The 71072-nt window shown below is 41.1% G+C and overlaps 5 protein-coding genes across 10 annotated transcripts in view; 2 read left to right on the top strand and 3 right to left on the bottom strand.

Annotated features, from left to right (window-relative positions):
- rad9a (RAD9 checkpoint clamp component A) overlaps positions 1-4011 on the bottom strand; it is a 5186-nt gene extending 1175 nt beyond the window's left edge. The window contains exons 1-10 of the mRNA XM_010753950.3: positions 3556-4011; positions 3381-3451; positions 3196-3269; positions 3040-3088; positions 2324-2438; positions 2071-2170; positions 1679-1782; positions 1057-1163; positions 864-928; positions 676-774 (exon numbers count right to left, since the gene is read on the bottom strand). Of these exons, the coding sequence (XP_010752252.2) occupies positions 676-774; positions 864-928; positions 1057-1163; positions 1679-1782; positions 2071-2170; positions 2324-2438; positions 3040-3088; positions 3196-3269; positions 3381-3451; positions 3556-3589 (818 nt within the window). The 5' untranslated portion in view covers positions 3590-4011. The remainder of the gene's footprint in view (positions 1-675; positions 775-863; positions 929-1056; positions 1164-1678; positions 1783-2070; positions 2171-2323; positions 2439-3039; positions 3089-3195; positions 3270-3380; positions 3452-3555) is intronic.
- zgc:113229 (uncharacterized) lies at positions 3303-12366 on the top strand. 2 transcript variants are annotated; one of them, XM_019274409.2, is made up of 8 exons: positions 3303-3458; positions 5348-6430; positions 6557-6835; positions 6926-7047; positions 8551-8986; positions 9112-9217; positions 9306-9502; positions 10253-12366. In XM_019274409.2, the coding sequence occupies exons 2-8, from the start codon at positions 5951-5953 to the stop codon at positions 10496-10498; spliced, it is 1866 nt and encodes a 621-aa protein (XP_019129954.2). In that variant the 5' UTR covers positions 3303-3458; positions 5348-5950; the 3' UTR covers positions 10499-12366. The 2 variants fall into 2 exon arrangements, with proteins under 2 accessions (XP_019129954.2, XP_019129951.2); XM_019274406.2 differs by having other exon boundaries at positions 5348-6835.
- p2rx3a (purinergic receptor P2X, ligand-gated ion channel, 3a) lies at positions 12086-19565 on the bottom strand. The gene is made up of 12 exons (XM_019274410.2): positions 19164-19565; positions 17675-17810; positions 17408-17479; positions 15941-16010; positions 14996-15092; positions 14821-14898; positions 14547-14688; positions 13743-13879; positions 13538-13631; positions 13051-13116; positions 12880-12957; positions 12086-12769 (listed from the first exon to the last, which is right to left on the bottom strand). Exons 1-12 carry the CDS (start codon positions 19295-19297, stop codon positions 12641-12643), a joined length of 1233 nt encoding a protein of 410 aa, XP_019129955.2. The 5' UTR covers positions 19298-19565; the 3' UTR covers positions 12086-12640.
- Positions 19566-26357: 6792 nt separating this feature from the next.
- Positions 26358-38651, bottom strand: ssrp1a (structure specific recognition protein 1a). 5 transcript variants are annotated; one of them, XM_019274422.2, is made up of 19 exons: positions 38545-38651; positions 37685-37764; positions 36262-36447; positions 33474-33579; positions 33130-33323; positions 32937-33037; positions 32627-32756; positions 32433-32536; positions 32032-32160; positions 31718-31939; positions 30409-30481; positions 30279-30284; positions 29204-29336; positions 29058-29103; positions 28393-28528; positions 28080-28247; positions 27602-27699; positions 27332-27509; positions 26358-26779 (listed from the first exon to the last, which is right to left on the bottom strand). In XM_019274422.2, exons 2-19 carry the CDS (start codon positions 37736-37738, stop codon positions 26717-26719), a joined length of 2127 nt encoding a protein of 708 aa, XP_019129967.1. In that variant the 5' UTR covers positions 37739-37764; positions 38545-38651; the 3' UTR covers positions 26358-26716. The 5 variants fall into 5 exon arrangements, with proteins under 5 accessions (XP_019129967.1, XP_019129965.1, XP_019129966.1 ...); XM_019274420.2 differs by having other exon boundaries at positions 26358-26782; XM_019274421.2 differs by lacking the exon at positions 38545-38651 and adding an exon at positions 38212-38330 and having other exon boundaries at positions 26358-26782.
- Positions 38652-40459: 1808 nt separating this feature from the next.
- clcf1 (cardiotrophin-like cytokine factor 1) lies at positions 40460-54148 on the top strand. Its single transcript, XM_010735557.3, has 3 exons — positions 40460-40842; positions 50052-50206; positions 50402-54148. The coding sequence occupies exons 1-3, from the start codon at positions 40824-40826 to the stop codon at positions 51710-51712; spliced, it is 1485 nt and encodes a 494-aa protein (XP_010733859.3). The 5' UTR covers positions 40460-40823; the 3' UTR covers positions 51713-54148.
- Positions 54149-71072: the final 16924 nt, after the last annotated feature.

The raw sequence follows: 71072 nt of genomic DNA on the forward strand, positions 1-71072 counted from the left end.
ATATCCACTAAACATTACTGTATTGGAGATATGAAGAGGCCTCGCTGCTCATCTGAATGGTTTCTTTATGAAATCTTCAGCATTTACTGTGTGAAGAAGTCGCACGGACTGATGCAAATACAGACAGAAATGATTCAGGATTATTATTACGAGTGATCAGAGATAGTGTAAGCAAACCAAGAAGACCAATCATCCCAGCCTGAGACTGGCAGGACATCACACTCAACTTCAGCCCATAGGAAGACACCCCTGCTCGTGTTTATTACCAAACCTGTGTTGCATTTATGACTGAGGGTGGAAGTGTTGTCCAATGTATTACACATGTTATTTATGACAACTGTACATTGTGAATTGTCATCTTATTATACATTTTCAAGGACTACATTTTGCTGTTTGTGTCAATTCGATGAGATTTAACTAAAACTATACACTGCCACAGTCAACTGACTGCAAAGATAAAGGGATCTTTTATACAGTTGTTCTATTCTTGTCAATCAGGTTAAATGCTGATGATTTCCTGCGTGTCATTAGAACTGAAGAAATCATTCAGATGAAAGTTTCATTTTCAATCAGTTCTGCCGGTGACCTTTTCTAAGACTGCCTGATGAGAATAATTCAATCCTGCAACAATGTTTCCGGATATCATTTATACATTCAGTTTTGTTTCACTGTTACCGTCTGCTGTTGTTTTTACGCTTGTTTGGGTCATCGGAAAGTGTGGCCAGCACAAAGTTCCCCTCCAGGACGCTGTCTGTTACTGAAAGAACTACAGGGCTAACACACACACACACACACAAGATAAATGTCAGTACATTGTGGTAAAACAGTTGATCAGCTACCCATCTGTTTGTGAGTATGCTTACCTGCCTGGCTCATCAAAGTACATAGAAATAGGGAGACCAGTAGACTCTGCAAATACTAACAAACCCTGAGAGATGACAAAAAACAGAATGAGTCAATCAATACAAGAAATCCTCCCCTTTCTGGTTAATCCCTCTTCCCTCTAATCCTTCTACTCTTTTGCTTAGTCATTTCTGTCTTTGTCCACAATCTCACCCGTAACTCCTTCAGACAAAAGGTGACACTGTTGTGAGTTTGGACAGCGAAATGATCAAACTCGTCTGAAGCCAGACACAGCTCCGTCAGCATGGCCTTGGACTGGTCTGAAAAACAGAGAGAAAAATGAGAGTGAATTGAGAGCAAAAGCAGAGACAAGTTTTATGTGATTAGAAACTTTATATTCTTATATTTTATTGCTGTTGCAGACTTATACCACTCAGTGTAGTTCTGCCTTTCTGCCACACAGGGGCACCGCTGGGTTCATATCTATCTTCTTTGCCTTTTTTGCATTATTATATTACCATTATATTATATTATTATTATACAACACAGTAACAACTTTTTGTTGAGGACTCACAAGGCTGTGATTAGTAAATATAAATAAATACACTTAAGATAAGCTTAATTTTCTACTTTGTTTTTTCTACTGTTGTGAAAAGTTACTGCTGTATTGACTAAATACATCATTGCAAGCTGTTGATCTTCTTGAAGTTACTCGAATGTTTAATGTGAGATCTGTGGATTTGAATAAACAGCGAGCTGTGACTTTTAAAAAAAGTTCACAAGTGCTGCTCATAAGAAAGTTTGTTGGGTGAAAAAAAAAAAATTATCGTGCCACCTTCTTCCTCCACATGGTTCCTGACCCACATCCGCTCATCACTCACTGACACTGTCACTTCTTCCAGAGAAGGAGGGAAGTGCACAACTGTGTCCACCAGTAGCCTGAGAGCAAAATGAAACAAAGAGTGAACTGTAAGTAAAAAAGAACAAAATGAAAACTTGCTGGGTTACGCCCATTCAACACTGCTAATGCGGTTGACAATGACCATGATGCAAATTCCTCTCTGACAACAGTGACATCATTTTGTTAGTTTATTCATTGCATTAACCAATTGTAGTCTAAATAATATAAGAAAACCAGATACAATCATAGAGATCCAATCCAATTCCAATAAGACTGAAACAGATCTCTATTATTTATCTCAGATAACGTATGAATCTTTTACAGACCTGGGATGGGATCTGAATACATTGGCATAGCTGTCTTTATCAAACACTGCCTGTAAACTTTCACTGTCCTGGAAAGACAAGTTATGTGTCTTCAAGAGGCCTGCAGAGAAAATACCAAACACACAGAGTACAATGCAATTATGCATGTGCTTCAGTGAATAAAAAAACATGTCAGCATAAATGAGATTCTTTTGAAATCATCTATGTGAATCATCGTGCTTCACTGAGAGGAAGGGAAATGATGCACTGATACCGTGTTTGCAGTGTAGTGTAAAAGTGAGGCGGTTCTTCTGCTCGTCCAGCTCAATGTGACACTTTTCCACCGTTTTCTCCAGAGACGCTAGAGACCTAAAAACAGCCTGCACGCTCTGACACACACACAGAGGAACATAAGAAGATTAAAAACCAGTTTTACACAAAGAGACAGTATCACAGCTATGTTAATATACTTGGATAATATTCTGTTAGACTAACACTCACTACTGAAGCTGTTATGAAAACATGTAATCACACTGTAGGACTTATTTTAGACACATAAAAACGCACACTATACAGGATTTCTGTCTGTGCGATGCTTAGCGACACAAGTGTCTGTTGAAAAAAGGAAGCCGTGGTTTTGAACGAAAAGATTAGTACAAAGATAACATCAAGGCGAGTCCAGCTGCCTCGCAAAGTTATACCGCAGTATCAGCGTTTAGGGTTGGGACTGTAAATAATATTATAAAGAGTGCGTCTAAACCTGCTCTCTGTGAAAAGTGTCCTGGGATAACTTGGCACTGTGTAAATGAAACTGAACATTAAAATGAAATGCTCAGGTTAATTCTTGAATTATGCACAGGAGGTGTTGATTGAGTATTTGAGCTGATCTGACAGGGCTTTGGAGATGTTTAGAAAACATATTTGATTACAGTCCATGTTAAAGGTGTAAATATAAGACATAAAGTCTATAAAACATCAGAAGAAGCACACCTTTATTGCCATCTTGCAGCGGAAGGTGTGTCCCCCGGGGACAGTGTACCTGCACATGAAATGGGAAGTTTGGATTAAAGCTCCTTGAAATGACACACACACAAACACCACAGTGTATTAGTTGGTTGGTTTTTAAAAAAAAACACCATGCAGCACCTGCTGAAGAAGAGTGGTGCGAACAGGAAACAAGCATATGCCGACCGAGAAGAGTTGACAGACCGCAGGGCCAGCTACAAGAGAGAGAGAGAGAGAAGAAATATATGAGAGTGTGCAGCAACCAACAGGAAGCAACAAAACTGCGTGCATGACAGGAGGAAGTGTTCAGCATCACAGCAGCTCACCCCATCGTCCTGAGGCTCCACATACAGCTCATCGCCGATCCTGGACAGAGAGTGGATGGCTTTGGCCAGCACTGGACGGTACACACACACACACACACACACATTATTAATAACAGCAGCTGTTTATTAGTTATTAGTTAGATACAGCGGTGAAGAGGCAGGAAGTGTCTGCTACCTTTGACGTTTCCTCCCGTCACCACGCAGTCCATCTCTGCAGACTGAAGTTAACTCAGCACGCTCGGCTAAAAGTTTATAACTAATTAACCCAGCGGGGTTTGTATGGTCTGCTCACCGGACACAAATCCTCTTAGTTACAGACGACAAACTCCGTTAACGCATAGGTGATTTTTTAACATTTATCCTCTGCAGTGACTCGACAAAGCTCCACAGCCCTGCACCGATGTTTGGCTTGTTTACGCCGCCATTACCCGCTTCCGCACTGTTGACCAATCAGAGGACCACGAAGTGAAAGGGTGCGTGGTCTAGGCTTAGCGCATGCGCAGTGGGTTTCTAAATTGACTTGTTTTTAAAGCTGCATGTTGGTCAAGAGGAGACATTTGTTTACAAAACAGACAGCAGGGATGTCCAATGTGCGGCCCGGGGGCCAATCATGGCCCGCGGACAGATTTTAAATTGATGAATTGAGCTTTAATTTGTCGTTGCAACAGTACTTGTACTGTTATATATCTGTAGATGTGACACAAAATATTATTTTCTGAATGATTTTGTTAAAGAGAAGAGTAAAAGACAGCTACAGGAGGTCTCTATCTATCTATCTATCTATCTATCTATCTATCTATCAACTTTGCATTACTCATAATTAGTCATGTTTAGAATGAACATGATCTTAAGATGTGTATCAACCTAGATGTTGTTCACGCCTGATTGTCTTAGATTTGGTGACACTGTCATTTTAAAAAAAAGAAAAAAAAGATAATTGTGACAATGAATTTTTCTGTTAGTATTGGCCCCTGGGCATCTTCACATTGTCAGATCTAGCCCTCTTTAAAAAAAAGTTTGGGCACTTACAACATACAAGAAGGTGTATAAATACATGAAACTTAATAGGTGGATGTTTTCAAGGATAAAGAAATTTATTTGTTTTTCATTAATTCATATTATATAGAGCCTAATTTATTTAATAATTCACTCCACCTTAACCAGCTACATTAATCAGCACATATCACTGGATGATAATAACTTAAAAAATAATAATAATAATAATAACTAATAAAAATAATAACATAAAAATGAATATAGGTAACTTCTTTCATGCACCAGAAAAAATACAAAATAATAAGGTCAAAACTCTTTATAAGGCTTTATTAAAAAAATCTTTCTCCTTTGTATGATAAACATTAAGTAAACATAAATATTCAGTCAAAAATGTAGTGGGAAATAAAAATGGTGGGTTGGCAATATAATATACAAAAATATTAATAAAAACATATGTTTCTACAATAATACTAATACAAAATACTCTCCAGTCTCTAGCATGGTGTCATGTTAGGGTACTCTACCAAAACTATCATGTTCTATTCCTACAACAACAGTAAAGACCTGGTAAATAGTAAAGACCTTTAATAATTCACTCCACCGTAACCAGCTTCGTTAATTAGACCTGTTTAAACATTTTTATTTCACAAAAATAAAATAAATAAAGACAAAAATAAAGTAAATAAAGACAATAGAGTTCACAGAGTTCCAAAGTCCAAAAGTCATTTCTGGCTTTTTCATATTTCTTTCATACTGAAGACATAAATAGCAGCTCTTCACTAAAAAAATAACCCTGTAATTACCACTCAAGGGTCATGGTGGGAAGATAGAGGGTGTGTGTGCACATGTGTGAGCGAGGAGAGAAATAGGAAGGAAGGGAGGGTAAAAAGAAAGATGCGTAGAGAGAGGGAGAGTCACTGTCAAAGAACAATTATCTCACCTCGCTGGTTTTTCTTGTTGGTCTGCTTCAGTGTGTAAGATTTGAGGAACGCTGCCATGCACAGTCTCGCCTCCCTTCACTGGTGATCTAAATGTTGCTGAAGAGGTGTGCCGAAAACAGCCTTCGTGTACTGAAACCAAGGACATTTGGTGAAAGAGAGAGACTTTGGAAAGACATGAAGAGACAAAAGTCAGACTGCTGCTGAGACCTTTGAGGATTATGGAGGCAGTATGACAGTGGAGCATCCATAAGAAGAACAAGACTACACAGAGAATTTTTTTTTCTATTGTCAGTTTCCAGCTGAGGAAGTTAAACTCAAAGATGGACATGTCTTGATACTGGTGAGCGGCTGTTCAGAGGATAATGGAAAAAGATTGGAAAATGAAAGAAGAGGGAAACAACCATCACAGATGTCTTAACAACAAAAGTTGGACAAAGGGGTGATTTCATTCATATACAGCTAATTTCTCCTGTCATGATCTCCAGTTTTTTTTTTTTTAAAGCAGCACATTATTTAAGTCTGTCTGGTTTCCAACCCTGTATAGTGGATTATATTATAGTGTTTACATGCTGTTGTTGTTGTTATGCTTTGCTGTTAATTTTTGGATTTGGTAGACAACAGATCGGTTTCTAGATGTCTCAGTCACGCAATCCAACAGACACTCAGGCCTTGCTGCAGTCCATGCTGCAGAAACTGAAACTCCAGTCGGGAAGAGAAGGCCACACATACCAGCACAGACCTGTACCCACCACAGCATCTTCCACATGGGGGCAAGATGGAAAGGGTGGAGGCTCAAACAGCAGTCCTACAAATGGCTTTAAGTTTCCTACTAATGGTATCCAATCAAAGAAGTTTGGGAGCTCTGCTGCAGAGAGTACTTTTGGCTTTGAAGGTGGGGAAATACAACAAGCAGGTCATGGCTCTGAAGTGGACAGAGGTCTCGTTTCCTTCCCCACCCAGAAAGACAACATTGGTGGTGACAAGGGTGAGAACAGGGTGTTGGGACAGGCCACACAGCTTGGGATCACCCCAAGTGGAACAGGGCAGCTGTTTCCTGCGAAACCACTTAAGGATGCTGTTATCACTTCCTCTGGGAGGACTGATGGGGAGAGGATGAGTTTTGGCAGGTCTGCAATGACAAATGATACTCAGAGTAATAAAGATGCTGTTACAAGCATGGGGCAGAATCAGGACCAGAAACAGGGTTTTACAACTAAAGTCTACATGTGGTCCCCAAAGTCTGCAGATTCAAATCCTGACAAAGGAGGTCATGTATTGCACATGGGAAACGGAGGATTTGGAGCTCTGGCACTAAATAAAGACATGCAGACTGTCACAGCTGACCAAAAAACATCAACCAGCAGCTTGAGAAGAAAACAGCAGCGACCATCTGAGAATAAAACCAGAAGATGGACGCAGAAACTCAAGGAGCGATGGAGGGACAGGCCGGGGAGCTTTGGCAAAAAAGGAAAAGAAGAAGATGGGAGAGAAGAGCAGAAGAGTGGACAAGCAACAGAAGTAAGCTGTATAACTTATTTATCTGTTTCTATTTTTTATTGTCAAAATGTGAACATTTCAAAGTGAAACTACAACTTGTTTACTTGACAGATTTCACCTCAAAACCAGCTTTTGACAGCAGCAAATAAGGAGGAAGAAACGACTCCTCTTTCACTAGACAGCAGCAATCCCAGTAAACCCCCTGAAGATGGCACTAATGGAGGAAATATGAGGTAATCAACCAACAAATTGTCTTGGAAAAGTTAACAAAAATAAATAAATACAGCAAAAACCAGTCCTGAAGTTAGCATGACATGACATGACAGTCAGGCTTTGTTGTCTCGTCACCAAAGCACAAAAGATATGTGAGGTATTTCTGAGATGTTTCCAACCACAGCTGTGATCCTATTCTGGCCTGATGTATTCCCTCTGATGTGTGTTTCGGGTCTGATGTGCCAAACACACCTCTTTAACTGACAGCGTCTGTCATCAACCATCTTCACTCCGACTTTAACATTGCGAAAGTCTTATGAGATTTTCAGGCAAAGTGTTTCAACTTAACTTCTTTCTCAAAGATTTGTTTATTGATTTTTCAGTGACACACCAGAATCAAAAGGTAATTTCTTGAGTGTCAATGCAGGGCCAGATATAACGAGTAATAAAAATAAAAAAAACCCAAACATCATATGCACAGTAAAGTTCGCTCAAACAGAGACAGATAAAAATATTGTCAGAAATTAACACAAAGAAGAACTTATGTAATGTAGTGGACAATCTGGGTGGCTACTCTGGAATAACCTCAAAAACACTCCCCAAGTTTTACTTTGCAAGTGAACTGTGTATCGTAACCTAACTTTCTCCAGCTTCACAAACTGAAGAACGTCCCTGATCCAAGAGGAGGGAGAGGGCAGCACAGGAGACTTCATATAGACAATTTCCAAACAGATAGTTTCATTTTTTAAAAGGCTTTGTAATTTCCTAAAAGTTAAATCGTCTCTGACAATTGTTATTTAGAGTAAGTGCATTTTTCAAAGCTATTTTCAGTAACACACTCGTGCTCTGGTGCAGTGAACCAACCAGGGGCACTTACACCCCGAGAGGAATTTCTGCAGTTTAAATTTTAAAGATTTTTGAGTCGCTGATTTTAAGAAATATAAATAATTATTGATTTGATTGAAAAGATAATTCCATATATTTGTGTTTAGAAAACAACAACAACATACAAATAGGATTACAAATTAGTGTGAGGCTGATTTCTAGGGTACTTACTGCCACAATAACCAATAAACTATCACCAACCGTCAACTGCCTGACTGCACGGCACACCAAACTGGGTCAGCTGTAACACCTGAACACCATAGGCTGTGACTGAGGGAGCATAAAGAGCAGACAGAGAGGTTGAAATAGCTAAAAGTAATTTTAGATAAATGGTTGAAAAGGGTGATATTGCAAATGCAAATACAAACTTGACCACAACAAATGTTGGACACTGCTGCTCTAGAGAGTATTTATGGCACCTGGATACTGTTTGTGGGATTGCAGAGAAATAAGCAAGCAAGGAATAAATCAGGTTTAGGCTACTCAGATAGTGCTTTTTTTCATATGATTTGTTTACAATAAGTAACATGTATCCTCATTTGAATCAAGGGTCAAAGCATGTAAGCTGTTGTATGCTGTACAAACATGTTGTAGGAACATGTACTGCCTTGAGTTTACAGTCTTTTCTCTTGTGGCAGGTCTGTTAGTGACTTCGAGTTTAGCCTGGGCTCGTTCAGTCTACTGGAGGAGATCACCACAGGTCAAAAGTGGGCCAATTTTTTAAACCCTAACCAATCAGCTGCCTCAGACAATCAGAGACCATCAGAACAACTCAAAATCTCACCAGATCTCCATGACAGCAGTCAGTCATCTGTGATTCTAAACCACCAAGGAGGTGTAAACAACCAGTGGAGATTCAGGAGCACCGAGGCATCACCTGTTTGGGATTACAGCATGGCACAAATATCGCCTGAGCATTTCCTACCTGCCAGCATGGACGTTTCAGAAGGAAAGCAGCAGCAGTATGTTCACAGAGAGGCTGACCAATCAGAACCAATGGAGCATGGACATACCCAGGTAGTGATGCAGTCTGGAGGCAGTGTACAGCGACGTAGACCTCCGTCCTTTGTACAGGTTAGACATCATTTATTATGCACACTTATTCACTGCTGTGTTTAAACAGAAGTAGAAAACCCAAAAGCACTTTCCCAAACTTTCCCTTGTGAGTTACTCACCATGTTATCTGTTCATAATTGCAGGCTGACGATAACACAGCACTGAAGAGCAGACTCCACCTCAACAGAAAGAGACAACATCAGTCAGTTGAGATGAGAGATGAGACTGATACAAAAGGGGCAGGCATAGGTCAGAACAACTTTATATTTTAGATGTTGTCGTCTGTAGGTGAAAAAATGTTCTTTAAAACTCAATTCTTTTATCTCTCATCTCACAGAGGGGTTCATATCTCCACTGAGCCTGAGCAGCAATGCGATGGAAGAGGCAGGGGAGTCACAACATGATGACAGCATCCTGAGGTCTCCCCCTCTATCTCCAGCTTCTTTGTCTCCTTCAGCTCGTGCACCAAAGGGCGTCCTCAAACACTCCATATCCCAGGATTCAGAGGCCTCAATGGAAGTAGTGACAAAAAGGGTAAGTTAACAAAAGCAATAGTGCATCACACTGCCACCCTGTGGTATATGATGTAAAAATGTCATACACAGCATGACTGTCTATCTCAAATCCAGAATACACACTGATTTAAAGCAGATTTGAGTATGTAGTGTAAATAAAGTTTACTTAAAAAAACCACAAAAACAACAACTTAGAAACCCCAATTTATTACTTTATTACTGCTGACACTATTGTCCTACAATGTAATGCACAATGGAGGAGTTGTTGTAATGAAAACACATTACGTTTTAGACTTTCTGATATTCAATATCTTTATCTGTACAATAACATGTATTAATCAAAAAATTTGTCTTTTTTAAAATATTGGCAACATTTTATTTTACAGTTTGGTAATTTCTGAATAATTTCAATGACTTTAGCTTTGGTACTAAGTAGGGTAATGAGGAGTGGCCTTGGAAAAAATCCCTAATTTAAATGTAAATAAATGATTTATTACTTTTTTCTCATATATGTTAAATTTACTCTTTGCCCGTAGTTTGACAGCTTTCTCGATTTCATATTCATACTCAAGGTCGTAATTGATTGATTAAAAATGTGCACAACTCTCAAATTTTCCCATAATTAGTACCAAATTACATTCTTATAGTTTCTTCAGTGAAACAAACTAACAGTAAATTGTTCACAAATAACAGAGAAGACAAAAAAGTGAATCGAATGTCATTTTACTAATTGATCTTTTTCTTTTTTTTTAATCTTTCTCTGCATCAGAGGCGAGTCGAGGAGAACCGACGGGTTCGTTTTTCAGAGGAGGTGTTGGCCATAGACCCTCCAGAGCTGGATCTGGATGCTACAGACTCAGAGAAGGACTCAGGATCAGAGGAGGACTCTGTGATAGAGCAGGAGTGTGAGGTGGAGCAGCCAGTGATAGAGGAGGTGTCACCTGCACGCCGGCCTGCTCTCCCTGCCTGGATACTGGCTTTGAAGAAGAGGAACACTGGGAAGAAGCACAGATAGTGGAACTGCAAAAAAAATGAGCATTTGGTCTCACAGACTTCTTAAAATGATGAAGTGGTTAGCGCTGTCTTCTCACAGCAAGAATGTTTCTGGCTGGATCTTTCTATGTGGAGTTTGAATGTTCTCTCCTACAGTCCAAAGACATGCCTGGAGACTTGTCCAGGATGTTGCCTGCCTCTCGTTGAAAATGGATGCATGAAAGGTGGTTTGAAGGAAGCCATGAAACATATTATTTGCATCATAACCTCACTTTTTATACCAATGAAGATATGATGACTGGTGGTTTGCTGACCGCCGTGTTGAGACTATGACGGTGTAACTGGCAACAAGTCTGACCTTCTTATCTCTGAAGTCTTGAGTATTTTTGTTCTATGTTCTATCCAGACTGGATTATGTAATACCAGCGTGCCATCAGCTGCCAGTATTTAGATGTTTTGGTTGCTGGAGTAAATATTTAACCAGCTTTTATGGACATTTTGTGTTGTCCTCCTCCTGCTCCACTCTCACACTGCACAACAGCTGATGACTCTCTGGTCTGCTGTCTGTCTCCTGGTAATGGCTCCCTGTCTGGCCTTTTCATCCTGGAAATAAACCCCCAGTGGAAGAAAGAGATATTAGAGCTGAAGCAGCGGTGGCTGCAATGGTTTCAGCTCTCTGTTAAACTTTTGAAATGTTGAAATGATATTTTGAAGACTGAGCACTGAGTTTTTCCTCTGAAAGTGTGAAATGATTGAGTTGGATGAGAAGATTGATACCACTGAATGCTATTTTTATATTTTAATTAAACAAATAAGACATAATATATTAATTAGATTCACTTTGATGTGTTGGTAGGTGAATTTTGTTACTTTAGGATAGAACCAGACTAGCCGCTCCTTGTGCTGAGCTAACCAGCTGCAGTAAGCACTGTAGATTCATATTTACAGCACAGATATTCTTTTTTATATTAAAGTTTTCATCTTGTTATCCCGGTTGAGAGTGCTGCAAAATGTGTTTGCTCTGTCCACAGACTGCAGAGTGACCAGAGGCCTCATTCAGATAGACAGAGTACTCTATGGCACTGTACATCATATTCTGTCATTTCCGTTTCCGTGCATTTTATTGATTTGTGTGATTGAATTAGTACATAAAACTTCGTGGATGACTGCTGTCAATTCCTCTGTGGCCTCCATTTACAGCTATCTCCTCTCATAAGTCACTGTCAGAGCCATTAAAAGGCTCTCTAGCTCATCTATTAGTGAAACAAGGGGCGAGACAGAGAAGAGGGGCCACTAAAATATACAGTATCAGTGTGACAGAGAAAGCAAGAATCACAGAGAATTACATAAATGTCTGAGATGAAAATGTGGAAGTGAAGCTGAGAAATAATCAGATCATTTTCTACAGTCCAGACGAAAAAGGGGGGACTTACATTAGTTTACACAGTAGCACTGTCTACTGTGCGTCGTCGTCCAGAAGTAGACTAATAATGGTCCATTTGTAAACCGCAAACCACACAAACATTAACCCCACTGCTGCCTTCCTCTCATAACACACAACACACACACACACACACATTTCATGAACCATGTCTTCACACCATTAGAGGATTCTTTAGTGCTTTTATTTATGCAGGCAGGGCGGAGAAGAAGGTCAGACAATAAAGTGAAATACTCCAAAATGTTACACAAATGCTTTTATTATCAGCATTGTATTTTTTTGTTTTGTTGTTTTTTTTAATTTTTGGTTTGTTTGAGCGAAGCTAACTGTAAAGCACAAGGGGCATTTATTTAGCTTTAATATTTTTTTTGGCTGACAAAGAGAAAGTTGCAGTTTATTGACACTGTAAAAAGTCTCGTACAATGATAAATAAAATAATGTTTTTACTACTCGATGTTTCCCTCTGAGTTTAATGGCTGTAGCTTTATTTAAATGGTGAAGAGTTGATCCTTATTTAGAGAAAATATTCCTAACAAGGAGGCTCTGGTTTGCTAGTTATTGTTATGACATATAAGGCCACAGTTCTTTTCCTCTGACTCACTTCTAGTTGTGAAATTGTGAAGATGGCTAATTACCAATCTAAAAAAAAACACCTAATGAATCTCTAGAGTGGCAATAAGAGAAAGAGGATTGTCCAGTTCTTCTGGTTGTTTTTGTCGTCAGTCACATTTGTTGGTCAGAGGTAGCGAGGGAAATGGCTCCAGAGTCGTACGAACTCTTGATACCTGGTTTGAGTGACAGCTGGCTGCCTGGGCTCTGAGCAAGCGATGCTTCTATCTGAGCCTCTGACACCTGGATGGACAAAACGATGAACATCTGTTACACAAAAGCTCATCTGGACTCTGCTGTCAGTAGATCTGTAAATGCATGCAACAATATTGTAAATAAATACACCTTCGTACCTCTTCAAACTTCTTGGCTTTGTACTGATCTGCCCCTTTCAAGAAGTTCAGTAGGATAACGTCACAGAGGACCGTGCCCTGCCAACACAGAGACAAAAGTGTATTGAAAGCTGACAGCAACAAGAAAAATCTATTTTTTTAATCAGCTTTAGCTGGATCACAAATTCCTACCAGTCCAACAGAGGTGAATGCAGCTACCAAGTTGATCAGTGTCGGGATTGTGTCAAACTTTCCTGCCTGAAAGAAACAGGCAGAGATTTAAGGAGTCCAAACATTTGGGTAATGTGAGTCAGATGATACCGCTCACACCTGTACAGTAAAAATGAAGCTACTGCCACCAACTTGTTAACTTAGCTTAGCCTGGAAACAATTGGAAACACAAAGGTAACAATCCACCCAGCTATATATGTTATATTTTATGTATTTAATCCAAACAAAACAAAACCCAAAGTCTAAAAATAAGTTTTACAGGGGGTTATATGTGGGATGGGCTAGCTTCTTTCAACCTGTTTGTGCTATGCAAAGCAAACCCTTACTGGCCCCAAGTGAGGCAAGTGACACTATATGTTGCTGTTTGAAGCAATATTTAGCATTATACGACTTTCAAAGACACATTTAACACAATCACACTGGAATTCGCCACACGATTTCAACTCACATTGCCAGTGACCATAACATCAAAGCGGATTGCAAATGCTTTGTGGAGGGTCCGAAACTCAGTCCCATTCTCTGTCTTGAAATATTTGGCAAATCTGCATTTAAAGAGACAAAAAAACAAAACAAGAAACAAACAGTGACCAAAGATGGAGAAGGAATTCCAAGACTGATTATGACACAGCGAGAGGAAAAATCAGCCTCACTACCTGAAGTTGTAGCCTTTGGAGACGGCATTCTTGGCAAACGGTGCATCAAGTCGCGTGAAAGAGTACTTGGGTACACATTTTTCAATGTTCAGGTCCAGGTTACAATTCCACCCGATGTTTATTCCTATTTCTCCACCCTGAAAGAGAAGGATGAGGATGGTCTCACCTTTAGGCTCTACACATGTAAGTCTGTGATAAATAAAAGTTTTGCCTCCTTTTTTCTTTTGTAATAATCCAGATTAGGCCAGATCAAAAACATTTTTGAGTCCAGAAGCTTGGTGATGTGGTGACTACTCACATGGCTAGTTGGTAAACTGTTTTATTTGGTGAGCTAGTCACGACAGCTCACTCCCCTCTGTTTTCTCTCGACTGTTCTGTTTACTCCTCTGGTCATTTTCTGCATCATTGTGCTCCGAGTTACTGAAAAGGGAAATAAAGCTCTCCAAGCTAACAAGCTTGCTATTGATCAGTGAAGCTCTTTGCTTAACAGGACGAGAGATTCACGCAGTTTAATTCTAGAAGAAATATGACTCATAACTGGGTGCGAACAATTCCTCTTTTGTGGAGCATTTTATACACTCAAAGGTCAGAACTGTCAAGACGATCCTTCTCTTCTCTCTCTCCTTGTCTATCTCTACAGCTTTATTTGGGTTCATCTTTCATGAACTATAATCCTCCTCCTGTTCTCATACATGACAACAAAACTCTGCCTTTATGTGTAGTTTCCTGTGTAGTTTGAACATTGTAGATGAAGAGTAAATGACATTTTTTAAGGAGGAAGAGGAGATAGAAAACAGATCAGACCTTGTCTGCCAGGCCAGCCACATTCTGCCCGGTGTAGCTCAGCACGTCCCCCACACGAAAGATGGGGCAGAAGGGGTTCTTCTTCGGATGGTAGGTACATCTCTTGATCTCTGAGGACGTCATTGTGGTGGGAAAGTTCCCTCTGAGAGAAGAATGATTTCATGTTTATGATTAGGACCAAAAAAAAAAAAAAATGTAGTTACTAAAGTTACTGTGACGTTTTTGCGGCTTAAATTTAAGAAAGTGTGTGTATGCATGCCTGTGTGTGACCTACCTGGTGACGTTGAAGAGTGGAAAACGAATACTGTTTTTGATGAAGATGGTGAAGTTGTCCACATCCAGCATCGGCTTTCTTGAGGATGTCAAAAGAGGAGGAGGGGTGAGGATGACAAATGTCATCTAGTGCACAAGCGTGTGTGTGTGTGTGTGTGTGTGTGTGTGAATCTTACATCTTGTAATTGTTGTTCTCAGTTGGACACCATCCTTTAATCTCACACTGACCCTCCGTGTCATTGTAAGATTTAAGACAGACACCTGTTATTGCACCTAGTGTGGAAAACACAAAGAGAGAAACTATATAATATTGTAGATATTTTCAGGCCAGTTCATCTCTTTTGAATTTATCTGTTTTTTGGACGAATACAACAGCAATCATCACATGCTAAAGCTGTGAATGTGTAAAGATACAGCTTATTTCCTGTTTTAATTTTTTTTTACATTTTTTTAGCACATACACTTTTATTTGCTGCCTTTATGTCACCATTTTTACAAGACACCCCTCCTTCACCACCATTCGGTCATCAGATCAACAACGATCCGTAAGACGTACCAGACAACCTTTGGTTTTTTTACATTAAAATGTGGACGGAAATTGAAGTTCCTTACTGCAAAGTCAATCTCTAGGTTGTGTATGCACCTGCTGTTATTTTGAAGTCACTATGTATAGAATTTGAAATATTCTTACTTCCTCATCTGGTGATAGTATCAAGAATGCCTCCACAGCATGCACGCTGTTGTTAAATCTAGTTTTAATCAAGATTAAAAAAAGCAAAAACAAAATCACCAGTAGACTAATTTCAAAGATGTAATAATACCAGTAAAATCATAGATATTACATATTACGGTCAATCAGGAGAAGTTATAAAGTGTATTCTGGTTGTCGGCAGGTATATAAAACTAAATAAATAAAATTTTATTCGATTTTTCTTCAGAAAATGTGTTTTGCTGATGTTACACAGTCCCTAAGAAAATATATATAAAACTCAGACTCTGCAGTCTTTTTGTGTTTTGAAAAATGAAAATGAGCGTACTTGAATATAGTTTGCTTGTACACGTTGAGGTAATATTGCGACAACATCTACAGTAAAGATTTCAGAAGAGGAAGTTAGACTTACCGTTGGAAAGGATGGCTCCAAAATGCTTGTGGCAGTCTTCATCTGTTTCACAACTAAACATATCAACAGACTGAAACACACAGAGAGAAACTTAAAATTTGACATCATACATGAACAGTTTTTGTTGTACGGCCTTCCTTGAACTGTCCTTTCTAAGGATTGTCCTGAGAGCTTTTACATGAAACACCTATCCAGGTCAGTTTACAGTAAACCTACATAAATACATATAAATGAGTTAAAATTAGCTCAGAAGCTAATGTAACACTGACAGGGTCCAATCTTCTGCACACTTTGATGTCATTTTTCTGATAATACATCCTTTTTTAAAAATTTTTTAATACAGCTGTGATAATGCAGTCTTAAATAAAGTATGTGAGTTTCACAGCTGTGTTGTTGCTTTACAGTTTATGAAAGGGGATGTTGAGCGGTGCAGGTGCTGCTTTCACTTTTCTGTATCCTAAAATTAGAATAAAATAAGAATAAAATACACTAGTTGTATCCAAACATTTCGAAACTGTCCCTTTTGAGTGTAACTCCAGGAAAAACTGTTCACGATTTGTGGATTATCCAGATAAACAGAGAGCTGCTATTGAGTTTTTCAAATATAATTTTCAAAGCACAGAGAGAGATAGCAATAAATTACATGATTATTACCATTATTATTATTTTATTATTATCAGAGAAATCAAACCTGTGATGGAAAGGTGAAGAAAAAAAAGCAAAACGTCCGGTGACTGTGAGTCAGTTTGCTGTAATATCCATACTTATATGTTGAAATAACAGCTACAACAAAGTTTTCTTTGATTTTTCTGCCTAGAAACCAGCACTTCACTATGCAAGCGATAATGTACAGCAATTGGGACATTGTTACAGAATAAACAGTGACATGGTGATGCAGTTTCCTGATGTGGAAGGGTTGAAAATCCACCTGAAGACGTTTATCCTCGTGAGAATGACCCACTCGCTGTACATTATCCTGTTTTTTTTACATAGTTACACACTACGGAAATCAATTTCCCTAATTTTGTTTTAAATGATTGATTTAAAAATGATTTTAGGGTGTCTGATGCGGTCTTTCAAAAGAACTGCGACCATAGCAGCGTTCTGCCATACAGAAACAACAGATCATTGAATGCTGTAATTGATCAGTATGAGGTATTCAACACAGCCATGTAATAAAATTAAATAAAAATGTGCCAGATAAAGTACAAGGTTTAAAGGTTTTTAAAATGATTTTAAAGGTATGTCTGATTCTGCAGGATGATGTAAGGCTTGTAGGTCACATTTGGTCATGAACAGTGATCAGGAGAACGCTACTGTGGATGTACGGTTGCACTCTGGCTCAGGTGAGACTTTAAATTGTAATGTAGCTCAGGGCCAGCCCACAAAGTGCTTCAAATCTAATGAGTAAATCCTTAACAATCCACTGAAACTGACCGGTAACCAGTGATATCAACGTGTCCTCACCTCTGCACATTTTCCTTGGAACTGATTTTCGGTGATGATGAGTTTGGTCATGATGCAGAACACACCAGCACCCTGAAACACGACACAACATTTATAGTTTAAGTCCATGTAAAAGCTCTACATACTGCCTCTCAGATGTTTCACACGCACCACAAACCATCAAACTGTTTATTCAACCTGAAAGAGGTTACACAGAGAGGTCATGCTCATGCCTGTGTTGGTCACATAAGATAACATGTGATTATATGTGTTATCAGGTCCACACACCTGTGGGGGGTAGACGTAGTCAGCCACGTCCATAATGCGGTTTTGATGGTAACCAAAGCCTTTAACTTTGGTCATCACAGAGGACTCGATGCCGGTGTCGGTCACCTGATAAGCTTTCTCGTGGATAAAGACCCATCTGTAGGACAAAGGACACAGCACAAAAGATTTAACAGCAGGACAAGAGCTCAGGTGAAGAAGTGGAGAATGTGAAGAGTGTTGTCTCTGGACACGATTAAGTCAGAGCCTGAAACTGCTCACAAACATATCAAGTCATATTCAGCCTTAAAAATTCACGTCAGTTCCAACAAATGTTGGTGGTATCTGAAAAATATAATACATCATAAGGTTGTTTAACGACCCTTACTGTTTTGAATGTGCTTCACAACCATTTTAACTATCTGGATGTAAAAACATTCAGTTTGTTGCATAACAATGTTTTTTTTTTTCCCCCAAACTGTGACTGCATTTCCAGTCCAGGAAGCTGGAAAGTACATGTCCTTGCTCCTTCACATCATCACAAGTAAAAAGTAGTAATGGTTGGTTCAGGATGGACAGATTGAGATATGTTATTTCCAGCTACCATCTTTGTTTGAAATAAATCTTTATCTCTTTAACTTGAGGTGGATTATTCATTAAATCCAGATGGTTTAATGGTGGTCGATGGTTCTTGAAGGTAATATTACCATGAGATTACCACAGTACTATAACTTGAAGGTAATATTACCATGAGATTACCACAGTACTATAAAGATGAAGATAAAAAAGTATTTTTACTCTGATCCTTCTGGCAGATTTGTTACATTACATTACTGGGGGAATACCTGTGGCCTGCTGGTGTACGATGTACATCCAGTACAGCTTTCAGCTGGGAACCTGTGTTGCATATCACTTTTTTGCTCTCTCTCTCTCCTAGTTCATTCTCTAGTCTTCTCTATGTCTGCTAAAAAATAATAATCACATTATATATTTTGTGCAGTAACTGAGAACATTTCAAACTTATCCTACTTTATACTCTTTTACACTACATTTATTTAACAGCTGCAGTTACTAGCTTGTCTTAGAGATTACTTTCACTTTTGATGCTTTGATGTCATTTTTCTAAAAATACATCCTTTTCTTTTTTTTTTTTGAATACAGCTGTGATAATGCGGTCTCAAATAAAGGATGTGAGTTTCACAGTTTATGAAAGGGGATGTTGAGCGGTGCAGGTGCAGCTTTCACTTTTCTGTCATCTAAAATTAAAGAATAAAATGCACCAGCTGTCTCCATCCATTTGGAAACTGTTCCTTCTGAGTGTAACTCCAGGAAAAACTGTTCACAATCTGTGGATTACCTAGATAAACAGAGATTTGTTTCTGAAAATACGAGCTGCAAATCTAATTTTCAAAGCACAGAGAGAGATATCAATAAATTACATGATTATTATTATTTTATTATTATCAGAGAAATCAAACCTGTGATGAACAGGTAAAGAAAAAAAAGCACAGACCCGACAAAATATGCGATGATGAGTAGCTGTACAATCCGGTTGATGATGCCCACAGACCAGCTCTTCACCACCACAGACTTGGTGGTCTCGTAGGTGAAGAAGTCAGTGACGCAGCCCCACACAAAGGAGCTCATGGCTGCTTGTCAGTGCAAGTCAGAGCGATGATGGGTCGAGTCCTCTGGAGTCTGAGAGGAAACTCCTGTCCAGCCTCAACAGGTGCCTTTCGAAGTGGTGGTACCTGAATATCAAGAAGCTGACTCCTGATTCTGGTCTGAGAAATGTGGTGTTAATCTTCACGCTGGTGTTTCATTCCTCTGTGTGGCCTGTGTTCATCTGCTTCATTGTATAATTGAAAGCCAAACCTCTCGTTGTTGCATTTGTTCATAACACAAACTGGACCTCCCCTTCCTTTATCCAATGAGCAGGAGAAAAATGAGAAAGTGTCCGCCTGTCCCTTCCTCTTGCTCTTGCTTTCTTCACCACAAATCTCCACCCCCATGCCTTTTTTCTCTCACCATCGCTGCTGTATTGCAGCTGTGTACGTCCTCCAGTACTCAGAGACAGCAGTCAGTGTCCCATAGATCCATTTTCATTCATTCATCAGGAGTTTGACACTTCTAGGATGCTTAGTTTATTTAGTGGTTGATTTCACAGTGAGGCTCTTTAACATGCTGTGCTATGTTACACACTTCCTAAAGTCTGTTAAACAAGACACAAGTATTAGTGTTAGTATTAAATCACTGCTACATGAGCTGGGTCATTTTGGAGGTGTACACATTTATGTATTTCATTTCCATCCATTTTAATGACGTAGTTTTAATATAAATTAACTAACAAACTTAATGTGAACTAAGTAATAAGATTTATGCATTAGTACTGATAACCGCTGTTGGGTTTTGGGTTTATTGTATGAACCTGGTTATTGTGAATTTCAAACAAACTGGCTATATTATTATTGAATGCTTAAACCTGGCTACTGCGTAGTGGAGGCACATTGAGTTTATTAGGACTAAAAATGTTTTTGAGTGTAAGCTGTTTTACGGTTCACGATAAATTCTCAACTCATCAGTGATAATCAATAAAAAATAACTTCCGACTGATAAATAAACCGAGCCTACACACTGTATATCAGATGATATTAGCTTATTACAGATACATAAAACAATCAATATCACTAATCGAACCAATGGCCAGAATATAACATTGGCATCGAAATATTACATTTCTGCAAACCGCCAATTTGTTAAATCTCGAAGTTACGTTTCAATGTTGATCACAGTTGTTTAACCGTCATTCAACGCCACATAAAATGCCTATTATCAGCTGAATAATTATATTTTATGATGTTTGTAGTTGAGGTTTGGTTAGGTTACAGCACAAAAAAAAACATTAGAGTAAAAGTTAAGAAAAGATCATAGATTGGGTCAAAATAAAAAAAATTAATTACAGGAAAATTCTACTATCATTATTAGACAGGTATTAATAGCTCGTCTTTTCTCTATATAGACCAGATACTTCAGGTAACATTGGAGTATTTTAGGGTGGCCACTTGACTGGACATGATTTAGATGTCTGCTCATAATCCAGGAAAATGTTGTTTGTGTTTTCATATTTATTCTGGATCATGAACAAAGTTCTGTGTTTTACAAATACATAAATGTTTTGTTGGAAGTGTATACATGTGTCTGAAGATACTGACAACACCAACAAGCAGGGGGGTTTTCCAGTTTTTACACGACAGACAAGTGATCAGAGGCCAAAGGACAAGACAGTTTGTCTGAGATGCCTTTAGGGTTTCTTTAAAGTTCTTGTTAGAACTGCATCTTAACTTTAGATGTAACATTGACTTATCAATATGTCTCCATTAAACATCAGCAGTATAGAAAAAGCAATCAGATTCAATACTTACAAGACCCTAAAGGAGGCTTGAGCTTAAATGCACTGTAATAAATGACAAACTGTGCAATAATTGCGACATATGATACGACTACTTCTCAGCACACTCGTGTGCACAGAGAGCATTACTGCCTCTCACATCAGGGAGATAATGTAATGAAGCAATGACAAACTGTGTGTGTGTTTGTCTAGATGTATGTGCCTAGAGACTATGTCATTTCTTAAGTGGGTCCATTATGTTCGTGGTCAATTAATGGTAACCAAATACAAGACGAGATCACACATGCATTCTTTGGGCGTACAAGCTTTCCGGCTGTGTGCGAGATAGACATACGAAGCATTCCTGTAATTGCCAATGAAACCGCGAAATCCACACGTCTATCAAATATAATATGACTGTTTGTCAGATTATAGATGGAGAAACATGAAGAGGGAGTGTTGGACTGTCAGATTGATTTCTTCTGTAAAAAGAGAAACCATCATGAAAATGATCCACGTGGAACAGGAAGGGCTCTATGTAAACACTTTCACACTTGGATTGAGTGCCATTGACCGCTACATTTAGGACAGGAGGGCACATGGACATGCCAAGATCACGTGAACTCATTAACATACCACAAGAAGAAAGTCTACACAGTCTCCCTTCGTCAGTACGTGTACAGTTAGAGTTGCTTTTGACTTCCTTTTGGTTCAACCGATCACCAACCTTAAAATATCTCAACAATCTTTCGATGTATTGCCATGCAACTCTGGACAAGCATTCATGTTCCCCAGGGGATACATTCTACAGACTTTGGTGAACCCCAGTTTTTTTTATGTAGAGCCACTACCAATGTGAAATATAACATTTACCAGAAAAATTAGCCTAAAAACAATGTATTGAAATCATTCTGACATATCCAAACATCTATCAACATTTATGTCATGGAGTCACATATTCATGCCTTCCTTTTGGTGATCACTTGAACTTTCATTGAGTACCATAAACATGGCACCAATTCAATTTGTCAAATACTATACATTAATATCATCAGCCTCAGCTGTACTTTGGTTTTAGTGTTAATTAGAAAATGTTAGCATGAGAAATAAGCTACAATAAAATGGTGAAAATGGTAAGCATTGTCCCTGTGAGCATGCTGACGCATTTATCTCAAAGCACCCGCTTACAGTGCCACTTGCATGGCTGTGTAGACACTTGCTTTCCCAGAATGCTTAAAAATTAGACTTGGAAAAGGAAGTGAAATGATAATTAGGCAATCTGAGGACACAAAAATCAATTTAAGCAGCTCCATGGATCAGGAATCAATATTAAAAACTGACATTAAACATGATGGCTTATTCTCAGGACATCCAGTCAGTCTTACTGGAGCAGGTAGAGTACCTTATCATAAAAACATTCACTGTCCAAGAGGAAGTGGACCACACATCCTGGAGTGTGGCTCTTAAAAACCACTCTGTTTGACCCCAGTATAGCAGCCCTTTTACAAACCGCTGCGTACTTAGGCCTCGTCCTCCCGTCCAAAACCACGTCTCTAAAACATTCACCAGCGTCGCCATCTAACTTCCCACTGAGAAGACACACTCCCAAACCACTGTGCCTGGTTAAATGGGATGGGTATGATGTGCAAAACCAGTATGGATAGGAATCCTATGGGAATTTCCTGACACTACAGTAAGAGCTTTTGGTCTTCTACTACCCCTTGGTAATGTAGACAGTATCATGCCTTCGGTAGATAGGTGTACCCTTTCACATGGTACAATATAAAATGTAAAATATGTCCTTGTACAGTGGGTTTGGAAAAAAAACTGTTGTTTTTACATGTATGATTAGAAATCATCCACCAGAAAGAGTTTGTCTGTATCTCTTTTGGAGCTTGGAGCTTTGACCAAAGGTTCAAAGTTAATTTTTTGGGATTGTGGTTACATTTTTTTTTTTTTAATTGAAAAATATCTTTCTGTCTTTAAGTACAAAACAAAACATACATTAGACAGAGACTAAAGGGGAAGACTTTGGACTGAATGGACTGAATGTTATATATTTATTTGCCATAGGGAGGAGGAATGGGGACGGCTGTAGCTCAGTCTGTAGGGACTTGATTTGGCCGGTTCAAATCCAGCATGGACCAAAGTATGGAAGGTGAACTGGTAGCTGTAGAGGCGCCAGTTCAGCTCCTGGGCCGAGGTGCCCCTGAGCAAGGCAATGAACACCTAACTTCTCTCAGGCTGCCGCTCTGTGCTGCTGCCCATATTTGAATGTCTATGAGCCGTTTGTGTGTGTGTGGTTATTTTGGGTGAAATACATGTAAGAGAAAAAAAGAATTTTACCCTTGAGGAATCAAATCTATATTTTTTGAATACACTTGTTTGTTTGCAGCGATATCGCCATTCATCATTTAACACTCTTCTCAATATTCCAACCTTCCTCAATATCTCATTTATCAGCAAGAAAAAACCTGAGCAATTTCTTCTGTAATTATACTTTTAATTAGGGCCCGAGCACGCGGTGCGAGGCCCTATTGAATTTCAAATGTTTATTTATTTATTTTTTTCTTCTTTTTATTTTTATTCTTCAGTTTCCCAAATGAATCGCATTTTCGACGGCCCATATCCCCCCGAAAACTCACGAAAATTTGCCTATCCCCCTCATGTCAGGTGTAAAATTTCGTATTTTGGGGGTCTCACACATGGACATATGCATATGCCTACAGCGCCACCTAGGTGTGCGTTTTTGGAGGTGCCCCTTGCCACGGTTTCGCCCACGTGTACGAAACTTGGTGGGAGTATGTAACATGCCCAGACGCAAAAAAAAAGTCTCTTGGTGCCCCGGGCTACAGTGAACTGTACGGCGTCCAATTTTTGTCAAATTTGGTCTTTTCTGGTTTTGGGGTCATTTCCAGGGGTCGCATTTGAACGAATTCCTCCTAGGGATTTTATTCAATGTGCTTGAAACTTGGTGTGTGTGTTCTCACGGCCTCGACAATGAAAAGTTATCAAAATCACAGATCCATTTACTTTTTTGCTGATTTTCCGGCAAAAGTGTGCGGCTATCATATACTTTGTCAGAGCTGTGTGAAACTTGTTATGGTTGTTAAGAGCAGTATTATGCACAATTCGGCTGCATAATTAATGAGGGGGCGGGGCAAAAGCGCTCTATAGCGCCCCCTTACATTTTTGAACTTTGGAACAGCCCCGCCACAGTTTTGTACACAGAAATATGAAACTCAGCCGAATTGTAGAACATGGCAAGACCTACAAAAAAGTCTCTTGGAGCAATGGGCTACAATGAACAGGAAGTTAGATATTTAAGAATGAAAATCGCCATTTTCTGTTATTCGGGCTGGTTGAGAAGGGCTCATATTTGAACGAACTCCTCCTAGGGATTGTATCCAATTCACTTCAAACTTGGTAGGTGTGTTCACATAGACTTCCTGAGTAAAAGTTACCAAAATGATGAATTTTGAGGAAACAGTGTAGGCGTGGCGATCCATAAAAATCATTCAAAGAAGAAATCGGCAGGAAGCACCTTTTCAGAGCTGTCTGAAACTTCTTGCGGTTATCAAGGTTATGTCATGCACATTTCGACATGCGCACATTTCGACGTCTGCATGAGTGAGGGCCCGACCATCGCTGCTTGCAGCTTTAATTCATTTTTAATTCTGGTTTTGCCAATAATATAGTAATTCCTTATAAATCTCAGCCACCATCTTAGCTTATTTACTTCATTCTTCAGCATTCTCATTATTGACTTTAAATTATTTTGGACGTTTTTCTATAGCGTGACAATCTGTCAATAAAAACCATCACCCCAGCACATTTTTTTTTCCCTCCTCATAAACGGCCTCTGCAGACTCTTAATGACTGACTGTCATAGCGACACAGAACTTTAAACCATCGTTCCAATTAATTTCCATGAGCTGCTCCAATAATTTTAATCAGATGACTATGTATAACGTTAAAGGGGTCACTTATAACGATAAACCCACAGAGAATTGTCGTCTGACTTTGTAGTCCTCCTCAGGTTATCAAGCTTCTTTGCGTCTTTTAATTCAGTAGTTTTGGTTTTTATGACTACGGCTGCATTCAGAAAGGAACTCTGGCAGAATCAGCGATAGTCTGTTTGGGATGACACTTCATGCATAATTTGCATCTGTGGGGTGCTGGGGGTGATCTATAGGTGGTGTAAGAGTCTAAACTGAGCCTCTTTCATCCTATTAGATCCAGAGGTTATGAGCCAATTCCCATATTTGTAACCACATTGCCTCATCAATGTCTATATTCAAGTCGTTTCATGCTGCGGGCATGAATGCAGGTCTACCATATTAAGAGAGCGCTCTGTGCCCAAGACCCAGAATTCCTTTCTTCCCAAACTGAGACTACGTTCTCCAGTGAAGACGGCTGATTACAAATGGCAGTATGTTTTTGGCTATTTATAAAAACTGTCTGGATGTCTAAAAAGTAATTTCGAGGAATGTTATATTTCTTAAATATTTGGTCAAATGAGAGTAGAACGTCCTTTCGATATACACAATACTGAAGTGTTTCTAATGCTTTAGCCAACATTCACATACATGAGGGCCACAATATTAGAAACATCAATATAATGCACCCCTGTACAACAAGGGCACCCACTAGGACGTCAATAATGAATATGAAGTAGAACCTGACAGTGTCATCAAAACATTTAAATTATAAGCTTTGTAAAAGTTTATAGCCGAGCTGTTGTATTGGATCACACTGGATTGTACAAATGTACCTAATGAAACGACCAGTCCAGTTCTCAATAGTATAGTACCCTTACTCTCCCACAACTCAAAGCCCTTATCAGTGGTCTGCAGTTACACTTTGATTGCAGATACATTTTTAAATGGATTAGCACAAATTAGATCTTTATACAAACGTATCCATTGCAGACATGCATGGAAGTGACGAAAGCAGACCACTATACAGACCACGATGGAAAAAAAGATTAGTACAATAAACACACTCGTCCTCACATACCATTAAAAACATCATATAAAGACACAGACCACAGGTTTAAATTTCAAACTATACTGCAGTCTGAAATCAGTGGTCAGCATCTCTCTTCCTGTAATGGCCCTTTAGCACAGCAGACATTTTAACTTGCTGTAGTACAAAAAACACAGGTGTTACTAACAATAGCGAACACAGCAGAGAACAGAAGTATATGTGGGTGTACACCCTGAGTTTGTAGGGCCTTAAAAAGTTAAACTTTAAAAAACAAAGCTGCTGGTTTCTTGCGGCATGAAAAAAAAAAAAACAGCAAAGAAACAAATTAAAAATGATTCATTTATTTATTTAAGCTTGAAAACAGGACATGGCAAAACACAAAAAAAAACAGGTTTTAAATGTTTTACACAGGAGGAACAAAATCTGTCCGCATCGACTAATAACTCCTACAAACCTCGCTGCTATGAACCTACCATAAAACAAATCATACCCACGGGTGATGAAGAGTGGTACACCGGTATACCACTAGTTCACTGTTCTGTTGTAGGAAAACCCACATAGTAGTAGTAGAAGAAGAAAAAAAATACAACTCAAGTCTGTTGATTTGTTTGTCCGTCCATTTGTGTGATCTCAACATAGAGAGTATAAATGCTTGGTCCTTGGTTTGTCTGTATGATGGGTAAATGTGTTTAGTCAGACTCTTCCTCTGAGCTGGCAGGTGTGGACACGGCCTCTTCCTCTTCTTCTGATTTCTGCTAAAAAAAATATATTAAGAAATGTGGTAAGTACAGTATGGAAGACTGCAATATAACATAGCATCAAATTACAATAAATAATGCAGTAGTGACCTGTATAGTATACAGTACGTAGGACCCTTTATACATTATCTCTTTCCTATTTATTCTCTGACCTGCAGCATCTTTTAATTTCGAGTGCAGTTTTGGTCTTTCCCCTGCAGCTGTCCTTTGATCAGCTTAACATTATTTCACAAGTCAGCTGTCTTCCTCCTCCTCCTACTATTAAGTTCAATCGGAAGTCAAGATTTAGTCAAACGTTAAACACTAAAATTGCCGGCGTCCCAGAGGGCAGCTTTTTGTCCAAATATACTGAATCTAACCTTTATTTAGAACTGTAGGTTTTTCATTGTGTTTGTTTTAATGTCCTGTTACTAGAATCTAACAGGCGTCTGCCCATTAACAGCAAATAAATCAGTAATTTCACTGCAGCAAACGTCCCACAGATGATTCTGATAACAGATTTCGCTGCAGTCTGTCCAGTATCACATTAATCCTCACTGGCTTTACCTTCTTCCTCTTGGACTTGCTCTTGTGGTCGGAGTCTGATGAACTCTCCTCGCTGGTCTCGATGAACTCTCGACTCTTGAAGCTGTCGTTGCCTCCGCCTCCCCGGTCCTTGTCCTTATCTCCCCCTGCAGACTTCCTTTTCTTCTCCTCCTTTTTCCCTCCAGATTTTTTACTCTCCCTAATGGGTGAAGGGTGAGCAGACAAATGTTACATATAAGTCAAAAACAGACAAAAAAAAGAAAATATGAGTTTGTGTGCTGCGAGCCTTACTTCTTGGAACTGGAGGCTGATCCTCCGCCGCTCTCTTTGTACTCCTTCTTTGCTTTGTCGTACTGCCTCTTGGCCTCTCCTGCCTTTGTGTCCCACTCCTGAAGGAAACAGAAGTTTAAAAGAGAAGAATGGGGAAAAAAAACTGCACACATCACTGTCTGAGTTCGTTGAAACACCACTCTGCATAGCTCAATGTGGCTTTAATTCCTTCACTGTCTTCTGAAACAGAATTTGACCGATGAATACCCATAAAAAAGATAAATGTAGGCTTCGGCTAAGTGTGAAAACTTCTGCCGTTGGCTGTCGTGGCAAAGCTTTTAATAAATGTCAGCAGGTATTTGCCCTTTTAGCCTAGACATACACATCAGGTGATTTCAGCTGATTTTGAATGCCTAAACAGAGCTGTGGGTAGAAAAATCAGACATAAAAACCACTTAGACTGAATATTTGGTCTTTGGTCCTCGTTCTCCTGTCTCACCTCCTTCTCGTCTTTGCCCAGTTGTCTCCACATCTCTCCGGCCTTCTTTGAAATCTCTGTGATGGAGATGCCTGGATTCTCTGACTTGATTCGCTCGCGACTGGCGTTGAGCCACAGCATGTAGGCACTCATCGGCCTCTTGGGGCCGCCGGTATCTTTCTGCTTCTTCTACTCAGATCGAAAAAAAGGAAACATATCGACAGGTGAGTGTGTGAAACTAAGCAGGATTGTATACACACTGTACATGTTGCTGCTTGAATCTTCTTTTAACTCTTAAACCTAATATTTCTCATGTTTTCTCAGCTGCTCTCACCTCTTTACGTGGTTTCCTTTCTTTTTTCTCCTTCACCACTTTGGCTTTCTTGGCCTTCTTCTTCTTCTTTGCGCTGTCATCTTCACTATCATCCCCGTCGTCACTGCTGTCGCTTGCTGAAGCATTGCTGTCGTACCTGATCGGTGGATGTGGAGAAGCACAACAGAAAATGGGGAAAGGTACGTGAGCAAAGAGAAAAGAACACAGGTGACAAAAGAAAAGGTTGGAGCTGACAGAAATTTGGCATTTTATTACCAAAAGAAAAGGCGTACAGTGGTCCCTCATTTATCGCGGGGGATACGTTCTAAAAATAACCCGCAATAAACGAAATCCGTGAAGTAAGTTTTACAATTATTATACATGTTTTAAGGCCGTAAAACCCCTAACCACACACTTTTATACACCTTTTTACACGCATTTTGTACAGTACTCCCTTAATTAATCAGGACGCAGAACACACGTGCGGTTCTCACTTAGCCAATCAGGACGCAGAACACAATGCGCGTTCATACTGTTACAGTACGCTGTAAAAAAAAGCATGCAAAATTACACTAAAAAAATCCGCGAAACAGCGAGTCCACGAAAAGGGAACCGCGATATAGCGAGGGACGACTGTACTACGAAAGGATGAACAGCCTCAAAATGAACAGAAAAAGTTTACTCACTCTTCTGCAATGTCGTCATCTTCTTCTCCAGGGTTAAAAGACTCATCTAAAGAGTAAAAGAGACGGAAAAGCCACCAATAAAAACTCCAGATCTTCTAAACTCAACACGTGTTGGCAGCTTCTGTCACACGGAGACTGTTGCTCACCACTTTCGCCGTCAGATTCGTCACTGTCGTTACCCTCCTCTCTGATTTTGCCCTCAGCCTTCATCCTCTCCAGGTAGGCGTCGTGCTGGTCCTCGTCTGAGTCACTGTACTCGTCAATTTTACCCTTCATGCCCTGAAAGCAAACTGCAGTGTCAGACCACTACCCACAATACAGCAGAGCTAAAGGAGAGACTCCCATGGACATTTTCAGGGCTGTAATTAATTGTGATTTTCAAGTTTCACACTTTCTCAGAGCCCATGGTACATTTTTACCCAGTTGGGTGTAACTCTACACAAACAGTGTAAACAGTTGTTAAACATTAAAAAGGTCTTGTAGAGGCTGGCTGTACTGTCATGTTATCTTAGACCAAAACCAAGCTATTTTCTTCTCCCACGTGGTCCTTCCCATCTCCATGCATCAATATCTGTGTCTGCCGGGGAATGGACAGACGACAAGTCTGGGAGGCTCTTATTCAAACAACATCAGGAAATGGAGAGCAGGCCCATTCGTTTTCATTGACCCCACTCTGCTGACCCTGTCACCATGGCAACAAATGGCCTTGTTACCAGCAAAAAACCCCGAGTTGGTGCTTGGTGCTTGTCGTCGGACAGACCAGGATCTTGTACAAGTCAACAGACAGCATTTAAAAAAAAAAAAAAAAAAAGGGTGAAGCAATCGGCCCTGCCCGCGTTAGGCAGTGTTCATTCATGACAGCTGTGTCAAGTGTTAAAGCACACCAAAAGCCCCCAGGCCAGACATTAGTCAGCACGATGCAAACAAATGTGCACGCACGCGCACACACACTCAGTTATCAGAGGCACACACTCCTTCACTCCCACTTTCATCCCCATGTCCCATGATTAGTCCTCGGATCATGATTAGTCACTCGGGATTTATCCGATTCAATACCAATCATATTTAAACCGTCCAACCAAAATCCAGATTATAAAACACAATCATCTGGAACACACACGCACATCCAGCACGCCATGCAAGCAGAAATCACTCCACACCGATAAAAAAATTAATAAATCAAACATCTAATCCACACGTGGCGCCCTTGACCATACCCACCTTCTTCTACAAGGGTACAAGGACAGACACACAGGAGAAGGGCAACAAGCATCAATATCTGGGATGTCAGTGTTGATAAAAACTCATGTGATATCTTTGCTTACAAACTGGCATGAGTGACTAAAGTTACCTCTTTGAACCCTCTGTTCTTGATGTTGAGCTTCTTGGCGTTGACAAAGTCAAACAGCTTGCCGTACTCCTCCCTGAAGGAAAGGAGAAAGACGGAGGGAGTTATTTCAGCTGATATGAGCGAAATATGATCTGAAATCCACGTGAGAAGTTGGGTGGGAAGGATGCAACTTTAGGTTGGCGGTACAGGACATCTGTCTTCTCATGCTTGCTTACTTTTTAAATGTTTGTAAAGATTAATTAGAGTATGGCCAATTTAAGATTTTAAGTTATTTAATAAGTGTGATCATCTAAGCTCAAAATATGTGCGCCCATGTGCAGCAATCTCATCTGTGTCGTCTCTTTCGAATGCAGCTGTAGTCAGTAAACCTCCATCCACATGCAGTACAGCTGCTTTATTGCAAACCTCGAACTCTTCAGCTCACCATTAATTTACGGCCATTAAATGAGCGAGTTGTGCACAGCTCCTCTTAGATTATTGGCTCTGCTGATTACTGTACAGAGACTGGCTGTAACCAGCTCAACATAACTGAACCCATTTCACCACTGCCCGGATGTTTCACAAGCCTAATTTTAGTTCAGGGTTAATTACAAAATGTTCAACATCCAAACTTGACTCGTTACACAATGTTAGACATGCTTTTGTTTGGCCGAGCAAGATTATTCTGAGTTAGTAATCTTTTTTTTCCTTTTCTTAAATTATAGCACTTCTGACTGAAAGAGGTACAACGTATCAAAGGGACGTGATATTAGCTACATGCAAACACGTCGAATGGTTGAAATCATTTGTGGAGTATCCAGTTTGTGTTTGTGAAAGTAAAAATCGACATGTAAACACACATTCAGGTTTCTGACCCTGCTTGGGTCACGTAGCAGATACTTCACACAATAAGATTCAAAGTGTGACAACACTCAGGCGGTAAATGACTTTAAAATCGCTTGTTGCATGTTGTCATGTTACATTACTGTGACGAAAAGCAGAGGCTGAAGAGTCCATGCAGCTAGAAACCAAAGTGGTTTTATCCTCAACTCATTAGGGACAAAGAAAGGACACAGAGTGGTCGGGAGGTCAGAGGAAAAAGGAAATAGCCTCATACATGGTCTCTTGTTTTTCATAATTTAAGTAATACTGTAGTGACTTTAAACGATGTCATTCAGTAGAGTAAAATCTGTTAATTCTGCAGCAGCCCTGCACATGTTTGAATCATCCAAAGACGTCAAAGCTTACACTGATGTAAACAGTCCTCAGATTACGACCATCCTGACTAAAACCAGGCTGACAGTGCATTGAAAAGTTTTTGTGTCCTCACCTCTCGATGCTGCTGAAGGTGTACTGATTTCCCTGCTTGGTCTCGATCTCAAAGTCAAAGGATCGGGTCGTGGTGGTGCCTCTGGCGAAGTTGACACAGGAGATTTCCTCGAAGCGAAGGTGCACGGGGGGCTTGTGGACGTAGATGAAGCCTCTCTCCAGAGGGTAGAGGAGGCCTGAGGACGCCTTGTAGGAGCAGGTGATGCACTGAGCGCCAGAGTGACTGTGGAAGAAAGAGGCGCATCATTTAACAACTATATTAATTAACTAGAGGACAAAATGTGTAGTGAATGTGTCTATAAAAAAGGTGCTTACCCCTGGAAGTTTCCAGGCACGGTGATCTTGCGGTTGACCAGAGCCTTCATCACCCTGCTGACCATCTCATACAGAGACCCTGACATGTTTTTACTGAGCTTGCCCTCAAACCGGCGCTCCACGTCCTCCCTACACACAGAAGAAGACAAGCTTAACATCCTGAAATTAAACTTTGGCAGCTTTTTTTGTGTTTGCAACAAACACTGCAGAGAGCAGAAAAAGTTGAAGCTGGAGCAACTAAACATGTGAAAATTCCTCCTCCAGATATTTGCTTCCCTCTAGTGGAAACATGTTTTACAACATCAGAAACTGTGGACGTGTTACAAACGTGACAGGGTCCTGTTTATCTTGGCTAGACGCAGCCAATAAAATCATGTCATCCTTTACTGGCGCATACTCACTCGCTCATGTTGAGGGTGAGGCTGATGTCCTCTTCTTTGGAGAAGAGCAGAATGAGGAAGTGATAACGCGTCTGACCCTGCTTGATGGGAGGATCCAGACTGATCTATTGAGACAACATAAAAAAGAGAGAGTGTGAAAAGTAACAAGAGAAATAAGGAGGGAACGTTTATTTGTGGCAGAAAGGTCAACTTACCACGAAGAACATCTGCCTCTGATCCTTGTGTGGCAGCAGGAATAGACGGAGGACGGTGGTGTAGGGAATCTTGTAGTCAAAGGTCTTACCGTGGAGGTGAAGGAAAGTCGGGTAAATACGGATGTCATATCTGAGTGAGGGTACAAAGAAAAGAGAGATGAGGGAGCAGTTCAGCTAAATTGTTAACGAAGGTGAACGATGTAAACAACAGGACTGTTGTTGAACTAGCAGCGTAGCTTCCCATGCCGACACTGCGTTAATTAATCTCACTCTCTCAGTGTCAGTTTTAGTTTAAGTGTTGATCCTCTACCTTCCTCTGGGTGTAAGACACTGCAGCTCTTTGAAGATACACACAGCGTCTCCTGTGGCCTGGATCACATCAGCCTTAGACAACACACTCTGGGCAAACGCCTGTAGGAACACACACACTTTTAGCACTTTTATCAACAAGTGGAGTAAAAACTACTAGTAGGAAATGAAAGAAGCTGCTCATCCTTCCACACCTCGACGGGGTCTTGCCGTTCATCGGATTGGCTGGGCGGGACGTAGAATCGGACCTCCATGAGGGAGACCTCGGTGTCATCGTTCTGGTGAAACTCCAGGGTGACTTCGTTCTTCCCCGTGGCGCACTGGGACACGTTGGACAGCGGGATCTCGAACGCAGCATTGTCATTTACATCAAATGATAACAACGGCCCTGTAGTGGGAGAGGGTGAAAGGTCAGCCAGGAATTAAGTCTTTCCAGTCTAGTTGCATGTTTAATTCACTATTAATCACTATAATGAACTGGCCAAATTTGTCCTGCAGTGGGTGACTGGTGAGGACATTTTGGTTGTTGTTTATTTACCTGAGAACTTTGCTGTTCCCCAGTTCCATCCCTTCACACACATGTCCTTCTCCGTCAGCTCCATCTTGTAGTTAGCCTTGAAAAACTCTGAGATCTTCTCAAAGTCCTGATAGGCAAAAGTAAAAGAGGAGGAGGACAGAGAGGCAGCGAGACACGAGAAACAAAAAGGTGACAGGAGGGGAGGTGATGAAAAGAAGAGGGGAGGACATAAAAAAAAAAGAAGACTTCAGGTCAGAAAGGCAATAACACGCTGGCATGTGTCAAAGCTTACAAAAACACTCTCCAAGAAGGCTGAGGGGATGGAGGGATAATTAATCACAACGCAATTATAAATCGCGCCCGCCGCTGAGGCCTCCTGGGAACGCTGGAGGTGAATGTAATCCATCCGCCCTCTCGGTCCTCCTCCCCTCCAAACCGCCGCTGACAATCAGCCTGTTTATTTATCCTGCAGGCCTGCTTACAACTAGAAAGGACACACACTCGCACACAGCGACAAACACACACACACTGTCCTCGTAGTACACGTACACACACATGTGGAAGTGATTGTGGCTCGCGAGTGTGTGCAGGGTAGAGAATGAGACTCTGTGGGAAACAGAGTTTACGCACCTGGATATCTGCCTGTCCATAAGGTTATTACAGCCAATTAGAGCCCAGAGAGTCAGTGTGTGTCAGTGTGTGTGTGTGTGTGCGCGTGTGTGCTCGCACTATGGTTCATTGGCGTGTTTGTTAGCCTGGATTAAGCCGTTGTTTAGATAGGAGAGCATGTGTGAGCAGATGTGTCAATGCATAAAAATCAAGAGTTTGTGCAGAAGTGTTGATACGTGAATGTGTGTGTTCGTTCCCGTGTGTCCTCATCAGGCCTGCTGTTGAATGTTTCTCTGCTCCTCATTACAGTTCTGGCAGATTTGTTGTTGCTCAGCTCATTTAATCATAATAAACACAGACCCCCCACAGAAACCCACACACATACCCAACGTAACCAGCCCGCCTGGCTTTTATTGCTACATTTTTCAACCACACTCTCCCAACCTTCAACCTCTCATTTGTTAAGTCTCTCATCTTTGTGCCCATACAGCCAGCCAACTTCCAGCTCGCTTCCCACACACAAAAATGATAATAAACCTCTTTGAAAATACCTAATTTTATTGGACCTGATGGATCAAAGTTTGATTATACGATGAGTCCGAGTTTCATTTACTAATGATTGTGTACACAAATCTTTTTGCACTTCATGGCTACGTGTAGCTCATGTTAATGTTGTGTAAACACAAGCAGCAGATCTTTGTCTGAATTAAATACAGTCTGAAAGCAGCCGATTTACGCTTGAAAACTGACAACCATGAAGATTTTATCTGGTGATGAAAGAAACTTAAAGTATGATCCAGCCAGAGACACGGCTACTGAATCTAGATTGTTGTTTTTTTTTAAATTATTATTAGAAGAAGACAAAGAAGAAGAACTGATAATACTAGCTGGTTGATTTGCTTCACCCACCGGTCTAAAAAACAACAGTAAGACGATCAAAACTGTCCATCGCTACTCCCTGAAGCTCATGTTTTGTCCAACATACTAAAAAACTTAAAATATAATAATATAAAAACTCATCTTAATATCAACATAGTTTCTGATTAACTGACTGTGGTGAATCGCAAAATTGTTTTGGCTCTACGTTCAAAATCAGATTTCGGTGGAAACATTTCACTCTCTCTACCATAAAGGTTTGATACCCAGCCGTGTTCAATGATCGTGTAAACGATGTCTTGGGCCAGGTACAAACACCACATGTAAGCCACATGAACAGAAATACACGCATGGACAACCGCTGCTGCTCCTCCGGCAGGTAATTACAGGCCAGCGACATAACCGCCTCTCTCTCTCTCTGGCAGAGATTCAGTGTCTTGCTCATGGACACTTCAGAAGGACAGATGCTTCAAAGCTTCTGTACAGCTCGCCAGCGGCTGAACCTCCTGCCAACTCCCGATTACTGACACTGGCTGTGGGATAATAAACAATGACATCACACCCTGCGCTCCGGGACGAGAGGATCCATCTCCAAAAAAATACGCTGATTAACCCCAGGAGACACCCTCCGCTCACAGCCACAGACTCCAGGTTGTACCCTGCTCCTGCTCCTCCATCCCAGTTTTTGCTTGCGTGCTGACATTCCCCATACACTCAGAGTAGCAGAGCGAAGGGAGAAAAAAAAAGGGTGATAAAAAACAAACACGACCACATTTTTTTTCCCTTGTCTGTCTGCTGAGCCAAATTGTTTCGGTGGATTGATATAAACACTGACTCACATGAGCCGATGATTACAATGTTTATGGAACACACATGCTAGCGCTGGTTTCCCTCATTAATCCCATTAGGAGCTTTGGGAAGAAGAGCCGACTCATTCACATAACTTTTCATAGCAACACAGGGACGCACATGCACGCGCACACACACACACTCAGGCGGTGGCCTTCTCGCAAGATGGTAGCGTTTTTCTGTGGAAATGTCAGACAAGGGATGGAAGTTGTTTATTGCCTGTCCCCTTGCTTGTGTTACATCCCCTGTCATAAACACACTGCTGAGCAGACCAGCAGTGTGTGTGCCAGTCTGTAATATTCCACTGTTGCCTTGTTCTCCTCTAAGTAAGGTAACAATTATTTTCCAAAAAACAGAAAAATCTGTTGCGGTACCACAGCAGGAAAAATAAGGACAGCATCAGAAAAAAAACGTAAGAGTCTGATCGGCCTTTTAAACCCAGAAACCTGCATGTCATGAGCATAAACACACTTACTGTGTCCCTGAAGCCGTCATATTTGTAGATGTGTCCTGAGCTTGTGCCCAGCTTGATGCCGTGACCTAAACACACTCGTCTCCACTGGGCCTGGTTGAGTTCACCAGCTGGGATGCTGTCCACTTTCCCCGTCTTGCTGCTCTTATAAACCACATTCTGCTTGCTGAAACGCAGCCGCCCGTCATTCTGCAGCGACAAAGGGAAGAGATACAGACAGACAAAAGACTTGAGTCAAGACGCTGATTTAAAGCTCAGAGAATGAGAGTTTATAGTTAAGCTGACAACACACAGATTAATAGATTCATTTTAGTGGTAAACTCACAAATGAACATTCTTTCCTTGTCTTCTGGGATCATAAACTTATTTTTGAGTTTTGGACCAGAGATCCAGGGCGTGACCATTTTGGGAACATTCTGCATCGTGTGTATTTATTCTGCAGAGCAGAGGGAGTTTGGTCCAGACTATAAAACTTCAAATTGTCAACTTGTGCTCTGGGAAGAAATGATTTTACTTTTCCACTTCCAAGAGCAAAATCCTACTTAAAAAAAAAAAGTAATCTGCAGATGAAGTGACAATAATTCAAATGACTTTGTTCCTGCCCCGGTTCATACCAAAGATTCACTGCAAACTGTTTTAAAATGTTACAGGGAAAAAGTTATAGCAGTTTGTACTGGCACTAACATTTTTAACAGCACATTAGTTCATAGAGAAGTGAGCTGTTCGAAATGGCAGTTTTAGAGTAAAGAGACCTCATCAGTTTAGTCTGGGATAAACGAATGTACAAAGAAGTGCAACAGTTAAAATGATTGTTTTTGGTATCAGTCCCTGACATTATTGACTGACATATAGTTTTTATGTTTTCACCTTTTCATCTAGACCAGAAATGCAACCCTAGAGAGAAGCTCACTATACGTTTGCTCGTTCATATTTTTAAACATGCTATAATTGATAAACAAGCTACAAAAGAGAAAAAGGCTGAAAAGCCAGCTGTTAGTACAGATGTACAGAGAGTCGTTGCTATGGAGACGACACATCGTCTAGCTGCATTGCCGTTTGAGAACGACACATTTGCGAGCAGTTACGATCGTCTCACTGTAAATCTTTTAGCCGGACTGATCTTAAAGATTATTTTACAGGAAAATAATGATTCATCTTTTCCTCATCAACTTAAAACATAAAGTCAATGTTGCCCTAATAACGTTAGATTGAGTATAACTTGAGTCTATTGAGGCACAAAGCAATGACTGAATCAATTCTTCTTTACGGACACGGTGTTTATTTACACAAATGGACAAAAATATGGAGTAAAACTATTGTTGGGCTGTTTATTACAGCCTTTAAATAGGTAGATATCAGCCTGTGTATTATTATTATTATTATATAAAAATCATGTATAAGACAGATGTGGATGCTGGATACTGACCCAGGAGCCTTTGACCTCCTGGTAAATCTCGTTGAACTCCAGTGTGTCTCCCATCTCGGCTGCAGGCGGTGACCGATGCTCTGCACACAGAAGTAAAAGCATTAGATATAAACAAACATACACAGAGGGCGAGTGTATCATGATAAAACATAAGTGAAGTGTATTTTTCAGTTCGCGGGCAGGAAGTTCCCATTTATCCCTGGAAACGCTTTGATACTAATGAAAACACGGTGGTCAGACACGCAGTGACTCAGTCAAACAGTGAGTCAGACTGAAGGGACAGAGACACCGTCCATCCTGTGATGCTGTAAACATTAAAAGTGCTGTTTCCTCCCGTTAACCTTTTGCTTTTATTCGTCATATTAAGGTTTACCAAAGTGTCACCGTTTAAATCACGGAGCGGAGCTAACTGACACTTTATGGCAGTTAGGTTTAAACGGTAACTCCAACCGTTACTTTCCCCGCACACAAAACGGCTATTAACGGTCGAGTCTTACTATTTTTAATCAATGGAAACGGTAACTTACATCCACGCTGCGCCACTAACACAAAAGCTAGGCTAACTTGAACTGCACCGGTTGCGCTTCTTTTAAGACACGCTGTTGCGCCGAGTCCCGACCGAGTCATGTTTTAAAACGGCAGCACCGCCCCGCAGTGAAACAGCGAACATCAAATCGAGCGCTCCGAGCGAGAGCTAGGCCGGCGTACAAAAGATGAAGTGACGCTCAGAGTTCATTTATCAAACCGAGGAGCTCCGTTTAAAACACGCAGGAGATACACACTGCGCGGGGGCTCACAAACACCCAGACACAAGCTTTCAAAGAAGCGATAAAGTAGGATTTGAAAACTTCACGTCTTACTGTCAGTGTGAGGAGCAGCTTCGCCTGTTTCCCGCGTGTAGCATCGGGAGCTAGCCCTACGTCACAGGAAACACTCAGAGTTTGTATTTACATCCGGTTAGGCGAAGAGTTTTTTTTTTTATTATTATTATTTTAAATCATTAAAGTAAAAAAATAAAACATTAAAGATATAGATGTTTGTGTAGTGAGTTGTTTATTTTAAACTCCTGTTTTAAAATACATAAAGTCGTTAAAAGTGCGCGCGCAGAGACTGCAGTGAGCGCGCGTCACCACTAGATGGCGCACAACACATCCAATGAAACAGACCTGGTATGTTTCTATTCTGTTCTATTCTATTCTATTTAAATAGTACACAGCTTAATATGCTGTAACATTATTCACTAAGTCACAGTTTAAATAGTTATTTAGATTTTGCATCACACAGAGCAGCAGACTTAATGTGTCTGCGGCTCTGGATCAAATAAAACTAATAGGATACTCGTGACCAGATTAACCTAGTGAGCCCATTAGCTGTGCAGTGTGCACAGCTTTCTACTTGACCAAAGATCTGCTCTGGTCGTTTGATTACATACATAATTTAAGTCGACGCAACATAGAGTATAAGCGCAAAAAACAAATAAGAAAATGGAGCCTCTTCACAACAGGGAGCGATTAAAGGCCCTGATCATGTCAGGTGATATTTAGTGCTTATGTTTTAAGTTATATTAGACAAATCCAGCTGACACACAGAGACCGAGAGAGAGAGAAACCCACAAATCTTTGGACCCGGGGGGGAGTTTCACTGTGAACGCGACACAAACCAATCGGGGTGTCTGAGTGACCATGGAAGAATTTAGAGGCCCCCGACTCCGACATGAGGGATTTGTCTTTATAATTTACGTTGGATCCATCCAGGATAAATTGAGCATCAGCAGTGACGCAACAAACATGCGCTCCTCATATTTTTGGGCTGCATGTTGGTGAGCTGAGTGACAGCTGGAGGTGAGAGAAGAAGATCACTGTAATCCCAATGTCAATAAAAAAACTAAAACCTGAGGAATGACTGGAGAAGAAAGAAACGGAGAGAAATATGCAAACGCTTGTTTTCTTCATCCTTCAGAAACAGACAGAAAAAACAGATGGAATAGTCCTTTATAGGGCCTCAGTGTATCCATCGATAACTCGTGTCGCAGCTTTATTGCAGGCCTCTAAATTTATAAATCATAAACAACATTTAGGCCTGTTCATATTATGAAATCCTGCCTCGCTTTTGATTATTATTTGACTTTATGGGATATTATTAATTTATTTTGTCGTATATACTTCTGAATTTTTTTATTTTTTTATATGTCTACAAATTATTTTAAGATTACTCTGGGCCTTTATTGTGCGTAAAAAACGCGAGGAAAAATATTGCTCTTAATTATCAGTTGAATTATTTTATATTAAAACTGGCGCAGGAATGATACAAATTATAACAAATAAATGTCAAATCTATATAAAATAAATAAATAAATAAAATGAGGCATTTACATTAACACTCAGAGAGTTAGGCAGATAAATTCTGGTTTCCTGGATGATTTGATCGCCGGACGCCGGATTGCCGGGTCCTCCTGGCCTGCAGTGAACTGACCCAGCCGGACTCTCACCTTATTAAAAGGGAGGCAGATTAAAGATCAAACAAAGTGCAGTCAGATCGCGTTGAAGAGGATGACGACGAGGAGAGAGAGACAGAAATGAGTTGTGACAAGTCCCGTGGTTCAGCGGCTCTGTCAAGTTGAGTTGTGATGCGTCAACCCGGTGAATCACCAGTACCGAGGAGGAGGATAACGAAATAAGGAGAGAGGGAGAGAGAGAGAGAGAGAGAGAGAGAGAGAGAGAGAGAGACGGGGAGGATGAGAAGGAGGGGAGAAAAGGGGGAAAAGAGTAGAAAAAAGAGGAGGAGGAGGAGGTACAAAAAGGGCTCCGCCGTCATTCAGTCTGTCACACAGGACCACACACACCAAGTCAGCGGACCGTCAATATTTAAGCACCATCCTGTGCCTCCTATCTCCTCTCAGATATATTCAACACAATCAACACACCATCTCATTGAAAAGGCTGCGACATCACTCGACATCACCTGCATCATCTCCAGAGCTGAGTCTGAGGCAGGAGGACAGATTTAATTGATGAAAAGTTTGCGATTTTTGTAGAGAGCGAACTGATCCACAAGAAGGAGACATCAGTGTCGCTTCATTTCAGCTCCACTGGATGAAGCTTTGAGAGCGCACTGAACGGAATAAAAGGACTGGGAGAAAATGAAAAGGTGTTGCGGAGGTAAGCAGACTTTACACTCATTTAATTATTTCCCCAAACAGCCTCTCCCTGTCCTGCTCTGACAGCTTAATTAGACTGTCATTATTTCGCTGCAATTATCATTTTTTTCCCGTGTAAATCCAATTCTTATTATAAGCTGTGAAAATATTCAAAGTTGGATACGGAATATTTAAAAGCATGTTTTCTATTTTTGCTCAAATTATGGTTTAATTGCGCATAAAATGTGCACCTAAAACTAAAGAATGTAATTACAAACATACCTTTTATATAATTTTCTAATTATTTTTGTAAATAAATCTAAACTTTAATTATATATTTTTTTTTTACTCATGAACTTTTTAAAACATCCCAAATGAGCTGAAATGTGGTTTTAAACAGTGATGTAGTGCTGCTATACTTTTTTTAAGTGGCTCATCCAGCAAATAATAAACACTCTGTGTTATAAACAGTGACATGCAAGACTACTCTAACATATTTAACTCAGCCAAAAATGAGTCAGTAGTGTTTGCACTTTGTCACTTAACTTCTGCTGCTTGACTTCAGGGAGTAATGATCATTATCAAATCAACATCAGCAATAAATACTGACCCACACAGAGGTGAGGCAGCTACATGATTATGCATTTTGAATGGATGTGCCTGCATGGTGCTAAATCATTTTGGAGAATTTATGATCAGCAAATCCAAAAAAAAAAATGACATAAAAGACAAACTTTTATTTCTTTTAGAGATTGTTTTTTTTTTTTTTTTTTGATGGATCTGTGAGAGGAATGTGTGAGTAAGAGAGGGAGTAAAAGGACTGAAAGAAAAAGTGAGTGTATGAAACACAGAGAGAGAGAGAGGCTGTTATTCACAGTAAAAAATGACAGGGGTTTAGGGGGTCAGAGGCAGCTAAAGCCCCTGTCTAGTTAGCTGTCACCGATATGAGAAAGTACATGATTCACGTTAGTCAGGGTGTGAGACGACACACACACACACACATACACACTTTCCCCCCCTGGGATGACTGGTGCGGCTGCTGCTTCGTGTCTATGAAGGGAAGGACTAGGAGGTGAAAGAAAGAGGGAAAGGATGTGTGATGAAATGATGCGCTGAACAAAAAAAGATCACCAAGTTCCTCTCTTTCTTTCTCCGTCTCACTGTCCCTCTCCTCTTCATCCTGCCATCCTCCCTCGCTCACCTCGCCCCACATCATGTAAACCGTGTCGGCCGTCAGTAAATTTGTTGTAACTTTAGAGGGACAACAAATAACGAGAGCTGAGCGCAGTACATACTGCTCCTTCTCATACTCGGATTAATAGAAAGCTCAACCACTACTGTGTTTGACACACAGGTATACGCACACAACAACACATGTTCACACACAGAAACATGTTTTTTTTCCTCTTTTTAAATACACACACCCTTTTCTCTCTCTGTCTAACACACACATATACAAATACACACCAACACAGACACACAGATGAGGCCTGTTATTGCTGGGAGGCTTGAATTAGTGTCGGTGTGTTTCAGATAAAAGCGTTAGTGTGTGTTGGACCAGTGAGCTCAAACACACCGACCGGCCAACAGGAGGAAACAAAGGAAGAGTGAAAAGAGAGATAGAGAGCTGGGGATGTGAAAAAGAGAGGAAAGAGTGAACCTTTCACATCTTTTGATTCGCTCAGCGCCATCCTCGATTCTTCACGGTATATATATGGATGTCAGGAGGATGTGTGGAGGGGTGGAAGGAGGATGTGTGTGTGTGTGTGTGTGTGTGTGTGTGTGTGTGTGTGTGTGTGTGTGTGTGTGTGTGTGTGTGTGTGTGTGTGTGTGTGTGTGTGTGTGTTGGGGGGTGAGAGGGAGTAAAGAGAGGTAGAGACAGATAAAAGTAAATAGAGGGAGAGGGAGGGAGGGAGAAGGAGAGAGGAACTGGCGGTAGAGGGGTTAATGCAGTGCAGATTCCCGATTGACAGAAGTTAGCAGCACCCAGAGGGAAAGAGAGAGGAGAGAGAAGGGGGGAATGATATAAAATGAGTCGGTCACGCTTTGAACAGTTACACATGCTGTTTACATTTTTCCCAAATTAACATGGCCCCTCGCTTCAGAAAACTCTCCCTCACCGGCTCCCTCTCTCTCTCTCTCTCTCTCTCTCCCCTCCACCAACTCCTTTTCCTCTCCCTCCTTCCTTTCAAATCCTCTCTTCCTCCTCCTCCCCTCTGTCTCTATCCTTTAAGACCCCAAACTATCTTTCCTCCCTCTCAGAACCAGATTCTGATCTATTACTGAAATAACAGTGGTAATACCACAATATGAAAATACTCTACTGTTAAAAGTCCTGCCTTCAAAAGTTCACTTCTATCTCGGAACATCATCTAATTCCCTTAAAGCGTTTATTGTTGTGGTGGAGCTAATCCTTTTTATACTTTTTGTATAATATTTGCAATTGAAATAACAATATGTCATGTATTTTAAATGCCCATTTTAGATTTATAAAATCTTAATCTGTAAAATATAGTTGTCAGATGAATGTATTGGAGTAATGAAATGTGATGGATTAGTGACATAAGTTGAAAACTAAACAGATAACTAGACTTAATTCGCCCGTGCACGGATCGGCTCACCATAGACAACAAAGATACTCCGTCACAACAATAGTATCACTGACACACATAATCCAAGAGCACATTGCTGTAGCTCGGAGCCCGCCGTGCCACTAAATGAAAAGTCAATATTAATGTTAAAGCAATCAATAAAAGAAAAAAGCTGACGAGCTTTAGATGCATCTAAAATAGCACGTGTTAAACAGACATTACATACAGCATTTACAAAACAATTAACAATCAGATGAGATATAAAACAAGACTTTTAAGGCTTCAACTAACAAATATTTCTATTGCAATTAATCTGCTGATTATTTAAAGTAGTAAAGTAGTGAAAAATATCACAGCGATTCAAAAAATTCCTGAAGCCAAAGATCTTTAAATCACTTGTTTTGCTGACCAAAAGTCCAAAACTCAAATATATTCTTTGTAATGTCAAATAAGACAAAGAAGCAGCAGCAGATCTTCACATTCAGGAAGCAGAATCTTGAAAATATTTTCTATTTTCTGCCTGGAAAAATATCACAACAGTTTTTTACTGACTAATCGTTTCAGCTGCTGAACAGTAAGACTTGTCATAGCTCTATTTAAGCACATTTCTCAGTAACTTTCCACCACGGCTTTCTCAGTTTCTCTTGAAAGCTTTGTAATTCAGCAGCGTGTTCTTGTCTCATTTTTAGGTATTTCTAAAGAGCAAACAATGAGCGGAGTGGAAGAGTAGCCGGGTGAGGTTGGTTGGTTGGGGGCAGGGGGGGTGGTGGTGTGAAGAGGTAAATTAAAAACCGAAGGTCTGAAAAGATGAAGGAGGGAAAGAAAGATGTTAATGGAGGGAACGAGTGGAGCCAATTAGTGAAAGGAAGAGAGTGGAACGGTAATTAGGGAGGAAAAAAAAAAGGGAAGGAGACTTTAAAAAGGAAGTTTGATGTTTCAAGAAGATTTAAGGAGAGAGAGAGGGGGGGGACAGATGAAGCGACAAAGAAATTGAAACCAAACATGGCGATAAAGCGTGGAGCGACTGGAATCCACAGATTTAAAAAAAGACGTGGATAGATTGGCTTATAAGGTGAAGAGTGAGACAGACATCGGGGTAAGAAGGGGAACTAAACAGAGGACGTTCAGTTTACAACTAACAAAAAATAGTTTCTGGGCATAAGCATAATTTTTATTGGATTTTTCTTTTTTTAATGTGTGTTTTCTTTCGCCTTTGTTTTTGGGGTCATTGATGTTGTTTGGCAACCCCAGTGTGTGTCCAGTGCCAAGAGGATCAATTTGAAATTCAGTATGAACAAACTCCAGAGGAAGTTAATCTCATGGGAGAAGTGATGGGAAAAGTGTGTGTTTGTGCATGTGTGTGTGTGCACTTGAGTGCACAATGGTTTGTTTATATGCATTTATTCAGTATAACGTCTGTGCATACATGCATGTATGCTCCAGTGCACAATCTGGATTCATATGCGTGCACGTTTGTGTGTGTGTGTGTGCATGTGTGTTTGTGTGTGTTGAGTTAGTGCAGGAATGCACATTTGATTGAGCACAGATTGCACATAAATCTGGCTTTTAACAGTACACAGACACACAACACCGACCCTGACCCCAGACTGTCAAATCCCCCACCTCCACTCATCCTCGCTCACCTCACTGGCAGTCCAGCGCGTGTCTCTGTCCACTTCCACTTCGTGGCTCTCTCCCTCATATCACTCTGTTGTTCTCTGCATGTTTTTTTTTTTTTTTTTGCCCTGGGCATCCTGCACAGGTGTGTTTATGTTTAGGGTATGTGTTATGACAGAAATCAAAATTGCCACCAGGTACAGCACAGCGGAATAAATAAAAAAAAAATATGCAACATACAAACAGTTCCTCTGAGTTTGGCTCCGACGAGTCTTTCCTGTCAACAAAGCCACAATGAGCCTCCAGCTCTGTCTCTGACACGTTAGCAAGATGACAACAAATATGCCAGATGAGTCAGAGGATGGAAGCACATTTTGAAATGTGACAAATCTGAAAGTAATATCTCATTTAGCAGCTGCAGTATGTGGTTTTTAGAGATAACGAATGACGATCTTAGCATGGAGAGTGTGGAGAATCGTTCTGGATTTTGGCAACATATTTATTATGAAATATTAGAAACTTTACGCTTGTTTTCTAGCTTCTTTTTTTTTGTGGATATTCCAAAGTCTTTTTCATTGAATTTATTTGAGGTGTTGTGAGTGAAGAACTTTGGATGCTTTGCTGAAGAAGAAAACTCTGAATTTACACAAAGACGACACAATGACGGGATGAACAGAAAACCCAATGATATCCCTACAGTTACATAATTTAATTTGGCTAAATTAACTAATCAGTTTATCAAATAAAATCCCATAAAAAAAGCATAACTCATTTGAATATAAAATGGCTGAATTGATTCATTTAGTGTTAATACTGGATTTTTATTTAAATGTTTATGGAGGTTTTGCAGCCATTTTCTCGACCGTTTGATGACACTTCTGTACTTCTTTAAATCTGTGAGAAATTCCTGATTTCTCTGACTTTTTACAAACACTGTAGGCGGCTGAACGGTCTTGTAGAATCTGAAGGTTAACGCCCTTCTAGCCATCCGTTTGCAGGCTCTTATATTCACTCACAACGTGACATTTAATATCAATCTCCCAGCATGAAACGTGGCTGGATTCATCAGTCACTTATGTCGCTGAAGCTGTCTAATATTGTCCTTTTGTGTAGCAGAGGAGTTCTGCACAGTGGCTAGATAACACTTAAGTGTGACGAGTGAGAAGCTGTCGCCTGCAGCGTGCTGATTTGGTTCTTAAAAACACACCACGGATGTCTTTTCCAAAATCACACTGCATGTTTTGATTAAATCTTGAATGATGTGCGCTCACCAAAAATATGCCATGACAATTATACTGCAGTCATCCTAATCAAAGTTGCACTGGAAATGATAAACATCTAATTTGGACTGGGTTCATAACATCTTCTACATACTGATGTTTCCTCTCTGTTTAAGACCTCTTTCAAGTGGTTAGAGCGATGGAGGGCAACCTCTTTTGGCACCGGAGCTAGTTTTTCCTGGACCAGACTGGAGAGATTAACTTGCACATGGTTTTCCCACAATACCAAATTCTGTTTAAGTGCTTGTTGAAAACCTCAAATGCTGGTGCATGTTGGGAAAGATGAAATACTAGTACAACACCCACAAACACTGGGTCACTGGTTTACCAAAACACTGTCTGGAGTGTAAAATGTCAAGTGTGCTACAAGGCTGTGTTTGCCCTTGAACACATCCCTGCGCCCCTGAATTCAACTTTGAACCCCGAACCCTGAACCTGTGCTGATGTTTAATTTTGACCTATTTGGAGCTCAGAAGTTTTGGCGCCTCATCCTCATGTTTTGCTCTGTATTGCAGATGGCAGCCAGACTTCAGATTTGCCAGATCTGACTTTACATCAGCTAACAAACTGTAGATAACAGTGTGATCTGTTGTGAATAATGGAGCTCCCCTGTGTGTGTGTGCATGTGTATAACCCTAATAGGTATGTGTGCCAAAATATGTAGACACACACACACACACACGCACACATACGCACACACATAAGAGCACAGAGGCAGGTCATGGTCGGCCGTTGTAGGGAACCCCTGTGTTGCTGTAATGCAATCCACCCATGGAGAATGTTCTGGTTTCAACCCTGCCCTGCGGCGTGTGCTTCCACTGCCAGGTACACAGCCCCAAGCCTGAAGGGCTCCCCTTGAAGTCGGGCTATATGCCGACTACAGTGCATTTACTCAGTTTAATATTATATAACAACAACATGGCTCTGGGTTTGAGTTATCTCAGTTTACTCATACAAAAGAGCGGTTGTTTTAAGCCACAGCGCAGGATGCTTTTAGACATGTCAGCGCTCAATCAAAACAACAAGAGACTTTCACGTCTGGCAATCATCTCCGAGCATGTGGCTGCAGACAAAAGGAAACAGTTTGGAACAGTTTGGGTTGATTTTTGCCAAGGAGAATTTTCTTTCTCTGTCCCAGGCTCCTTTTTTTCTGGTACCTGTTTATTCCTTCTGAATGCGACCCTTTTTGCACACTGTGTGTCCTTTTCCTTCGGGGCTGTTTACTCTAAGAGTCAATGATGTAGTGTTGATTTCAGAGGGGTTTGATGCTAATGGAGGATGCTTGGTGGGAGGAACCGGTGATTTGATGAGCTCCAAATGTTCAAGCGTCACTGAAAGATGCTTATTGCTTGTGACAGGTGATGAGGCTTTTGCGGTTGAGGAGTTCGAAGAAGGTTTGGCTGACGGGGGCCTGTCCTAGTCGACTGATTTCAAGGTGTGTGTGGGAGCATGTGGGAGTTGGCCCAACCACAGTGTTTTAGAAAATTGTCTGAGCACGCTTTGATGTAGCCGACAACTTGTGGTGAACAGGTAGTTATCAGCTATGAGGGAAGCTGTTTTTTTGGGGGGGCAGGTTTTTTTGGTCGGGGTGTTGTTTTATCCATGTCACTTTGATGATGAGCAACATTTCTAATCCTGTTTTAATTTGAAACTGCCAGTTTCCCCAATCTGTCATTCAATCTATCATTAAACCTCAAGTCATTTGATGAATGCAAATTTTTCAACGAGCTTGAGCTTGTTTGCCGTGTTGTGGAAGCAGAATACTTTAAAAATATATGTCATCAGTCGCTTGTTGTTAGTATGTCATCATTGCAATTTGTAACATAATCAAATAGATTAATTTTGAATGTCAACGTATTCTGATGATTTGTTTTCATCGGATTATTTTACATGTTTTTGGCAAAGGCACCGGAGACAAAAAAACTAAAGATAGCACAGATTTTCTTTTCATTTCTCGACTGAAATTTCTACCTTTTAGACCAATTCTGACACATTGTTGTTAGAATGAGCGCAGCAGACAATACAACAACCTTAAGTTTCTACCAAACCCTCTTTGGGAGTGCATACCGATACATCAAATCTAAGTGGTTGAGTCAGAGGGAAAAAAAGGTGTTGACCGTTTTACGTCAGAACTTGTTTTCTCAGAACCACTGCAAACATGTTGAAGGTAAATGTTTTGCAAGTGTTGAAGCCACTTAAAACCTCTTTCTCATCCTGTGGGGGCCGCCGTGATGGATAGATGAAAGAAAAAGAAGGGGAAAAAAAGGGTAATAAAGAGAGAGTAGGAGAGCTAATCGGGGTTAATTGGCTGCTGTTATTTTGACCCGAGGCAGAAAAGAGATAAGAACGTCGAGGAGATGAAAAAACAGCGGGGAGGAGAAAAGTATGATGAGAACGAGTGCAGTGTGAGTAGAGGAGAAGGGATTTAAATTGTTGAAGAGAGGCCTCCGAGGTGAGTCAGAGAAAGACAGAGTGAGTGAAAGCTGACAGGGTCACACACATTGTGCAACACATAATTCACACCTGTTGAACGGCAGCATGTTTTGCCCATAATTACAAGCATGAATCACTGCCTACCGTACGAGTGTCAGGAGGATGAGAGAGAGAGAGAGAGAGAGTGCAGAGGGGATTGGAAAAGGGATGACAGAGAGCAGAGACGACGAAAGAAATGTGTGTCGCGCTCGAGCGAAATGGCCGAGGAAGTGTTGAGAGAGAGTGTGAAAAGAAAGCGTCCGGAGGCAACAAGCATGGGACGAAGAGAAGCGGACGTACATAAAGTTCCTTAATGCTGAAAACCACCTTTCAGCTCCAATTTTCTCTGTTTGAAACCAGAAACAGGGGCACTAAAAGGTTTTCAGTGTTATAACCCCCCTTCCTCTCTCTCACACACACACACACACACACACACTTAACCCGCACACACACACACACACACACACACACTACAAAATCATTGTATACACTCACAGCAATGTGAATTTAATCCATATATATAATTACAGCTACAAACATTCTCACAAACACTCACACAGTAACGTGAAACACCCACACAAACACTCCTAAACCTAAACAAGAAGTCCACAGCAAACATACAACTGATACAAACACATTAATGTTTGTGATTGTAAAGAAAGCCACATGTCTTTGTTTTTAGGTTATCAGTCAGGAATGAACATGTGTGTGTGAGTGTGTGTGTGTGTGTGGCTGGTGCATTGAACATAGGAGCCATTTGTCTGACTGTCTGAAGCCATTAAGAGAGGTTTTATTTGAAGCCAGAGTAAACCTCCGACAGCCAGAAACTTTCTAAAATTAGATTGGAAACGGAAAAAGCTTTATTGGCAGTGTCAGATGACTCTGACCTGGCAATATGTAAACAGACGAGGCCATCGCCATAGAGACAAAGAAATAAACCAGAATATTGTAAAAAGAAATTCCTACAAACAGTGTGACGGCGCAGTGACTGGAAACTATTGCTGGAGGTGATTTTTTTTTTTTTTTTTTCCGTCGACTTCTCAAATTGTCAAATTTATTAGAAACCGTGCGTCCAAGTTAAATAATCACAAAATGTCTGAGAAAATAATGGCAGAGATAAATTTCCCCCTCACTGTTATGATTACAAATACCTCTGCAGAGTGTGTTAATTATCACAAGGACACCCGTGATGTGAGCGTCGTTAAATAAACATCTCACACACCGTCTTGTCTGACTTTTGATCTGTCTTCTATTTTTTAATTTCTCCGCAGTTCATCAACACCAGCTCGTCTTGCTATTGGCTGCTGCCATGGCGACGGCCCTGGACACTTCACACAACCTGGCCAGCGAGAGGAGTTCGATAGAAAGCACATATGAGCTGACCAAATACCTGGAGTATCAGCTCAAGGAAATCAAAGACATATATGTGAGTATTAAAATTCAACAAGGAACCAAAGCCTTGTCCTCTTCTATGCAAATGTTTTTGATTGCACCAGTTTTGCATAAATTTAAATGTATATACTGTGTACTAAATTTTATGAAGAAAATAAGAAACACTGCTTAAAATGATTATAATTAATATTTTATAATCAGAATATATCATTGTTCCTTTCTCCTCCAGCTGACCTACCTAGGCCCTCCATTCAATGAGAAAGACTTCTCCCCTCCACGGCCCAACAGTACAGCTCTGTCCCTGCCCATCGCCGCAACCCGCCTGGACTTGTGGCACGGCCTGGAGAACCAAGCTCGGCTCGCCCAGAACCAGAAGGCCTACTCAGTCCTATTGGCAGCCGTCAGGGAGTTAGCCCGCTCCACCCTCTGCCCTTCCCTCAAGACCTCCCTGCTGCACTTTTGCACAGGCCTGGATGGGCTGCTGGGCTCCATATCTGCACTGATGACCACCCTCGGGTACGGACTTCCTCCTCCATCATCTGCAGACATGGCGAGTATCACTGGAGAGCTGCAATACCCTCAGAGGGGGGCAGGGGGTGATAGACCAGCTCCACTGATGAGCCAGAGCCTTTACAGGCCCAGAGCTGGGACGAGGACAGAGTCTGGTCAGCGCAACAACCAAAGGAGAAGCGGCATGAGGGTGGTCAGAGGAGAGAGGGAGGACGGCGTGGCCGTAGACCTGGTAGAAAGAAGGAGAGGGAAAGAGGGGAGGAGGGCAGAGGCAGCTGGAGGAAGGAGTGGCGGGTCGAGGGAGAAGGGAAGGGGAGAAAGAGGGAGGAGAGGGAGGAGGGAAGAGCCCGAGAGCAGCAAATGGACTGCCAGCGAAGACGAGAGAGTAGGTGAGGAGGAAGAGGAGGAGCTGGAGCGAGAGGCGCAGACATGGGGAGGGAGGAGAAGGTTGTTGAGTATTAACGATGATGGAGAGGAGATGGAGAGGCTGCCTGAACCAAGAGTGGAAGTGTCGTACCCGGGCACAGATGGCTCCAACAACCAGTACAGCTACAACCTGAACTCACACCAAGCAGACACACTCAGAAAAGAAGACGGGTTCATTATCGAGGGGAGCAGAGGGTTAATGCTGAAGGAGGAGAAGCAAGCAGACATGGAGGTTTCCTCCTCTTTCCACCATCAACGTCGGCCTCCTCGCTCCCTCCTGTCCCCTACTCTCCAACCTCCTCTGTCCACCCTCTCCCTTCTTTACCAGTTCGGAGCAGGCGAGGAGCACACCCTCCTCTCCCAGCCTGTCCCTCTATCTTTACAAAGGGGCACCTCTCTCCTTTCACCTCCTCTGACTCCACTCCTGGCCTCCTCCTCCTCCTCACCCTCCTCCTCCTCCTCGTCTTCGCTGCTGTCGGTGCGGCCGACAATGAACGACTTCGCCAGGAAGGTGGAGGGATTTTGGATATTGCGAGAGCTGCAGAGTTGGCTGTGGCGATCGGCGAAAGACTTTAACCGCCTCAAAAAGAGACTCAGAGGCTGAGGCAGCACACACACGAGTGCAGTATATCGGAAATCTATTATTTGCACAAAGTGGAGACGAACTGATACAAACTATTCATGCTTAATACATTCATTCATATCGTACTGGAAGAAGTGAATGAAGGACTATTTGGCAGGTCAACCAAAGTGCTAATGGAATATAACACACACACAAAGCCAACACATTACCAGCACTGTCTACACCCGCCTAACGCACATAGCAACTCATTCACTGAGACTTTGCTGAGTAACCAGACTTCACGGCTCATAGATCCACAGAAATACCACTGTAGGTGGTTAGACACACACAGACACAAACACACACACACACACACACACACACACAATCGGGGTTAGACTGAGTGACAGGCAGAGAGACAGACAGTGCAACCATTGAGAGACAAAGCTGATTCAATGACCCCAGATCTGTGAATCAGCAAACATTCATTTTCTCTAAAGGAAGAAGGACATTTTCTGAATGGGTAGAAGACAAAAGGAGAGGGGGGGAAATGGCCAGAGGGATGAAGAGGAGGAGAGGAAGGAGGCAGAAAGGAGAGGAAGACGGGAGGGGGCGTGAGTCAGGGGATGAGCACTGGAAATAACGGGCAGGGGGGGTATTGCTGAGTAATCAGAAGTCTGTGGCTCAGTTACAGTAACTCTACAACAGCGCTACACATACCGTCCAGACAGAGAGGTGGTCACACACACACACACACACTTATTGTGGTGTTGGGTGCCTTAACATACCATTCACTTCTATGCTGCTTTTGATTCAGTGCTCATTCATTGGTGCCAGTTTTTAAACGATTACACTCCGTAGCGAGAAATATTTAACACATCATCTTATTTAGATTAGATTCCCTGAAAAACAACAGCTGTGTGTGAAGAGTTCAACAGTTTGGGAAATACGCTTTTCTTACTGAGAGCAAGACGAGAACATCAATACCGCTCTCATGTTTGTACATTAAACATCAAGATGGATAGCTTAGCTTGGCATAAGGCTGGAAATAGATAGTATGGCTCTGTCCAAAGATGACAAACAACACCTTCGGACATCTCCAATGCTGGCCAATTTCATTGTCGCAATCTCAATATGAAATCCTGAAAGTTTTTGCTAGAGTTGTGTCTCAGTCATTTGGTGTCTTGAGGTTGAAGAAGTCTGAAGTCTCGTCTCGACGATGAGATAAAATCAAATATAATTAATATTATTGGAGGTTTTTAGTTTCAGCTCATGCGAATAGTGACGTTCAATTACATGAACAGTGTCAGCAACCGATATGTGCGCTCGTTCCCAGCACCATCAGGAAGCAGGCAATATAAAGATTGGCAATGCTAGCACTGGGTTGCCGGTTGCCTGAGCATCAGGTCTCGGTTCTCTTGGACTGTAGAAGAAGGAAGAGAAATTGGAGGAGCTGTGGAGTGAGTGAGAGTTTCTCTTTGACGTGTCCTCCCATCTGTACTACGATAGAGTTGAGAAAGGAAGAAAAAAAAAGTGCACACACAAGAGCAGATATGGTCAAAAGCTGCTTTTGTTTCTGCTCCATTGTTCAACAGTTTTTCTTCTTGTAAATTTCCACCAGGTGCAGGATGGGAAACTATCTCAAAATGAATCTAGCTGTAGTCTCGTACAGTGACCCTGCAAAATCCTCAGTCTTTGTAGTCTTAGTATTTTAAAGCAATTACACTAGATCGTAGTGTTACTATGGTGTTATCGGTGCTATCAGGGTTTGATTATGACGAAGCCTCCTGACTGGTCCAGCTACTTCCCGACTAAACCAACAGTGCAGTCATTCACTTATTCGACTCGGTCAGAGCAGTTCTCTTCTCACATTGAGCTGAGTATTGGGTTCAGTTCGTTTAAAAAATAGCGACGTAGGGAATGAGGGTTATCACTCATCGTCCATCATGGTCTACTGCTTTCCACTCTCAAGCCTCCATACGTCTATTCTTTTTTTTTTTTTAGCTCATACTGGATAAGATCAGATGTCTTAAAATCAACCAGTACCTACACCAGCATTTCCTTTAAAGCCTTGCTTTGTGTAGCTTTCATCGTTATGTGAAGTTAACTTAACCGTCTTCTGGCTTTAGTTAGAGACAAATAATTGAGTGGCATCAATGTTCTCATGTAACTCTCAGAAAGAAAGTGAACAAGCATAAAATCCAAAATGTTGAACTCTTCCTTTAAGTTACTTTACACATTTTTTTGTTGTTGTGCCTTTTAAAACATGAAATCAGAAACTTTTCCCTTGGCAATTTACAGATGGCTTAATTTTTTTTTCCATTAAAATGAACCTATTGTTATGTCTTTGCAATGTGCCTTGGATGATGTGGCGGTTATGGATCATATCTCTATAATATTTATTGAACAAGATGTTTATTTATTTTTCTCCAGTGTGAAAATACTGTATTGTAACTCAAGAGAGAATAAATACTAGCTTTTGTACAGAGCGTGGTGTTATTGGTCATTTGGGAGCCCATTGGGAGGAGAGACAAAAAAGAAATGCATATGGGATTTTTGTTTGCAATGGTTTTAGTTTTATAGGGATGGTTTCGGGTGATTGGCACAAGGGGAGAGGAGTTTGGGGTCGGGGCGTTTTCTGGAAAACAAAGGCCGGCTCACATTCATGACAAAAAATAGAGCAAGCGAGGCGGGGTATGAGAGAGTTTTTATTTGTCTGTCCTGGTGAAAATTTACGATCTCTCTTTTTTCCTTTCATCTCTCTCTTCCCACCTCCCACTGCATCATCCCTCCTCCTACTTTGCTTTCTTTTCTCATCACACTATCTCACGAAGCTCCTCTTCCCCCAAAAACATCCCTCTGACCTGTGACAGTGAGGGATTTACATGAGCACAAACAGGCACAGGTACAAACACACCCCTCATAATCCCACCAACCGCCTGGCTCTCTTGTTGTGTCTGTGTTTCAATGACGCCATTCACACTGTCTCTGTCACCATCTCTGCCTCTTATCGTTTTTTTGCACATCCGTTGTCTTCTACGCCCACTCTTTTATCGCTTCCTCACCTGTTATCTTCTTTCTTTCTTTCGTGTTTGGCTTTATTGCTCTCGACTACGCTTTTTTCCCACATGCTCTGCAGCTCTCTGGCTCCCTCTCCTCGCCCCAGGCCAGATATTAAAGGATCAATGAGTATCTCCCTTCCATCACCTCCGAGGTACACACCTGTGTACACTCACCCTGACACACACACACACACACACACAGTCGCATACACACAAATGTGGACCATGTGCTGAAAAACAAGTGCACACATGAACCCTTAAAAAGCAGCATTAGTGAGCAGGAAGTGACTTATATGGGAGGTCGATTATGTCAGCGGCGACACGTCATCACACACGCTCATGACTCTCACTATGCGGGGGAAAGGGTTAACGCTGACAGAGACATTACACATATGTATACACACACACACCCTCACACACACACACATATACACACACAAGACGCTGTGTGTTTTTTACATTCAGTAAGCAATGACTGAGAGGCCGCCAGTAGTCAACAAAGGCAGCTTTGTATGGTCTGTGTGAGTGTGTGCGTTTATCTGTGTGAGTGTGTGCGTTTATCTGTGTGTGTGTGTGTGTGTGTGTGTGTGTGTGTGTGTGTATTGTTTGCCGTGTGTGGGCTTGTAAGCGCAGCACGTGTGTGAATCATTATCTCTATGTGTCAGAATTTTGTTGGAATGAGGCTTGTCATGCATAGCTATCTAACAGCCATCACTCACCGTTGTCTTTCTCTTTCTCTTTCCGTCTGCCTCTCTCTGTCAGCGAAGCAGAGACAAATTGCTGTAACTAATACGTAACAGGATAGCTGAGCCCTGTTTGTATGACTCAGCTGGCAAGGCCTTCGTTAAGACAAGATACTGTGAGTGACAAGGCATCAACGCTGGCTTCTGCTGCTCAGGCAGACCTCTTTGTCTTATTGGCAGACTGTGATCTACGACCTACAGAGGAGTTGATGTGCCGGCCATCTTGTTGAGGAACTTTTATTCGCTCTCGGAGAGCACCTCGCCACACTTCATCTCCTTTTAGTCTTAAAGAAAAACAAGAAATTGAGAAATTCCTCCAAGTCCCCGGTGGATTTTAAGTGCTATGGTGCTTCATTTTATCACTTGGACATATATCATGTTGTATGACAGTAGGCTACTGGCATCATCTCAAAATCAACTGAAAAAAAAAAAGAGTTTGGACACCGAGTTAGCATTGCGCTCAGGATGGACAGTTACAAAAAAACATCTAAATCGATGCAGCAGAACCACAGACATTTTTATTCCACGCATTCCTCTTTCTACACAAAACCTGGCACCTACATTTCCCACAATGCAACTCAACCGCCAACAGTTTGGCTGGAGATTTGGGACATCACTTGGGGCAGTTTATGAGACTTCACGCAAGCCCTTCCGCTTCCACAAAAGGCTTTATACCACTGATTTTACATATTCAGTGGTACTCTGTACACAGACAGAGTTTGATGTAAACAGACTTTATGTGTAAAATTGGTGTATTTAAGGACTATTTACTCTGTCTAAGAATTGTAGCGAGCTCATCGGGCCAGAGTGTGATCTGCAGAGATAGTTTTGGCATCTGTTCCATTTTTTCCGCACGTCACGAGTGAATCTGGCAAGTGAACACATTGCGAGCCCACGAAAGATGTGAAAAAACGCTGCGAGTTTGGAGAGGTGACAACACTGGCCAGAACCACACAGGAGTTGGCACTAATTTAGTGACTGAAAATTTGGAGAAAACAAACAGAGACAGATTAGATCCTGACTTTGGATAAATCTATACTAATTACACACAGGTTCAAAAACATTATTAGGATGTTTTTTAAAGTCTATCTGTATATTTGTTTAGAAATCAAATGGACTTAATTTGATCCATTTATACGTTTTATCCTTTATCAGAAAAATGTGCTTTGTTGGAAGAAGGATCTCCCCTTTGAATTGAAAAAAATGCATTAAACATCAGTGGTTAAAATGTAACTAATACTTTGAATAGTTGTAACTTAGTTTAACTTGTAGTTGAATATTTCAGTAATGTAACAGTACTTCTACTTAAATACATGTTTTCAATACTCTTTCCACCAAGGCCAACTGGCCGTGTATGTTTTAATTAGAAACGCCTAACATGTGGTTTATTTTTGTGCATACACAGCCTATGACCAACTATCTACAAAGATGCTTTGTAGAAACTAAAATATATTCAGCTGTGGATGAAATCAGCAACTGTGGTGCAGTTTTTATCCCCGTTTGAACAACGAAGCATTTTGTTTCAGCTCTGATTCATCTCCATTGTGGTATCTAAGTATATCACAGTATTTATAGCTCGTTCTCCAAACCAAAGTGGCAGAAACAAAACATCTGACACATCGGTTTCTCAGAAACAAAGTTGAAGTAATTAAAACAGATGGCTATAATTTCTACCCATTCTTGTAATTTATCTATCTTCCATGAAGCTATCAGTAAAAGATAGACAGCTTTGCTGATGCAAAGGTAACTAAAACACCTGTTAACACTTAAGTCTTGTAGTCGCTCGGTGGTCATGTAACAAAGGGAAACAGAAAACAAAATATTTGGAATACAAGAGTAGGAATATATCACAATGTTTAGGAAATTATGACTGTGTTGACTATGATTTACGAGTGCATATTCATCTCCGAAACACCTAAAATTAACTACCGAGGTAATGATATATCACCAACGGGCCATACAGAAGACTATTGTCACGTAAAGGTAGGTAGCATTCAACATGATTTTGTGTCACGTGATGATTTCGGTGACCTCATCACTGAAGCTGACCAATGAGATCAGCCTCTGAAAAACCTGCGTATGCCTTTAAGATACACAGATGCGCTCTTCCGACCTCCTCTTCCTCTCTCTGTCTTTCTCTCTCCCATTTTATCCTTTTTTCTGTCACAGTCTGTCTCCCAATCTTTTCTCCATATGTGTCTCATCCTTCCCTCACCGTGTCCATCCGTGTGCCATCCTCTCTAACTGCAGGAGGAGCCATTTTGTGTCATTTTGTGTCATTTTTTCGCTGCTTCATTTTCTCCCCATGTGTCCCCTTTTTCTCTGCTACAATCAAACCCTTTCACGCTCTCAAATTCCCTCGGCCACCCCCGCGTTCTCTCCTTCTTTTTCCATCTGTCTATCTCCTTCGCTCGTCTTCTCCCCGTCCTCTTTTCCCTCTCCCTCCCTCTCTGTTCTGCTCACCTGCAGCACATAAAAATTCCTCTTTTTTTTCTCCTGAGGATTGTTCAGTCGCTTAGGGATTTACTGCATTCCTCTATGTTTTCTCTCCTTCTTTCTCTCCATATCTGTCTCCCCTTGTTTCTCTCTGTTTTGGCAGCACTACACAGTGTTTGATTCAGCCTATCTCCTCTTTTGTCTTTTTAACACATTTATATCCCTCTTTAAGCCCCTCTGTGTTTTCTTTCTCCATCCCTCCCCTCGTTATAATAACACCTACTAATCCTATACCTGTCGTTTCCATGACCCCACCCTAATTTTTTTTCTTGACTCCATAGCACCCACTATACCTGCCCCACCTGGCCTCTCCCTCCTGCTGGGTTTCTGCCATGAGCTGAAACAGCCCGCCTCCGCTTACTTAGCTGGAGGGCGCAGGGTTGGGCTGTAGCTTCTCTGCCGTTTTTGGGTTGGTGGAGGTGGATGGGGCGCTTCAGGGCCCAGGGCCTGGGATGAGGTTGATTTATGAGTTAATCAATTGGTCGTCCGTGTGAGCAAGCAAAACCACAGAGTTGTGTGAGCTCTTTCATGTCACTGTCTGTGCTTGTTGACTTAAGTCCCTTAGGAAAACACCGGGAGCTGTCATTCCCCATGTTGCGCAGCTCCTCGACATGTTTTCAAAAGCAATTAGGGAGAAAATTGGGCTTGGTTGGTTGGTTCATTCATCTGATGATTGAATGGCTTGTATGTGTGGATGTTCATGTGTGGTTGTGATGGGGTTAAGGTCTTACCTGACCATGAAAAGCAGTGACATCAAACATTTGGTTAAGGTTTTTTAAAAAACCAAAGTCGTAAAAAATAAGCCTTGATTTATGTCTATGTCAGTTTATTATGGTTAATGTGACAGCAAGCAATTTTCCAACATTACTTACAGTGTGAAAAAAGAAACTGCGGTTGCTAGAGTTTTATGGTACTAAATCAGTACAACTTTTTCTAATATTACAGTAAAATTACTGTTAATTTCACATTTAAAGTTGGTGATGTACTCCTTATTTGCTGTTGTGCCATATAATTAACATGAAAATACTGTTGAAATGTGGTATAAAATCAAGGGTTTCCCATTAAATATGATGGTGTTTTTACCGTATACACACTGATTCAGAGCAACGTCCCACCTGTTGAAACTGAGCCCACTATTCACTGATGTGTTAAAACAGTTTTGGTCTGTGATTTCCTAAGAAAAATACCTTTGGCTCTTTCACTTGATAGATGATGAAAGATGATGTAAAGGTTAACTCTCTTCAGCACTCATTTACATCATCGCTCTGTCTTTCTCATTTCACGGTGGGCAAGTAGTATACAATTAGCTTGTGTGAGCTTGTTCGCCGGGAGCTGCTGCCCATGAAGCTGACAATAGGGAGTGACTCAAACTTTTCATTGCCCCAAAACAATGACATAAAGGTATAGTTATTGATTCTCAGCTGTACTAATAACCTTTTTACATTACAGGGAGTCATTTGATTCAATGCTAAACGCAGAAATATTGTAAAAGTATATAAAAATACAGGATTAGGTGTCGTGATCAAGCGCCAACCTCCGCGGCTGTGAAGTGAAGAATATGCGGAAGTGCCAGAAACTGCAGTTCCCTGAACGACCTCTTCATAGTCTCCATAAGCCCCCGCGTTAAAATGTCCAACTTCACAGAAGAAATAAAGATGTTAACACCTTCTTGATGACAACTTCGGATGGCTTGTTCAGCGCCTTAGGCATCATTCAGCCCACCGCAGGTCCGCTGAGGATCCACAGCGTCTTCGTCGTTTTTTAGATTAGCCGGGAGGCGGAAGAGGCAGTATTACCAACATGGCGGCCAGAGCCATAGATTTTAAGCTTCAAAACAGCTCTACAGAAACCTAAGGGTGACGTCAGCGATACACCTCCATTCTTTATACTGTCCTGATTTAAAATTCAAAAAAATGAAGGAGGAGACAAAGAAGGCTGCAAGGATACAAGGATGTCCTAAGGATGAATAGTGAGGTGACCTGAAAAAATAAAGCTGGTAAGTCTGTTAACGCTTAGTCAATCCTTTATATTCATTTCAGAGTTCACTGTGTCCTTACACTTACACACTCACACCCACACATCTTCAAGTCAAGAAAAGGAGCTGTGTTCTTATATTTATTATAGCATGCACACCGACTGAGAAGAGTCGTTAAAATGTTAACCAAAACTATGTTTGAGGTCTATTTGAGCAGACACCAGCCAGCCAATCAGAATCAAGTATTTTAATGTTGTAATGCCGCAGTTTAATGGTCTTTAACAAATGATGTTTGCAGATCTCCGCCAGGGACAACTACACTGAATGCATATTTCCATCTTTAATCACCTCACATTTGAGGTATCATGTTCAGATTTGTCCAGCTTAAACTTGACATGTTTGACAATACTGCAACGTCTCAGACTGATCTGAGGAGAGGCCGCCAATCTTTGTCGATCTTAATCCAAGACTGTGTCGAAGATTCATGATGTATTGGCAGAACAGTTCAGACTCAAGGTAATCTTCAAAATCAGGTGTTTCAGCATTATTGTTTCAAGCTTTTTCATGCAGTTTTTGTGTTTTTTTATGAACTTGTACATTCCTCTCTTGTTCTTTCTGCTTTGTCTTTCCTGCCAAGGTTTGCATTAAATGTGTGTTTGTATGCGTACATGGTGAGAGAGCAGAGCCAGATGACAGACAGATGATAGAGGAGACGTTTGATGGCATCTAATAGGTCTGAAAACTGACGTGCGTCCTGGCAAAAGCACAGACGCTCAAATTCGAAACAGAGGGGGAAGCAGCGGGGGCAGGTAGAGGGATAGCGAACAGAGTGAGGTAAACACAACGATCCAAACACCGGGTATATCACAGCACCTTTGTTCCCCGAGCCAAGCTGTCCTGAGGTGATTCCAGCAGTCATAGCCAGGAACTTCCCTCCATGTATTTGTTTTGCTCATCTCATGACAATCATATTGCTCCCCATCTCTCGTAAAATCCATCTATTTATGATTAATGACTGCAGTTGTGTGTGAGCAAAAAGATTTTTTTTTCCCTGAGGCCTTGGGTGAGAGTCAATGAGGCATTTTACGCGTTGCTGTGTCGCGGTCTACGTTACATGTTTGACGTGTCACGGTTTGTTAGAGACTAAAACGCCTGTTTTGGACCAGCTGTCCACCCACACTAGGAGGACTTACAGTGCTCTGTCTCTCTCTCTCACACACACACACACACACACACACACACACACACACACCTCCATCCCGCTCTGTGACCTGAAAATGGAAGAATGGTAAGGTAAATAGAAAGCTTTTAAACTGTCTGCGGGCCACAAAAAGACAGGAGATTATGGAAGAACTACAGACTCTCCCTGCTTCACACACACACACACACACACACACACTTGTTTTTGTCACTTAGGAGAAGATGTTACATTGACTTGGACCCTGGAGACCTACCCTTATCTTAACCCTAACAACTACATGCCACAACCCCATCTACACCTTCAAAAATAAGTCTATAAAATAAAAAAAATTAACCCCAAATAACAGTCAGCTGTATAGTCAGGGCCTCATATAGCTTAACCCTCTGCTTCACATCAATGAGCCACATTGTTGCACATGTTCTTTCATTATGATAAACACGGGCGCTGCAGTTCATTTTGAGTGAACACATGAACACCGTCCTGCTGCCGTAGTCACTGGAGCACCAGATTTGTGTCGGTCCACAGCTGAAAATAGTCCCGAAAAAATGCACTGCTTACTCCTGTACAAGCAAAATTTACTAAAAACTACAGAGAACCAATTTTTAACTTTTTTTTAAAAAGAACCTATTGTTTCCTGGGTCTCCAGGAAACAATAGGCTTCAGAGATGGACTGCTTTGTTGCTGGTTTGGGGCTTTTTGTCTGATTTGTAGACAACAACACAAATATAGAATATTGCCAACATTAAGTCTTTAACCTAAAACCTGAACTGTAAAATTTAATGCTGTCCCATGCGTTGATCTCTCCCTAATTCTTTTATGACTGTATTAAACAGTGTTTTGTCCCCATGACATGGGTTATAAAAGAACACGCATTATAAGCAGACCGCTATATTCTAACGCGTCAGATAAAATGCACACACATTTCCTCAGACACACACTTGTTAACAGCTTCCTAAAGTCCCACAAACACTGGACCATTTTTCTTTTCCTCTCCCACAGTGCACCATTTCAAAAGCGTAGAATAGGCAGAACCAAATATTTTTCTCGTTCCAAGCGTGAAAAGTACACAGGGCATATCTTTTTACGGTCCTCTTAAAAAACCCACGGTAATATGATGCTATTTCTTCATTCCGTCACGCTGTCTGAGTTTTCTTTTCTTTAATTCCCTTTTGGTCTTTCACCATTTGAGCACAATAGGACAAGACTGGACCAAAACAAACTCAAAGCAAGGCATGCCTGCGTCTGCCTGGAAGTTCGGACAAGGATGAGCAAGTAAGAGAAGTTTACAGAAAAAGAGAGAGAGGGAGTCTGGATTCTGCTTTTTTTCTTTCTGACCAGACGGATGAATGAGTCTTGAGCGGTTTTGATTCACATCCTATTTGTGACACCAGTTTGATGTTTGACAGAGATCTGAACTCTTCATCTCAAACCTGCAGAACCACCACAGCACTGCAGACATCCAAAGCAGAGATTCTCACAGTGTTTAACATTGCTGAGCCTCTCTGTTCCTCTCAGTGCTGGCAGTGCTGGTTTAAATCCAGAGGGGTTTTACATCTTGAAAAGAAAAAGAATAATCTCACAGCTGCCATGCAACCCCGCCATGCAAGTATTTACAGCTAGGAGCAAGAATATTCAAAGGGATCCAGAACAAGTTGTTTTGAATAAGTTTATGCTTTCATGTTCGGTTTGCTTAGTCGATGGAACAAAGATCAGATGAGTTGGTCAGTTTCGCCCTGGGTTCCCAATTTCTGTGTGACAGTCAAATTTAATCCCTCGGCAATGAGCTCGGTGGGAGCTGAAATAACGAATGACCAGAATTAGATTTTGCGCAACGTGCCCCCGCTTGATTGACACATTCTACAATCAAATCAAAGTGCTGACAGCTGGAAAAGATTTCCCACAACTGTTGCGGTTTAGGGACAGAAAACCGAACGAATGGGATAGCAAAATACAGAGAAAACACAGTAAAACAGAGACAGAGCTTGAAATAAGGATAAAGAATAAGACTTCTTCTTGACGTCACATGAGATTATTATTTGGAGCTTGGGTGCTATTTGTTTTCTATTAGTCTGACTGTTTTTGACTGGGAAGGTTGACTGAAAAGTAGGAAATTGAACTGCACCACAGAGATGCTCAGATATAGTTTTTATAGTCTACAGCAGCTACAGTTTGCAAGCCGGCAAGCGGGTGGTTTTATCACGGTGATGATTTCATCATTTGTTTAACAAGAATTTTTTTTTTTACAGCTTCAGATCCCAGAAGTAGACGCTTAGATGAAGCAACTCATGACAGCTTTAAACAACTTTTTTTTGGCCTCTTGTGGACGACACAACCAACTATGACACTGACCTGATAAGTTGTATTTGATCATGTTTTCTTACACATCCGGCAGACACAGAAAAACACGTCTCTGGTCCCCATTAATGATTAAAGTCCAACATCCACCCTCCTTTTAGCCCTATTTGTGATCTGCACCGACACCTGAGGGAAATATGTGACTCTTAGGCTGCTAAATGCTCCACTATGTCTGTTCGCTGTTTGGTGCTGTGCAGGTAGTGTACAGTAGGTTTATCAGGGCTTTTTTCACTAAAAACAGCTGCCGGCTGTAGCTTATGTGAAAGTGGTTAGAGTGAGTCAAAACATTAAAGTTGCGGGCCACAAAAACCACAACAATGAGCTGGGATATGCTAAAACGCTCTGTATGCTGAGTGGAATGCAGAGTTGGATGATAATTGACTGGGTTCCTCATCATGAGTGACCCCTTTCACATTTTACATGCGCGTCTGACCCATTGTTAATCTAAAAAACTATCATAAGGACTGAATTTGGCTAAAGACAAATGGCCACACTCTCAGGCAGGACATAAAGCCTCTGCCTCGCCGCGTCACACCGCCTTCATGATCTCCCTCCAAGATTTCTGCATATTTTATGTCTCTGAAGTCTCGACATGGTGAATCGTACAAATGGGGATAACAGCTCACAATTTTGGACAGTCTCTTCTCGAAGGTCTTCATTGTATTGCACTCCTTTGCACACATAAGAAAAAGTGATGGTTGCACATATGACATGTACACTGACATTTCTGCATGTGTGTCTTGGGTTTTTTCGTATCCATCTAACGACAGACGATGTCCTGCGTTGTTTATATTCCTTTGAGGCAAACTCGATTATGATTTTAGACTAAATAAATGTGACTTTACTTGACTAATGAAGTAGTTGTCTAAAGAATGAGAAAAGACAGCCTGACATGCAGTTTGTTTGAAGCACACTGAGGCCCTCGCTCTGTCACATATGATTCCAATAAAGGTCAAAGTTTAAAGTTGGCTCAATCACTGTTGATTTGAACCCAGCGATGAGGTTGTGGTCTACTTGTATCTTAAATTTGCCGTGCCTTCTTTCAAAGGCTCTTTTCTAAGTAGAAAGATGAAGTTTTTAGACTTTTTTTTATAATGTATTATGTCTGCAGAAACCTTTAAAAGAGAGCGGTGAAGAAAACTGCGGCTGTTCGGACTGTAAACGGAGAAATGTGATGAGTGTGAAAAACGGTGAAAAGGGGGATACAGCGTTAATGTCTACATACTTTCATAACCTGCATAAGCCCCATCTTTGCTTCTCCCTCTCTAAAGCTCTTGGTGGAGTTTCATTAAAGTATGCTTTTAAGTTAATGCAAGATCTTATCGTGCGTCTCCACTCACTCAGCTCAGATCCTCTCTCTGCCTCTCTCGCTTCATTTGTTATCACTTCTAATCTTCTTCTTCCTTCCACTATTTCCCACTGCCTCGCTCAATCCACCCTCGCCCCCTCTCACACTCACCTTTCCTCACCACCCCCCACCGTCCGTTGTTCTCTGTCTGATTTACTCAGCCTGCTTCAAGGCACTCATTATCTACTTGAAGTTATGGAGTTCCTTAAAAGGCAGAAATAGAAGAAGGGCAAGAGGAGAGGAGTAATTCTTGAGGCCTGAGACACTAAGACCTAAACCCTTCCCTCCAATCCATCTTTTGCTTTGTCTTTTGCTCTCATCCTTCCGTCCACAGTTTGTGTTACACCAGTAGCCCTGTTTCTTTCTCTGCTGGCCTTGTTCATGTTTTCTTTCCCTGGCTCATCCATCATGTGCTGTCGCCGGCGGTCGTGACGCTGTCGTGTAATTATCTCATATTTATGCGAATATGCTTGTCCTGTACTAGTGCTGCCTCAGTTTTATGCGTACTCAGGGTTCCTTTGACTCCATGCCCCTGGCTTAAAAGCTTCATGTCATAATTCAAGCCAGAGGGAGACATTTGATTGGCCCACAGGCCCAACGGCACAGCAGGATCCTTTTGATATTACACCACTCTCAGTAGTGGCTGTCGTTTTCAGACAGCAGGAGTCCACGTGGAAGAAAAAACGATGAACGTGCTAATTACTTTTAGGCACCTACTCGCCTCACAGGGTTCAAATGCACCATAAGCAATTCGGAGGATACATTTTATTATTGGTCTTTCAGTACTTTGCAAACATACAGTTTCAATTTGAGGAGCCACAGTGGGAGTCTAACCCCCTAACCACAGCACGGCTGGTGCCATGCTCTGCCCATTGAGCTGCAGAGCAGAAGCGTGCAGAGAAACAGCAGGGAGGGTAATCACGGCCTACACTCAATGCCCGAAGGCCCAAATGCCCCTCGAATGTATAACTCAGGCCACATTCAACCTGGACTCCATTTTTAACATCTTTTTTCAATTCTGACCAAAGTCTTATTTGGTTATAATAAATCTCTGGACATCTTTCTTGCCAGCATGCCTGGCTCCACGCTCCGAAAAACAGCCTCAGAGACTCCCAGGGCCTGCTTGACGTGTAATGATGGATATTGCAAAAAGGTTTGGAGTCAAACAAAAGACTCAATTTTCTTCACTTTCTGTGTAATGAAACATAAACTCTCATGCAGCTATTGTGGACATTTTCCCATTTTTCAAGAGAATAAAACCATTTTTGGAGACTGTCTGAGGTTTGTCTTTGCAGCAGCTGCCTGACATCTTACGGCCAGCGCTACAACTTCTGTGCTGCACTACTGACTGCAGCCCTGCGAAGCCAAAGCTGTTGTTGGTTTTTTTCCCCTCTTTCCCACATGGCATTGGTTTTCTACCATTGGCATTTTAAGACCTCTTACATCATTCTACATTAGTACACACCAAGTTTGTATTTCATTTGAAAAGTGGAAGCTGCAAAGCTAAGTTAACTAGCGTCCACTTTGCCAGCTCCCACTAGTGTCCTAGTTAGCCTAAATCCCACGAGACATTACTTTTCTTTCATGTTATTGCAACACCTGCTGAGTGCCATTGTCAAGCTCCTGCACACTAAGTGTTGTGTTCGACCTATATAATGGAGAGGGTCTTAGCTGTCTCTCTTTCATGTGGTGATGGTAAAACTTAGAGCACGAGGTAGCCTTGTAACCTCAGCACTGGGTTACACCCACTGCCAACTTCATAGTTGCATCAAATAGAAATTAGACACTTTGGTTGCTTTATAATTTGCTTATTTTATATTTTAATTAGCTGCTAATATTTTATTTTATTTTCTGGCAGGAGTTTGCAGCCATGTTGCCAGTCATTTGTTATGTTTTTAGATTGACAGATTGAATTTTTTTCCTGCTCAGCTACTCGTAGTTATGATATAAATGACATGATGTGAACACGAGTCAATCTTAATTTCCTGTGTGGCTGTTGGAGATAAAGTCATATGACCGCCGACATGGAGACTGTGCCAATACATTACCTGTAGCAACTCAAGAATGAAAAATTTGTTTAAATTAATTTTAATTTCAGTTTGAACAACTTTATTAATCCCACTGTAATTAATTTGGGGCAGTTTTACACACAGAGAAACACAGGAAACATTCAAACACAAAGATAAATGATAAATAAACTACAAAAGGACAAGATAAAAAATAGTTTAAAAAGCCAGATAAGACCAGATAATAAAACAGATTAAAAAACATACGCCAACATTGACAATGGTTTAAGAACAAGACTACAGAACATTAAGTAATCAGATTGCAGAGGGAATTAATGATTTAGAGTATCTGTTGGCCCTGATGGCAACAGAGAAAATTTACTTTCCAGGATGTATCCAGAAAAAGCCAAAATATGTGATGTTTTTCGGAGGTCTGTTCCTCATTGCAGTTTTTTTTCTTGTTATCTTAGCCATTATTTTGCCAATATGATGCAATGTGAAGGCGTGTAATTGTGTGCTGGAAACTCATACTGTTGTGCTTGATTTTTGTTAAATTCATTCATCTTCCTGGATTGACAGGCCGCACCCACATAACAAAGATGTATGAAGCTCTGCAGTAAAGATGAGCTAAGAAGAATAATGGGGGAAATGCTTTAAGACAAGAGTCATACGGCTTCAGGAGGGAACAAGAGGCTGGAACCAAACAAGTGTCAAAAAAGACATATTTGTGCTTTGTTTCTTGAGTTGGAGAGCGCTGGATTACATTAAGGAGAAAGTTCCTGCTCCAAATCTTGCCATGGGGTAAATAAGTACACTGGAAGCTGTTTTGTTTCAGCCAAGAGTACTGTTTCCTAAATGATTGGCCAGTAGTTAAAGAGGTTAAATAGACCTCTCTTGTAAAAAGTGGCACCATGCTGTTTTTATAGGCCTCTGTTGCCCTCCTGTGGTGAACAGTAAGCGTTACCATTAGCGGTTCATGACGTCTCAGGAGCTGAAAGTGTGTTTGACCACCTGTGTGTAGTTTTGAGCTGAGAAGAATGATGTGTTATGTCCTCCTGCTAATGGAATCACAGGATTAGATATGTTTTATGTTTCAGGTACCGTGAGACTCGCCCGCTCCCCTGCCAACCCACCAACCGTCCCCGCATTAATGAAAATTAAGACCACATTGAGTTTGAGCGTGCAACTGTGTATGTGTGTGTGTGTGTGTGCATTCACTGATTGCTGTCTGGATCTGATTTAAGTAGAAACAGATTGAAGAATGATAATTAGCTCTAATAAGATGGAATTTCCCTAACTATGTCAAACAGCAGCCGCATCACAGGGCTGCTTTAAAAGGGGCTTCAGGTCAATTGGAACCACACACACACACACACACACATAAGCACAGGCCTATGATAACTCTATCTGCTATTGATCAGAAATGTTTTTAGATCTACAAATAAATACAAGTTCTGTAACCTAATCTCCTGCATGCTGGACGTAAACCAGTGTAGAAGGATTTAGTGGCAGTAGTTGCTGATTGCAACGCCCTCGTTTCACCCTCTCCTCCCTAGTGTGAAGAAAACGTGTTAAAAACACACATAAAGTGTAGAGCCAGTGTTTAGTTGATCTGTTCTGGAAACAAGGGGGTGCCACATGGTAAGGTAACAAAAACACAACAATTCCTATACTCAGGTGATTAAATACTAACCTGAGGCAATAGTTTGACATTTTGGGATATACCATAATACTTATTCACTTTATGGACAAGAGTTAAATGAGAAGATTTTTTCTGTTTGTACAGTGAATATGAAGCAGCTGGTTAGCTTGGCTTACAGGACTGGAAACAGTTTTTACACAAACATGATACAGTGTATTCATTTGTGATTGTTTGACCTTCAAACAGAGCTAATTACATTTAGAGGAATAGTTAAATGTTTTTGCTTTTTCGTTTCAGACAGAAAGTTAGATGATAAGAATGATACCAGTTTTATTTCTGTGTGTGTGTGTGTGTGTGTGTGTGTGTGTGTGTGTGTGTGTGTGAATATAAAAACTATAGTGGGCAGCTGGTTAACTTAGCCTAGCACAAAGACTGGGAGCAGGGGGAAACATCTAGGTTGTCATAGGTAGTTACTGCTCAGTCGAGAAATGATCACATAACCCCTCGAAATATAGGAATTTCTATTTTTACACTTTGGCTTCCAACGTGTTAATCAATAATCTTAAGAGACATTTAGACAAGTCCAGACTAGCTGCTTCCCCTTGTTTCCAGTCTTTATGCTAAGATAATCCACTTGTCTGCTTGCCTTTAACCCCTTACAAACTGTTCATATTCAATTATCTTGAATCTTGACCCGGTCCAAGAAAATCCTCATAAAAAAAAGTGTCTATACCAAATTGTGAACTACAGATCTATTTAGAATACATAAATAGCCTATCTCACATTAATAAATTCATTATTATTCCTTAATTTATGATTTAGATAGCATGAGAGTGGATTTGTTTTTGGAGAAAAAAACACCTATATCACGCTCTATTATGTCTTGTTTTACCGAAGACATGAACACATGACAGCCATAATTATTTAAATATATCTTACTGATAGTGTGGTTATCACCCTCTCTTTCTACCACCCTCTCGCTACCATATCCCCATTACAGTTTATAGTTAGTTTAGGATTTCCTGCCGCTGTGCATCTGTGTCTCTCTATCTCTATCACAGGTTCCACTGCTACTGTAATTATTTTATCATTCATTGTAATTGTATAACCTGTTTGTGATGATTTGTTCTGTACACGTGACATCTATTGCACGTCTGTCCATCCTGGGAGAGGGATCCCTCCTCTGTGGCTCTTCCTGAGGCTTCTTCCACCTTTTTTCCCTGTTAAAAGGCGCAAAATAGCGCCTTTCTAGTCTTGTGTGTTACACTACATATCTCATTCACCCATTGACACACATTCACACACTGTTGGCACTGGCTGCCATGCAAGGTGCCAACTGCTCATCAGTTTTAGGAGCTAAGGAGCTAACCATTTATACTCATTCACACATCAATGATGCAGTCTTTGGGAGCAATTTGGGATTCAGTATCTTGCCCAAGGACACTTCAACATGCAGACTGGAGGAGCTGGGGATCAAACCGTCAATCATCTGATTAGTAGACGACCCGCTCTACGGCCTAAGCCTGAGAAAATATTCAATTTGGTGCCTCTTTTTTTTTAGTGCATAGTTTTGTTCTTCAACTCTTTCGCAACAGTGCCAGTTATCATGTCTGATTTGGAAACCTGCCTGTTACACACCTAAGAAACTTTGGCCTTCACCACGAGAGAATCAGCACACAGGTTTGAAAACCATGTCACGTCATGATCAAAACAATCCTTCAACGTCTCCAGAGGGGTGATGTTGACGCCTGTCAGTCTGGATGTTGTTCCAAAGTCTTTCCAAAAAGCTCCAGGACTCCATTGAATCCCAGCCAGCTACATACCGTACAAGTGGAAGAAACTCAGGGACAGAAGTGAATCTTCCAAGAAGTCATCGTCCTGCCAAAATCTCTCCAAGAGCAAAGTACACACAGGAAGTCAAAAAGTTTCAACATCCAGAGGTCTTGCAGGCTTCTTTTGTCCTTGGCTTCGGCCAGCGTTCATGAGTCCACCATCAAAAAGAAGCTAGATAAAAATGAGATTCATGGAAAAGAACCAAGACTGAAACTACTGCGCATGAAGAAGAAAAATGAACACTTGTCTGAAGGTTGCCAAAAAGCACCTAGGCAATCCTTAAGAGTGAAAACTTTTTGGCAAACACACGTACAGTAGGCGTCATAACAAAATCCCTGCTGTTTATGACACAGAGGAAAATGGTACATTCATATTAAGATGTGTATTCATAGTCAAACATAGTATTAGTCACGGTATTGTTGTTTCTGCATTGTCAGTGCACCTGGATTCATCAGGCTTTGATTAAGCATCGCAGAAAGTCTGCAGACAACCGTATCAAACCACAAGTTTTGGAAGAGATCTGGATACTTTATTTGCTCAGTTATATTTGTTCATTGTTGTCAGGACTGATTTTTTTCATTCAAGCAATTAAAAAAAAGCAAACACATTTGCAATCAGTTGGCAAGCTATAGCAGAAAGCCAACACAGCTCATGAGCTAATGGGACCTTTTTAACAGCAGACTTTCTTTTTGCAGGTGTTACTAATAACATTAACAATGGCTCTGTTCTTTTCAAGTGTCC

Source organism: Larimichthys crocea, chromosome I (genome assembly GCF_000972845.2).
Source record: "Larimichthys crocea isolate SSNF chromosome I, L_crocea_2.0, whole genome shotgun sequence".
In the NCBI taxonomy this organism is placed as follows: domain Eukaryota; kingdom Metazoa; phylum Chordata; class Actinopteri; family Sciaenidae; genus Larimichthys; species Larimichthys crocea.

Bases quoted from the DNA above. Each gene is read 5' to 3' on its own strand.
- zgc:113229 (XM_019274406.2), top strand. From the start codon at position 5,951: ATGTCTCAGTCACGCAATCCAACAGACACTCAGGCCTTGCTGCAGTCC. The intron at 7,048-8,550 runs GTAATCAACCAA...CTCTTGTGGCAG, and splicing joins ACTAATGGAGGAAATATGAG to GTCTGTTAGTGACTTCGAGT. The intron at 9,503-10,252 runs GTAAGTTAACAA...TCTCTGCATCAG, and splicing joins TGGAAGTAGTGACAAAAAGG to AGGCGAGTCGAGGAGAACCG.
- p2rx3a (XM_019274410.2), bottom strand. From the start codon at position 19,297: ATGAGCTCCTTTGTGTGGGGCTGCGTCACTGACTTCTTCACCTACGAG. The intron at 17,480-17,674 runs GTGTGTGGACCT...GTCGTGTTTCAG, and splicing joins ACTACGTCTACCCCCCACAG to GGTGCTGGTGTGTTCTGCAT. The intron at 14,899-14,995 runs GTAAGATTCACA...GACATCCTCAAG, and splicing joins GAGAACAACAATTACAAGAT to AAAGCCGATGCTGGATGTGG.
- ssrp1a (XM_019274420.2), bottom strand. From the start codon at position 37,738: ATGGGAGACACACTGGAGTTCAACGAGATTTACCAGGAGGTCAAAGGC. The intron at 32,757-32,936 runs GTAGAGGATCAA...ACCCTCACTCAG, and splicing joins TGTCTTACACCCAGAGGAAG to ATATGACATCCGTATTTACC. The intron at 30,482-31,717 runs GTGAGGACACAA...CCTTTCCTTCAG, and splicing joins ACCTTCAGCAGCATCGAGAG to GGAGGAGTACGGCAAGCTGT.
- clcf1 (XM_010735557.3), top strand. The intron at 50,207-50,401 runs GTGAGTATTAAA...TTTCTCCTCCAG, and splicing joins AGGAAATCAAAGACATATAT to CTGACCTACCTAGGCCCTCC.